At 28.5% G+C, this 68,924-nt stretch overlaps 13 protein-coding genes across 28 annotated transcripts in view; 6 read left to right on the top strand and 7 right to left on the bottom strand.

Annotated features, from left to right (window-relative positions):
- The window catches only part of neb (kinesin family member nebbish), a 15,903-nt gene extending 14,288 nt beyond the window's left edge, over positions 1-1,615 (bottom strand). For both annotated transcript variants that reach the window (XM_035884994.2, XM_035884995.2), the window contains exons 1-3: positions 1,387-1,615; positions 688-1,224; positions 11-557 (exon numbers count right to left, since the gene is read on the bottom strand). In XM_035884994.2, the coding sequence (XP_035740887.1) occupies positions 11-557; positions 688-1,224; positions 1,387-1,493 (1,191 nt within the window). In that variant the 5' untranslated portion in view covers positions 1,494-1,615. The remainder of the gene's footprint in view (positions 1-10; positions 558-687; positions 1,225-1,386) is intronic.
- Positions 1,616-24,376: 22,761 nt separating this feature from the next.
- Positions 24,377-26,197, top strand: Bet3 (blocked early in transport 3). Its single transcript, XM_035885020.2, has 2 exons — positions 24,377-25,345; positions 25,556-26,197. Exons 1-2 carry the CDS (start codon positions 25,307-25,309, stop codon positions 26,051-26,053), a joined length of 537 nt encoding a protein of 178 aa, XP_035740913.1. The 5' UTR covers positions 24,377-25,306; the 3' UTR covers positions 26,054-26,197.
- Positions 26,198-26,393: 196 nt separating this feature from the next.
- Positions 26,394-27,869, top strand: LOC118449893 (E3 ubiquitin-protein ligase RNF180-like). The gene is made up of 2 exons (XM_035885021.2): positions 26,394-26,728; positions 26,849-27,869. The coding sequence occupies exons 1-2, from the start codon at positions 26,540-26,542 to the stop codon at positions 27,011-27,013; spliced, it is 354 nt and encodes a 117-aa protein (XP_035740914.2). The 5' UTR covers positions 26,394-26,539; the 3' UTR covers positions 27,014-27,869.
- Positions 27,870-27,933: 64 nt separating this feature from the next.
- red (LysM peptidoglycan-binding domain-containing protein red) lies at positions 27,934-30,865 on the bottom strand. Of its 4 annotated transcripts, none has more exons than XM_085662271.1 (5): positions 30,589-30,865; positions 30,160-30,471; positions 29,933-30,085; positions 29,681-29,801; positions 27,934-29,576 (listed from the first exon to the last, which is right to left on the bottom strand). In XM_085662271.1, exons 2-5 carry the CDS (start codon positions 30,334-30,336, stop codon positions 29,467-29,469), a joined length of 561 nt encoding a protein of 186 aa, XP_085518397.1. In that variant the 5' UTR covers positions 30,337-30,471; positions 30,589-30,865; the 3' UTR covers positions 27,934-29,466. The 4 variants fall into 4 exon arrangements, with proteins under 4 accessions (XP_085518397.1, XP_085518395.1, XP_085518396.1 ...); XM_085662269.1 differs by having other exon boundaries at positions 27,943-29,576; positions 29,677-29,801; positions 30,160-30,439; positions 30,589-30,858; XM_085662270.1 differs by lacking the exon at positions 30,589-30,865 and adding an exon at positions 30,509-30,531 and having other exon boundaries at positions 27,943-29,576; positions 29,677-29,801; positions 30,160-30,439.
- A 24-nt stretch (positions 30,866-30,889) lies between these two features.
- Catsup (zinc transporter catecholamines up) lies at positions 30,890-33,549 on the top strand. Of its 3 annotated transcripts, none has more exons than XM_035885013.2 (4): positions 30,890-31,023; positions 31,856-32,935; positions 32,995-33,070; positions 33,157-33,548. In XM_035885013.2, exons 2-4 carry the CDS (start codon positions 31,880-31,882, stop codon positions 33,330-33,332), a joined length of 1,308 nt encoding a protein of 435 aa, XP_035740906.1. In that variant the 5' UTR covers positions 30,890-31,023; positions 31,856-31,879; the 3' UTR covers positions 33,333-33,548. The 3 variants fall into 3 exon arrangements, with proteins under 3 accessions (XP_035740906.1, XP_035740907.1, XP_035740905.1); XM_035885014.2 differs by lacking the exon at positions 30,890-31,023 and adding an exon at positions 31,208-31,538 and having other exon boundaries at positions 33,157-33,549; XM_035885012.2 differs by lacking the exon at positions 30,890-31,023 and adding an exon at positions 31,210-31,560 and having other exon boundaries at positions 33,157-33,547.
- An 8-nt stretch (positions 33,550-33,557) lies between these two features.
- Positions 33,558-35,300, bottom strand: LOC118449890 (uncharacterized). Its single transcript, XM_035885017.2, has 6 exons — positions 34,986-35,300; positions 34,710-34,881; positions 34,465-34,613; positions 34,231-34,402; positions 33,991-34,155; positions 33,558-33,902 (listed from the first exon to the last, which is right to left on the bottom strand). Exons 1-6 carry the CDS (start codon positions 35,025-35,027, stop codon positions 33,790-33,792), a joined length of 813 nt encoding a protein of 270 aa, XP_035740910.1. The 5' UTR covers positions 35,028-35,300; the 3' UTR covers positions 33,558-33,789.
- On the top strand, positions 35,123-35,892 carry LOC118449894 (uncharacterized). Its single transcript, XM_035885022.2, has 2 exons — positions 35,123-35,386; positions 35,489-35,892. Exons 1-2 carry the CDS (start codon positions 35,266-35,268, stop codon positions 35,704-35,706), a joined length of 339 nt encoding a protein of 112 aa, XP_035740915.1. The 5' UTR covers positions 35,123-35,265; the 3' UTR covers positions 35,707-35,892.
- A 261-nt stretch (positions 35,893-36,153) lies between these two features.
- LOC118449887 (uncharacterized) lies at positions 36,154-43,505 on the bottom strand. Of its 3 annotated transcripts, XM_035885009.2 has the most exons (7): positions 43,337-43,499; positions 41,916-42,645; positions 41,441-41,821; positions 41,179-41,343; positions 39,322-39,517; positions 36,977-37,059; positions 36,154-36,680 (listed from the first exon to the last, which is right to left on the bottom strand). In XM_035885009.2, the coding sequence occupies exons 2-6, from the start codon at positions 42,516-42,518 to the stop codon at positions 37,016-37,018; spliced, it is 1,389 nt and encodes a 462-aa protein (XP_035740902.1). In that variant the 5' UTR covers positions 42,519-42,645; positions 43,337-43,499; the 3' UTR covers positions 36,154-36,680; positions 36,977-37,015. The 3 variants fall into 3 exon arrangements, with proteins under 3 accessions (XP_035740902.1, XP_035740901.1, XP_035740904.1); XM_035885008.2 differs by lacking the exon at positions 36,977-37,059 and having other exon boundaries at positions 36,158-36,680; XM_035885011.2 differs by lacking the exons at positions 36,154-36,680; positions 36,977-37,059; positions 39,322-39,517 and adding an exon at positions 40,416-41,006 and having other exon boundaries at positions 43,337-43,505.
- Positions 43,434-46,596, top strand: Ttc19 (tetratricopeptide repeat domain 19). 4 transcript variants are annotated; one of them, XM_085662268.1, is made up of 4 exons: positions 43,434-43,458; positions 45,463-45,725; positions 45,804-46,111; positions 46,191-46,562. In XM_085662268.1, the coding sequence occupies exons 2-4, from the start codon at positions 45,490-45,492 to the stop codon at positions 46,382-46,384; spliced, it is 738 nt and encodes a 245-aa protein (XP_085518394.1). In that variant the 5' UTR covers positions 43,434-43,458; positions 45,463-45,489; the 3' UTR covers positions 46,385-46,562. The 4 variants fall into 4 exon arrangements, with proteins under 4 accessions (XP_085518394.1, XP_085518393.1, XP_035740909.1 ...); XM_085662267.1 differs by lacking the exon at positions 43,434-43,458 and adding an exon at positions 44,657-44,706 and having other exon boundaries at positions 46,191-46,561; XM_035885016.2 differs by lacking the exon at positions 43,434-43,458 and adding an exon at positions 44,808-45,391 and having other exon boundaries at positions 46,191-46,596.
- A 640-nt stretch (positions 46,597-47,236) lies between these two features.
- Positions 47,237-52,525, bottom strand: Cka (Connector of kinase to AP-1). 2 transcript variants are annotated; one of them, XM_035885007.2, is made up of 11 exons: positions 51,742-52,525; positions 50,922-51,025; positions 50,586-50,774; positions 50,289-50,466; positions 49,888-50,049; positions 49,647-49,749; positions 49,422-49,543; positions 49,035-49,213; positions 48,599-48,936; positions 48,198-48,509; positions 47,237-48,095 (listed from the first exon to the last, which is right to left on the bottom strand). In XM_035885007.2, the coding sequence occupies exons 1-11, from the start codon at positions 52,006-52,008 to the stop codon at positions 47,926-47,928; spliced, it is 2,124 nt and encodes a 707-aa protein (XP_035740900.1). In that variant the 5' UTR covers positions 52,009-52,525; the 3' UTR covers positions 47,237-47,925. The 2 variants fall into 2 exon arrangements, with proteins under 2 accessions (XP_035740900.1, XP_035740899.1); XM_035885006.2 differs by having other exon boundaries at positions 47,245-48,095; positions 50,283-50,466; positions 51,742-52,524.
- Positions 52,526-53,174: 649 nt separating this feature from the next.
- Positions 53,175-56,651, bottom strand: LOC118449849 (uncharacterized). 2 transcript variants are annotated; one of them, XM_085662148.1, is made up of 4 exons: positions 56,467-56,651; positions 56,163-56,252; positions 55,167-56,089; positions 53,175-54,681 (listed from the first exon to the last, which is right to left on the bottom strand). In XM_085662148.1, the coding sequence occupies exons 2-4, from the start codon at positions 56,201-56,203 to the stop codon at positions 54,602-54,604; spliced, it is 1,044 nt and encodes a 347-aa protein (XP_085518274.1). In that variant the 5' UTR covers positions 56,204-56,252; positions 56,467-56,651; the 3' UTR covers positions 53,175-54,601. The 2 variants fall into 2 exon arrangements, with proteins under 2 accessions (XP_085518274.1, XP_035740853.1); XM_035884960.2 differs by having other exon boundaries at positions 53,176-54,681; positions 55,266-56,089; positions 56,467-56,648.
- Positions 56,652-59,125: 2,474 nt separating this feature from the next.
- Positions 59,126-63,164, top strand: Gga (ADP-ribosylation factor-binding protein Gga). 2 transcript variants are annotated; one of them, XM_085662144.1, is made up of 12 exons: positions 59,126-59,141; positions 59,643-59,866; positions 60,045-60,205; positions 60,282-60,515; positions 60,597-60,770; positions 60,846-61,065; positions 61,236-61,583; positions 61,658-61,796; positions 61,897-62,243; positions 62,321-62,487; positions 62,584-62,694; positions 62,773-63,164. In XM_085662144.1, the coding sequence occupies exons 2-12, from the start codon at positions 59,755-59,757 to the stop codon at positions 62,863-62,865; spliced, it is 2,106 nt and encodes a 701-aa protein (XP_085518270.1). In that variant the 5' UTR covers positions 59,126-59,141; positions 59,643-59,754; the 3' UTR covers positions 62,866-63,164. The 2 variants fall into 2 exon arrangements, with proteins under 2 accessions (XP_085518270.1, XP_035740855.2); XM_035884962.2 differs by lacking the exon at positions 59,126-59,141 and having other exon boundaries at positions 59,512-59,866.
- Positions 63,165-66,427: 3,263 nt separating this feature from the next.
- Positions 66,428-68,924, bottom strand: part of Art3 (arginine methyltransferase 3) — a 3,891-nt gene continuing 1,394 nt past the window's right edge. Inside the window, exons 4-9 of one of the 2 annotated variants that reach the window (XM_085662146.1) lie at positions 68,610-68,779; positions 68,355-68,510; positions 68,043-68,230; positions 67,709-67,935; positions 67,256-67,615; positions 66,428-67,173 (exon numbers count right to left, since the gene is read on the bottom strand). In XM_085662146.1, the coding sequence (XP_085518272.1) occupies positions 67,064-67,173; positions 67,256-67,615; positions 67,709-67,935; positions 68,043-68,230; positions 68,355-68,510; positions 68,610-68,779 (1,211 nt within the window). In that variant the 3' untranslated portion in view covers positions 66,428-67,063. The remainder of the gene's footprint in view (positions 67,174-67,255; positions 67,616-67,708; positions 67,936-68,042; positions 68,231-68,354; positions 68,511-68,609; positions 68,780-68,924) is intronic. The other variant, XM_035884971.2, reaches the window with a different exon arrangement.

Below are 68,924 nucleotides of genomic sequence, written 5' to 3'. Positions count from 1 at the left end.
ATACAAGTACCTGTAAGTCTTTATAATTTTTTATACAATGCTGACTTAAATCTACAATATAAGGTCCATAAACTGGATGTTCTCTAACTTTAAGAGCTGTCCTTTTATCTCCGTTAGTAGCACTCGCTAGAAGATCATGTATCTTCTCGTTGTAAATTTCAAAGTAACTTATTTCTACTGTTGTTTTAAAATTTTTATTACTGGGTATTTGTGTAAATATTTCCTGGCAAAATCGTGGTATGATACCAGCCTCTTTATCAACGATCATAGAATTTTCTTGAGAAGATTCAATACCCATCATGCTATAACTTTTACCAGATCCTGTTTGACCATATGCAAGCAGACATACGTTATAACCTTCAAATGCATTTTGTACTAATGGCAATACCATGGTATTAAAAACAACTTCTTGACTAGCATGTTTAGATATTGACGAATCAGAGTAAGAAACAAAACAATGATCATATGTAAATCTATGTAGTGATGTTTCACAATCTACATTAATGCTTTGACCATCAATATTTAAAACTGAAGCAATTTTTACCTCACTTAATTCTCTGTAATAATAATAACATTAACATGTTACCCACAAAATGATAAGAAATATATTACTTTATGAAATTACTATATAAAGAAATATTATGAAAGGAGAAAATGAAGTATGAAAATTTAAATAAACTGACTTACTTTAAATTCAAAGGTCTCACACGTATACCGACTGTTAAATTACTATTTTCACCTTCAATAGCTTCATCCATTCCATTATCATTAAATTTAACACTAGGCGTTTCAAGTTGTACTTTACTAAAACAATCAGGAGTCGCTTGTGATAGATTTTGATCACTGAAATATCTTTTCGTAGGAGTCTTAGAAGAAGATAATACGTTCATTTTTGTATTACGTGGAGTTAAACATGTTTTTTGCTGCTTTGGTGTACATAAATATCCAGGAACAGCTTTATTATCAGATAATCTGGACACAGATTCTGTCTTTAAAGGAGTTTTCATTATATTACCGGATATGAAAGAATCATTGTTTTGTAATGTATTTATTGTTTTGGAATGTTTATCATCGACATTAGATGATCTTTTCAATGGATCAAGAAATTGAGAAATCTCATTTCTCGTATATAACTTATGTTTTTTATATAACAATTGTTTTGTTTTATTTTGATTTTTTATTGTAGGTGATTCAGTAAATATATTACGGTGTGATGCTTTTGATCTATAAAATACAATTTTTAAATACAATAGATAATAATATTATCGTACAAATCTTCAACATATGAATATTTAAAACAATCATAAAACTTATGAATAAAAAATAATATGAAATAATTAAAATTATATTCTTTATCGATGAAAATAATAACAACAATTGACTTACACCTCTTTTGCCGGAGACTTGTTTTCTTTGTCAAATTTTATTGGTGACATAGAAAATATTGCGTCGCAAAACCCATGTGGACTAGATTTGGAGATATTGTGCGACATTTTAACAAATTATGCAGAACTATTTTAAATAAAATTAATAATAAAGAAACTGTACCTAAAGCATTACGATGCAACTAAACAAATTTACTGAATCCCGCTCTTCTGACAGTTGCGCTTAAACCTGTGACTATAACAAGAATGGACACAAACACTTTTCTAAACTCACATTATATACAAATGTTTTACAATTTTTGGTTATTACTAAAAATGAGCAAACGATAGTTTTCAATATAATTAATAATTAATTAACAAACTTCTCTTAATAAATTATAACTAATAATTATAAAGAAGATTATAATTATTATTTAAAATAAATAAATGAAAAGATCAAATTTCCCTATACACTAAAGTTTATATTATAATCAATGGTCGGAATATATTGAAGTGCCTCCTAATGTTATTTTCCAGAAACTTTACTAGCCAGGGCTGTATCAAAAGAAATTAACCAACAACCTATACATAAAAATTTGTTGAACAATTTTACAAAAAATAGTGAAATAAACGTAATAATTAGAAGAAATCATTTTCAATGAAATGATCAAAAGGTAAGTAACTTATTAGTAATATATAATAAGTTACTCATATATAATTAAATATTCCTTATTGTTAAAACATTTGACTGTACGTATCTTATAGCTAATCATGAGTTATAAATTACTAATAATGCTTTTAATAATAAAGTACATTTTCAATCTGTTATTTTTTTTATATTTAGAAAAAATGATCGTAAATAATTTAATGTTATATAAAATAATGCTTTATTACTAACAATCATTATAATTAATCATTACGATCCATTAAGTAATTATATCACAGTACTATATGTGTTCTATATATTATTTAAATAAATATAAAATAATCGAAAATAGAAATTATTTAAATTATCCTTTACGAAAGAAGAAATCCGGCACGTTTACACATTGGAGTCTGATAGAAGACAGATTCATTTATTATTATTAAAGTCTCCTGGGTCCTTGTTATTGTTTACAGCACTGGCTACAGCAACGATTGCATAGCCAGAAATATAAACTTATATATACATATGTACATAATGCGAGATTTCAAATTAAAATTATTTAAATGTTCAAAACCTGAATATTACTTATCTTTTTTTTCTTATATATTAAATCTCCATTAATATTAAAAAAAAAAAAAGAGATAGATACATGTATAATGTAGGAAAGAAATAATTAAATAAAAATTTATTTAAAAGAAATTAATAATATGATTATGCATGTAACAAAATTAAATTAAAATTTGAATAATATTAATTTTCATACTTATATATAATCAAACAATAATATATAATATAAAATCTAAGAGCAGAAACATAATCAAAAAAATTTTATTAATCGTGAAAATAAATAAATATATTTTCTAGTTTAATAATTAATTGAATTAGATTCTTGACATACATACGTAGCTTCCCTTTAATTTTCTACATCACGAATCAAACTAATATATAATTAATACATAAAAATATATTATTAAGTACAAATATATAATTAATAAATCGAATAATAAAAGAAATCGAACTTTACTTCTACATATTGTATATCTAACTTGTAAATATTCTAGAAACATGATTTTTATGTAAAAACTTATATTATTTACAGAAGTATTTAATAATCAATAATTTATAATTTAAATAAAATAGGATTCAGTGTGTGTGTGTGTGTGTTCGTGTGTGTGTGCTCGTGTGTGTGTGTGTATTTTGGGAATCATCGGAAATGCTTATTTAATCTTTAGAAGAAGAAATTGAAGTGACATTTACGCGGAAAAGTAATAAATAAATTGAAATATGACGAGAAGAAAGAAGAATTTGACCTACTTATTCGGACATTACTAATCTAAATAAATTCCAAGAAGAAGAAGAATTGACTTACTGACTCATACAATTCCTTGAAAAATTCCAGCTTTCAGTAGCTGTAATTACAACGATAAAATAAAATTCTTATGTTTGCTTTATACATGTGAACCTAAGCACTTACACATTATAATCGAGCTCGACAAAGAAGGCTTTGACTTACATTTGCAAACACTATTGACGTATATAAATTGTCTCATCGGTCTATATATCAAGAAAATATAATATCGTGAAAAAATACCTGCATTTTCTTGCGAAAATAAATGATAAAAAAAACTCTTTCATTTGCTTTCACACATATTGCACAAAATATACAAACGACGTCAAACTCTCGGATAAAAAAAATGGTTTGAACCTATCTATTTTAACATACAATTGTCACACACACACACACACACACACACACACACACACACACATATGTTATTTGTCAAATAATCTGGCAAAAATTATGTTTTATGTCTCGTCATTATCCTTGGTTTTATAATGCTTTACAATGAGTTAACTAATAATTCATGATCGATTTCGTTAAAGAAATTCTTATTCTAAAGATGAATGTTTAAATAATAATGTTATTTTTATTTTATCATTTTAGAATATCATTATAATCGTTTGTAATACAATGAAGGAGTCGAGTATTGTATCATTATAGTAAAAAACGCGATAATGAACTCGTTTATAATTTCTTCATCATTTTAAGACAAGATGTTCGTCGCGCAAGTATTAACGAAAATTTAAAGTAAATACATTTTTATCAATCATTAAAAATTATATCAATCATTTTTTTAATAATTTTTACGATTTTTTTTATTATAATAGTTATCATAATAATTTTGTTTTTCTTTTTCTATTTTAGAACATCATTGTAATTGTATACGAAGTAACGATAAAATCAAATGTTCGTATCGTTAAAATAAAAATTCAAAAAACGCAAAATAGAAGCAATGTTTTTTCATTTGAGTTATGCGATTTAAACAAGTGTCTTTGAATTGAAATGCAGTCGTTAGGATCTTTTTCTTTTTAACAATCGCACAGACTGTATTTATGAAAGTCAACAGTTTCGCAAAGTAAATTCAATGACTTTCCGTTAATAAATAACCGCGTATCAGAGTCAGTGCATCGTTAAAGAGAATCTCAATCTACAGCAATATCGATTTATCTCATTTTCTATTAACTACGAATTATTCACCCTCAATTATGATCTAAATCGCGGACGAGTTTACAAGTAAAATTACATAGATTTTTTTTCTAATAATAACAATAATTAAAGTAAGACTGAGGATCTAAGAATTTATCATTATATTTACAAATAAAAATTAATAAAATATTTAATCAATTTTCTTTCGATGAAAGAAAAATGATTCCATGTCATTGCTTTAAATGAAAAAAGTTCAGTGTAGTAACTGCTTTTGAAAGAGAAAAAATGAGTAGAATCATTGATAAAAGACAGTAAGATTTGTGAAATCGTAGACCACAGGCTCTTAAAACTAGAAAATCACGAAACGAATATAAAATGGCAATTATCGATAGGACAGGAAGTGCTTTAAGATAAATTTTAAATAAGGTAAAAGTAAATTTTAAATAAGGTAAAAGAAATGGAGAGATAAGAACACTTAAATATATTCTATCTTTTTTACTTCTATGGTATTACAGAAAACAATATGTTTATAAATTTTTCATTTTCGATATAAGTAATTCAATATAAGTTACAAAATACATCGAATTATGGAATATGTCGAGTTCAGATATTGAGTTAAAGATATCTGAAAATGAAATTTATATAACATTGACTTATTCGTGATACACGGGAATTACGAAAAAGATAATTAAATGTATAGATACAAAAAATCGACAAGAATAGATAAAATCTTACGAAAGAAAAAAGAAAATCTTATTATTTATCGAAAGATAAAATCTTTCGATAAAGTATGTCTCGCAATACTATCAATTTAAAATCAACTTCAACATTTAAAATGTGTTGAACATAGACTAAATTAAATTCGTATGAAGGAGAACATAAAACCTTTTGATAAGATGAAATGTGGAATAGAGTTTTTTTATTTTTTGATTAGATAACAAACAATCTCTCGAAACTATCGATTTAAAATTAATCGTGTTGAACACATATTGATTTAAATATTTATATAAGAGAAAATAAAATCTTACGATTGGACGAAATGTAAAACAGTTCTTTTCTATTTTTTGATTAGATAAATAAATCTCGTGATATTATCGATTTTTCGTACTTCGTACTGAAAGGCCTTGAGCGCGTTAAAGTTAAAATTACTAATTAATTTTCAAAAAATAATAATAATATTAAAAGAATAATAAAATAAAAATAATCATCAATTTGATGAACGACTGCTTTCACTTTTTCAATATATGATTAATTGCAATAAATATAATAGTCACCAAAATATAACAAGGTTTTTATATCAAGGCATTCTTTTAAATTTATATTATTAAAAATACAATTTACATTTATAGAATATAAAAATAAAGAAGAAAATTATTACATTATACACGTTTAGTATCCGCACTAGATCTTCGGAAGTTGCAAAAGTTACAAAGATTGTGATGCAGGAGATACATAATTTTAATTCAAAATCCCAAAAATGTTGATCTCAGGATTGTTGGCTTTGTACAATATAAACATACACAGTCCTTCTATTAATTTTTATTACCAAATTAGTTTCCCTTTGCACTGCAACCAGTACACACCTACCCTCTCTCTTCCTAAACGCGAGTACTTATAAATTAATACCTTCGATAATTTTATAATTATTTAGACAATAAATAATCTACATACAGTATAATAAACTAATATTTAAACAATAATAAATCCGTTTAAACACTAAAGAGATGGAAACGCGCAAGAAACTTAAAATAATTTTAATATAATATTTCTATACTTTAAAATTTTATCGCGACATTGATGGCCTTGCAGTATTTAAACATAAACAGTCCTTCTGTTAATTGTGTCTTACCAAATTAGTTTCCCTTTGCACTCCGACCAGTACACACTTACCCTCTCTCTTCCTAAACGCGAGTACTTATAAATTAATACCTTCGATAATTTTATAATTATTTAGACAATAAATAATCTACATACAGTATAATAAACTAATATTTACACAATAATAAATCCGTTTAAACACTAAAGAGATGGAAACGCGCAAGAAACTTAAAATAATTTTAATATAATATTTCTATACTTTAAAATTTTATCGCGACGTTGATGGCCTTGCAGTATTTAAACATAAACAGTCCTTCTGTTAATTGTATCTTACCAAATTAGTTTCCCTTTGCACTCCGACCAGTACACACCTACCCTCTCTCTTCCTAAACGCGAGTACTTATAAATTAATACCTTCGATAATTTTATAATTATTAAGACAATAAATAATCTACACGCAGTATAATAAACTAATATTTAAACAATAATAAATCTGTTTAAACATTGAGAAGATGGAAACGCACAAAGAACTTAAAATAATTTTAATATAATATTCCCCTTCTTTAAAATTTTATCGCGACGTTGTTGGCCTTGCGGTATTTAAACATAAACAGTCCTTCTGTTAATTGTGTCTAACCAAATTAGTTTCCCTTTGCACTCCGACCAGTACACACCTACCCTCTCTCTTCCTAAACGCGAGTACTTATAAATTAATATTTTCGATAATTTGATAATTATTAAGACAATAAATAATCTACACGCAGTATAATAAACTAATATTTAAACAATAATAAATCTGTTTAAACATTCAGAAGATGGAAACGCACAAAGAACTTAAAATAATTTTAATATAATATTCCCCTTCTTTAAAATTTTATCGCGACGTTGTTGGCCTTGCGGTATATAAACATAAACAGTCCTTCTGTTAATTGTGTCTAACCAAATTAGTTTCCCTTTGCACTCCGACCAGTACACACCTACCCTCTCTCTTCCTAAACGCGAGTACTTATAAATTAATACCTTCGATAATTTTATAATTATTAAGACAATAAATAATCTACACGCAGTATAATAAACTAATATTTAAACAATAATAAATCTGTTTAAACATTGAGAAGATGGAAACGCACAAAGAACTTAAAATAATTTTAATATAATATTCCCCTTCTTTAAAATTTTATCGCGACGTTGTTGGCCTTGCGGTATATAAACATAAACAGTCCTTCTGTTAATTGTGTCTAACCAAATTAGTTTCCCTTTGCACTGCAACCAGTACACACCTACCCTCTCTCTTCCTAAACGCGAGTACTTATAAATTAATACCTTCGATAATTTTATAATTATTAAGACAATAAATAATCTACACGCAGTATAATAAACTAATATTTAAACAATAATAAATCTGTTTAAACATTGAGAAGATGGAAACGCACAAAGAACTTAAAATAATTTTAATATAATATTCCCCTTCTTTAAAATTTTATCGCGACGTTGTTGGCCTTGCGGTATATAAACATAAACAGTCCTTCTGTTAATTGTGTCTAACTAAATTAGTTTCCCTTTGCACTGCAACCAGTACACACCTACCCTCTCTCTTCCTAAACGCGAGTACTTATAAATTAATACCTTCGATAATTTTATAATTATTAAGACAATAAATAATCTACACGCAGTATAATAAACTAATATTTAAACAATAATAAATCTGTTTAAACATTGAGAAGATGGAAACGCACAAAGAACTTAAAATAATTTTAATATAATATTCCCCTTCTTTAAAATTTTATCGCGACGTTGTTGGCCTTGCGGTATTTAAACATAAACAGTCCTTCTGGTAATTGTGTCTAACCAAATTAGTTTCCCTTTGCACTCCGACCAGTACACACCTACCCTCTCTCTTCCTAAACGCGAGTACTTATAAATTAATATTTTCGATAATTTGATAATTATTAAGACAATAAATAATCTACACGCAGTATAATAAACTAATATTTAAACAATAATAAATCTGTTTAAACATTCAGAAGATGGAAACGCACAAAGAACTTAAAATAATTTTAATATAATATTCCCCTTCTTTAAAATTTTATCGCGACGTTGTTGGCCTTGCGGTATATAAACATAAACAGTCCTTCTGTTAATTGTGTCTAACTAAATTAGTTTCCCTTTGCACTGCAACCAGTACACACCTACCCTCTCTCTTCCTAAACGCGAGTACTTATAAATTAATACCTTCGATAATTTTATAATTATTAAGACAATAAATAATCTACACGCAGTATAATAAACTAATATTTAAACAATAATAAATCTGTTTGAACATTGAGAAGATGGAAACGCACAAAGAACTTAAAATAATTTTAATATAATATTCCCCTTCTTTAAAATTTTATCGCGACGTTGTTGGCCTTGCGGTATTTAAACATAAACAGTCCTTCTGGTAATTGTGTCTAACCAAATTAGTTTCCCTTTGCACTCCGACCAGTACACACCTACCCTCTCTCTTCCTAAACGCGAGTACTTATAAATTAATATTTTCGATAATTTGATAATTATTAAGACAATAAATAATCTACACGCAGTATAATAAACTAATATTTAAACAATAATAAATCTGTTTAAACATTCAGAAGATGGAAACGCACAAAGAACTTAAAATAATTTTAATATAATATTCCCCTTCTTTAAAATTTTATCGCGACGTTGTTGGCCTTGCGGTATATAAACATAAACAGTCCTTCTGTTAATTGTGTCTAACCAAATTAGTTTCCCTTTGCACTCCGACCAGTACACACCTACCCTCTCTCTTCCTAAACGCGAGTACTTATAAATTAATACCTTCGATAATTTTATAATTATTTAGACAATAAATAATCTACACGCAGTATAATAAACTAATATTTAAACAATAATAAATCTGTTTAAACATTCAGAAGATGGAAACGCACAAAGAACTTAAAATAATTTTAATATAATATTCCCATACTTTAAAATTTTAATTTCGGAATAGTTGCCTCGTGTAATATAAACATCAACGCACTTTTTCACGACTTTGACAGTTCGCGACTTAGTTTTCTCTTGCTCTCCGACCTGTGCACATCACGATTTACTTTTCTAAACGCTAATGCTTATAAATTAATATTATCGATAATTTTATAATTATTTAAACGATTTTTATTGCACGCGAGATAGAATATAGTAATATTTAAACAATAGTTAATTTATTTAAATTTCAAAAATTTTAAATCGCGATTACCGAATCATTTCTCCTTTTTCTTTTGACGAGTAAACATGTAAAGTGTCTTAGGATGTGTTCGCTGCAAGTATCAACGAATATTAAGGTAAATATATTATTATATCTTACATTTCTTTAATAATTTATACAGTTTCTTATTATAACGGTGATATTAATAATTTTGTTTTTATTTTGTTGTTTCAGAACGTCATTGCAATAGCTCGGGAACCAATGTTGTAATCGAATATTTGTATCTCTTAAATATAAATATCGCGAAGTAGAAGCAGTGTTTGTTCGTTCGCGTTTCGCGATTTAAAAAGCAAAAGTTTTTGCAACGTCTGCGTGCAATGCAGTCGTTAGAGTCAGTGTTTGTTCACAAACTGTAATAATTTTTTAACAGTTGCATAGGCTGTATTTATAAAAGACTGTAGAGTTTCGCGAAGTAAATTCAGTGACCGTTCGTTAAAAAATAACTATCGCGATATAGAGTCAGTGCATCATTGAAGAAATTCTTGATCAACTTTGATGTCGACCTACCTAATTTTCAAACACATACGAATCGTCCGCTCTCAATTTCGATCTGAACGAGTGTTTTGGAGACATCGCAGAACTTCTTAAGTAGTAAGTGAATTTTTAAGTCCCTCCAATCACTCAATCATGTCGAGGACGAAAGGTCCGAATCAGCACGGGTGATTGGTTGTAATTAATTAGTAGAAGAGCATTGAGTGACCACGAGTAAATTTCTTCGGAGATTTACTCGTGAATGGTTTCTTATTTTTTCATTTATTTATTAGATCAGGATAGAGTCTTCTTGCTTAAACGCGTTTATAATTATTTGAGATTTTGAATATTTTAATACATTTTTAAATATTTTACTCGCGCGGAAATAAGTAAAGAATCGATATTTATAAGTTCTAATAAGGAACGAGTAAGAAGACATTCGCGATGGATAGTCTCTGGATTACAAACGAAACTGTGTATGATTTTATTACAATAATTAAAATATTCGTTTGTAAGAAGGAACGTCCAAGGGTTTGCTTTATATTTTTAAATAATTAGTAATTAAATATTTAATCAATTTAAATTGATACAAAAAAGTCTCGATAGAGACTCATTGGTTTTGAAAGAGATAAATCGAGTAGAATGTTTGCCAAAAGACAAAGAGACGTAGTACGTAAGTCTAGATGATAAATTAATTATTTTTTAGTTCAGGATTTTCAGCAATTAATATACTATTATCTAATTTCTAATTTTTTTATAATTAATATCTAATTTCTCCCACGCAGCGAAAAAGTATCTTTCGAAAGAATAATAATAAGTTTTCAGATTCGTTAGGGTTGTATTAGGGTTTTTTTTCATATCTTAGAATTTGGAATCAAATTTTGTCGTTACAGTTTTAGAGTGATAATCGATTAGGTTGAGGCACGAAGCAAAGAAGAAACTATATGCCGAAGACAACATGTGGCTCAAGAGGACAACTATTAGGCTATTGAGTTATTTTCGAAGGTTCACTAGGAACTTTCGAGAATGACTCTTAGTTTTACTATATTAGTATTTTAATTTTACCATGTTGTCACTCAAAATGCTCTTATGGTGATGGGTGTAGGGGTGTAAATATAAAAAACTGAGAAGGAGTAACTTTCCGTAAATAATATTCCCACATTGCCACGCGTACGCGAATAGGATTATTTCATATTTTATGCCTTTTTAATATTAAACTTTGTTTTAAAACTTAATTGAATTTATGATTCTAGTTTAATAAAATCAAATTTTACGTTAAAGTCGATTGATAAATTTAGCACATTTTTTCTTTTCTAAAGTTCAATTCAATTCATAATTTTATTTTAATAAAATCGAGTTCTATATTAAAATCGCATATCTATGAAATGTAAAAGTAATATAATATTTCTTTAGATCAGTATTCAAAATTTTTCATTCTTTTTTAATAAATATTTTTTTTTCTTAGCTTTTAAGTTTAATTAAATTAAATTCCGAATTTTATCGTTCGTATAATTAATATACATATATACATATTCTTTCTTTTTCCTTATTTCTTTTCAGCTAGGTCTAAGTCATGAGATCGCGAACACGGGAAGGAATAATTAATAAATAGGATTATCTTAACATTTAAACAATGTACGATATATGTAAAGTATAATTAATTAATATTTAAACAATAAGATATTCTTTACAACGTTATAAAAATCATATACATGTATTGTCATTTATTATCGATTAATAGATATAATAATATTTCTTTCAGAGAGAATAATATTTATTTATATTAATCATAAATTAATAATAAATTTTATATTAATAATAAATTTACATTCTTCATAAGTTTAATCAAAATAAATTTAGCATTTTATCGTTCGTATAATTAATATACATATATACTAATTCTTTTTTCTTTTCTTAGTTCTTTTCAGCTAGGTCCGGGTCGTGGGATCGCGAACACATGAGGGAATAATTAATTAATATTTAAACAATAGGATATTCTTAGCAACGTTATAGACAACATGTATATATATTATCGTATATTATCGATTAATAAATATAATATTTATTTCAGAGAGAATAATATTTATTTATATCTGTGTTCAGAATATTTCATTTCTTTTTAATTAATCATTTATTTTTCTTAAGTTCAATCAAATTAAATTCAGCATTTTATCGTATAATTACTGTCATTTCTATTTTTTCTTATTTACTGTCATTAATTATCCTCTATATATATCTCGGGTGGGACCCATGGGATGGGGACATGGGTGTGGGCCTCTGTGCGGGTTGCTTTCTCAGCATCTTATAGAGCTGCTTCTCTTTTGTTCTCTTTTTGGAACACTCTTTTCTATTTCACATTTTTCATTGTTATTTGCTCCTATTAATTATGATTTATAAGTCTCGGGTGGGACCCATGGGATGGGAACATGGGTGTGGGCCTCTGTGCGGGTTGTTCTCTTAGCATCGTGTAGGGCTGCTTCTATTTTCTTATCTTTCTGCAGCTTCCTTTTCTATCTAATATTTTTCTTATTTAATTATGTTTTTAATTATGTTATTAATATGTTATTTCCTTTCATTATGTCTTTTCAGATTATTATTATGTTATTTCTTTTCATTATGTCTTTTCAGATTTTTATTATGTTATTTCTTTTTAATTATGTTTTTAATATATTCTTATTAATTATGATTTACAGGTTTTAGGTAGGCCCCATGAAATAAAGAGGACTGTTCTTTCAGCATCGTGCAGAGCTGCTTCTATTTTCTTATCTTTCAGCAGCTCTCTTTTATTACTCATATTTTTCTTCTTTAATTATGTTTTTAATTATGTTTTTAATTATGTTATTAATATGTTATTTCTTTTTATTATGTCTTTTCAGAATTTAATTATGTTATTTTCTTTTAATTATGTTTTTTTAATATTTATTTATGTCATTTCTTTTTAATTATGTTTTTATGTTTTTAGGTTTGTTATTAATATGTTCTAATTAATTTTAATTTTTAAGCATTTGGTAGGACCCATCAGATGAAGCGGATTGTTGTTTCAGCAGCGTGCAGAGCTATTTATATTTTCTTATCTTTCTTTTATTCATCTACTTTTTTTCTTTTTCAGGGATGATCGAGCAATCATGCAGGGATATTCAATATGTCTTTTCCTTTCTTTTTCTTATTTTTTCCTTAACTTCTTTTTTTTTTCAGGATAGATCATCAAGGCATAGGTTCACCTCTGGTCGAATGCGTCATCGCCTGGCACGATTCATCATCGATTTTTATGCGCGGTTACGGGTAGGATAGGAGAACACTGGCGTGCGTGTCGGCGTGCACAAGCGTTTGTGTTCTCGGGCGCGATTAAACATCGTTTGACTGCTCGTATCGAAAACGCGAATTTAGAGTAGATTCATCGTTTTTCTAACACTCACGTGAATGAACGCGGGCGCGACTTAAAAGTCCTACCGGGGACTTCGTTTAAATTTTTGCTCGAATATTCGATTAGATTACCTCGCGAACGCGTTTTTTTAGAGTAGAGTCACCGTTTTCCGAGCACTTGCGTGGGTGTCCGGGCGCGATTAAAAGTCCTACCATGGACTTCGTTTAGTGTTGAAATTCGGGGTGCGCGAACGGTTTACCTTGTAGTGCTGTACATAGCTGGCTGATGTTATGACAATCCTAATGTTTGGTAGCGGGGCGGAAATCCCGACAAATATCATGGAAAGTCTAAATACCGGTTAGCATATGTCACTTTGGATTTCAACTTAGAGTCATCGTTATTCTAACACCCGCGTGGGTGTTCGCGTGCGCGATTAAAAGTCCTACCGGGGACTTCGTTTTGTTTGCTCGAATATTCGATTAGTTTATTTAGAGTAAAATCACCGTTTTCGAACACTTGCGTGGGTGTCCGGGCGCGATTAAAAGTCCTATCATGGACTTCGTTTTAGTGTTGAAATTCGGAGTGTGCTTCGGATTTCAACTTAGAGTCACCGTTATTCTAACACTCACGTAAGAGTTCGCTTGCGCGATTGAAAGTCCTACCGGGGACTTCGTTTTATTTCTTCGACATATCGATTAGATTACTTCGCGAATTTGGATAGAACAGTAGAATCTACGTAACTATAACAAACGTGAGTGTCGCGAACGCGATTAATGCGCTTTGATTGTTCGAAATTCGGATGCACGAATTCAGATGTGCTTAATAATCCGTTATGCCTGAGGCGGATGGTGTCGAACGGTTAAGCTTTCTGTAAGTGGAGTCCCTGTAGCTAAGGCTAGATACTTCCTGTTAGCTTTGTCCCATGCCCAAGACATCCGAAGCGGAAGGCATGAGGGATCGGTATCGCGGTACGCGGATTTTAGAGTAAAGTAGAGTCACCGTTAGCTCGTGGGTCTCCACATGCAGCAACTTCCACGTAGTGAGACCTGGGTCGTTAATACTTGCAAAGTTTAATTGTAAACTTTTAAATGCAAATATTACCGAGCGAATGGCTGCATATTGTATTACTTTTCCAATATCTTTTCAAACTAATTCCAACTAAACATTAATATATTTCCATCTTATATAGCTAATAATTCTTCGAAAGAAGAAATATAACAGAATTTATTGTACAATAATTTCTTACAGAACGACTAGGAAATTTATCTATCACAATTTTATATCCGTTGTCATTTCTATTTATTCTTATTTACTCTCATTAAATATCCTTTATATATCTCGGGTGGGACCCATAGGAGGGGCCTGTGGGCGAGGGCTTCTGTGCGGGCTGCTGTCTCAGCATCATATAGAACTGTTTCTCTTGTCTTATCTTTTTGGGGCTCTCTATTCCTCTCTTTCTGGGGCTCTCTTTTCTTTCTTCGTTTCGCTCTCGTTTCTATCTCATATTTTTCATTTTTAATTATGTGTTTAATTATATGTTTATATTTTTAATTATGTCTTTAATTATCTTCATTTTCTGTTTATATTATATATATATGGTTTTCTGTTTTATATATTCTTTTGTTCTTTTATTTCCTCTTTATCTTTTTCTTTTACAGGATAGGTCATCGAGGGATAGGTTCATCTGTGGACGGATGCATCGTCGCCTGACTGGATTCATTCTCGATTTTTACGCGTGAATACGGGAAGGATAGGAAGAACACTGGCGCGCGTGTCGGCGGGCACAGGCGTTGGTGTTCTCGGGCGCGATTAAACTTCGTTTGATTGTTCGAATCGAAAACGCGAATTGTAGAGTAGAGTCATCGTTTTTCTAACACTTGCGTGGGTGTTCGGGCGCGATTAAAGGTCCTACCGTGGACTTCGTTTGATTTTTTCCAAATTTCGATGGGGGTACTTCGCGAATTTCGGCTTAACAGTAGAATCTACGTAATTATAACACACACGTGAGTGTCGCGACGCGATTAGTATTTCTAAGGAGTGCGCTTTGTTTGTTCGAAATTCGGAAAGCACGAATTCAGATGTGCTTGATAATCCGTTATGTCTGAAGCAGACGGTGCAATTGGTGGAGCTATCTGTAAGAGGTGTGTTGTAGCTAAGCTACGCATACCCTGTTAGTTAAGAAGCCAGGCATTGAAGCGGAAAGGTATCGCGGATCGGTATCGTGGAACGCGGATTTTAGAGTAGAGTCACCGTTAGCCCGTGGGTCTCCACATGCAGCAACTTCCACGTAGTGAGACCTGGGTCGTTAATACTTGCAAAGTTTAATTATAAACTTTTAAATGCAAATATTACCGAGCGAATGGCTGCATATTGTATTACTTTTCCAATATCTTTTCAAACTAATTCCAACTAAACATTAATATATTTCCATCTTATATAGCTAATAATTCTTCGAAAGAAGAAATATAACAGAATTTATTGTACAATAATTTCTTACAGAACGACTAGGAAATTTATCTATCACAATTTTATATCCGTTGTCATTTCTATTTATTCTTATTTACTCTCATTAAATATCTTTTATATATCTCGGGTGGGACCCATGGGAGGGGCCTGTGGGTGAGGGCTTCTGTGCGGGTTGCTTTCTCAGCATCTTAAAGAGCTGCTTCTCTTTTCTTCTCTTTTTGGAACACTCTTTTCTATTTCACATTTTTCATTGTTATTTGCTCCTATTAATTATGATTTATTAGTCTCGGGTGGGACCCATGGGATGGGGACATGGGTGTGAGCCTCTGTGCGGGTTGTTCTCTTAGTATCGTGTAGGGCTGCTTCTATTTTCTTATCTTTCTGCAGCTTCCTTTTCTATCTAATATTTTTCTTATTTAATTATGTTTTTAATTATGTTATTAATATGTTATTTCTTTTCATTATGTCTTTTCAGATTTTTATTATGTTATTTTTTTTTAATTATGTCTTTTCAGAATATAATTATGTTATTTCTTATTAATTATGTTTTTTTAATATTTATTTATGTTATTTCTTTTTAATTATGATTTTATGTTTTTAGTTATGTTAATATGTTTTTATTAATTGTAATTTTTAAGCATAAGGTCGGATCCATGAGATGAAGAGGACTGTTGTTTCAGCATCGTGCAGAGCTACTTCTATTTTCTTATTTTTCAGAAGCTCTCTTTTATTATTCATATTTTTCTTCTTTAATTATGTTTTTAATTATGTTATTAATATATTCTTATTAATTATGATTTTTAAGCCTTAGGTGGTACCTATGTTATGATAGGGGCTGCTGTTTCAGCATCGTGCAGAGCTGCTTCTATTTTCTCATCTTTCTACAGCTTTCTTATCTATTTATATATATTTATTTTCTATTATATTTCTATTCTATTTATAATCTACATATATTATGTTTTATTTTATATATTTTTTTCCTTTCTTATTTTCTCCTTAACTTCTTTTTTTTCAGGATAGATCATCAAAGCATAGGTTCACCTCTGATCAAATGCGTCATCGCCTGGCACGATTCATCATCGATTTTTACGCGCGGTTACGGGTAGGATAGGAGAACACTGGCGTGCGTGTCGGCGTGCACAAGCGTTGGTGTTCTCGGGCGCGATTAAACATCGTTTGACTGCTCGTATCGAAAACGCGAATTTAGAGTAGATTCATCGTTTTTCTAACACTCACGTGAATGAACGCGGGCGCGACTTAAAAGTCCTACCGGGGACTTCGTTTAAATTTTTGCTCGAATATTCGATTAGATTACCTCGCGAACGCGTTTTTTTAGAGTAGAGTCACCGTTTTCCGAGCACTTGCGTGGGTGTCCGGACGCGATTAAAAGTCCTACCATGGACTTCGTTTAGTGTTGAAATTCGGGGTGCGCGAACGGTTTACCTTGTAGTGCTGTACATAGCTGGCTGATGTTATGACAATCCTAATGTTTGGTAGCGGGGCGGAAATCCCGACAAATATCATGGAAAGTCTAAATACCGGTTAGCATATGTCACTTTGGATTTCAACTTAGAGTCATCGTTATTCTAACACCCGCGTGGGTGTTCGCGTGCGCGATTAAAAGTCCTACCGGGGACTTCGTTTTGTTTGCTCGAATATTCGATTAGTTTATTTAGAGTAAAATCACCGTTTTCGAACACTTGCGTGGGTGTCCGGGCGCGATTAAAAGTCCTATCATGGACTTCGTTTTAGTGTTGAAATTCGGAGTGTGCTTCGGATTTCAACTTAGAGTCACCGTTATTCTAACACTCACGTAAGAGTTCGCTTGCGCGATTGAAAGTCCTACCGGGGACTTCGTTTTATTTCTTCGACATATCGATTAGATTACTTCGCGAATTTGGATAGAACAGTAGAATCTACGTAACTATAACAAACGTGAGTGTCGCGAACGCGATTAATGCGCTTTGATTGTTCGAAATTCGGATGCACGAATTCAGATGTGCTTAATAATCCGTTATGCCTGAGGCGGATGGTGTCGAACGGTTAAGCTTTCTGTAAGTGGAGTCCCTGTAGCTAAGGCTAGATACTTCCTGTTAGCTTTGTCCCATGCCCAAGACATCCGAAGCGGAAGGCATGAGGGATCGGTATCGCGGTACGCGGATTTTAGAGTAAAGTAGAGTCACCGTTAGCTCGTGGGTCTCCACATGCAGCAACTTCCACGTAGTGAGACCTGGGTCGTTAATACTTGCAAAGTTTAATTGTAAACTTTTAAATGCAAATATTACCGAGCGAATGGCTGCATATTGTATTACTTTTCCAATATCTTTTCAAACTAATTCCAACTAAACATTAATATATTTCCATCTTATATAGCTAATAATTCTTCGAAAGAAGAAATATAACAGAATTTATTGTACAATAATTTCTTACAGAACGACTAGGAAATTTATCTATCACAATTTTATATCCGTTGTCATTTCTATTTATTCTTATTTACTCTCATTAAATATCCTTTATATATCTCGGGTGGGACCCATAGGAGGGGCCTGTGGGCGAGGGCTTCTGTGCGGGCTGCTGTCTCAGCATCATATAGAACTGTTTCTCTTGTCTTATCTTTTTGGGGCTCTCTATTCCTCTCTTTCTGGGGCTCTCTTTTCTTTCTTCGTTTCGCTCTCGTTTCTATCTCATATTTTTCATTTTTAATTATGTGTTTAATTATATGTTTATATTTTTAATTATGTCTTTAATTATCTTCATTTTCTGTTTATATTATATATATATATATAATATATATATTATGTTTTATTTTATGTATCTTTAATTCTTTCTCTTATTTTCTGCTTACGTTCTTCTTTTCCAGGATAGATCATCGAGGGATAGGTTCATCTGCGACCGGATGGTACATCGCATGGCTGGATTCATCATCGATTTCTATGCGCGAATACGGGAAGGATAGGAAGAACACTGGCGCGCGTGTCGGCGGGCACAGGCGTTGGTGTTCTCGGGCGCGATTAAACTTCGTTTGATTGTTCGAATCGAAAACGCGAATTTAGAGTAGAGTCATCGTTTTTCTAACACTCGCGTGGGTGTTCGGGCGCGATTAAAGGTCCTACCGTGGACTTCGTTTGATTTTTTCCAAATTTCGATGGGGGTACTTCGCGAATTTCGGCTTAACAGTAGAATCTACGTAATTATAACACACACGTGAGTGTCGCGACGCGATTAGTATTTCTAAGGAGTGCGCTTTGTTTGTTCGAAATTCGGAAAGCACGAATTCAGATGTGCTTGATAATCCGTTATGTCTGAAGCAGACGGTGCAATTGGTGGAGCTATCTGTAAGAGGTGTGCTGTAGCTAAGCTACGCATACCCTGTTAGTTAAGAAGCCAGGCATTGAAGCGGAAAGGTATCGCGGATCGGTATCGTGAAACGCGGATTTTAGAGTAGAGTCACCGTTAGCCCGTGGGTCTCCACATGCAGCAACTTCCACGTAGTGAGACCTGGGTCGGTATTACTTGCATACTCTAATTATAGAATCTTTAATGCAAGTATTACCGAGCGAATGGCTGCATATTGCATTACTTTTCCAATATCTTTTCGAACTAATTCCAACTAATCATTAACATATTTTCATTCTATATAGCTAATAATACTTCAAAAGAAGAAAATTAGCAGAAATCTATTGTACAATAATTTCTCGGAGAAACGAAAAGGAAATTATTCTATCTCTCTTTTATGTTCGCTGTCATTTCTATTTATTCTCATTTACTCTCATTAATTGTTCTTTAATCTCGGGTGGGACCCATGGGAGGGGCCTGTGGGTGAGGGCTTCTGTGCGGGTTGCTTTCTCAGCATCTTATAGAGCTGCTTCTCTTTTCTTCTCTTTTTGGGGCTCTCTTTCCTATTTCATATTTTTCATTCTTATTTGCTCCTATTAATTATGATTTATAAGTCTCGGGTGGGACCCATGGGATGGGAACATGGGTGTGGGCCTCTGTGCGGGTTGTTCTCTTAGCATCGTGCAAGGCTGCTTCTATTTTCTTATCTTTCTGCAGCTTCCTTTTCTATCTAATATTTTTCTTATTTAATTATGTTTTTAATTATGTTATTAATATGTTATTTCTTTTCATTATGTCTTTTCAGAATTTTATTATGTTATTTCTTTTTAATTATGTTTTTAATATATTCTTATTAATTATGATTTACAGGTTTTAGGTAGGCCCCATGAAATAAAGAGGACTGTTCTTTCAGCATCGTGCAGAGCTGCTTCTATTTTCTTATCTTTCAGCAGCTCTCTTTTATTACTCATATTTTTCTTCTTTAATTATGTTTTTAATTATGTCATTAATATTTTATTTCTTTTTATTATGTCTTTTCAGAATTTAATTATGTTATTTTCTTTTAATTATGTTTTTTAATATTTATTTATGTTATTTCTTTTTAATTATGTTTTAATGTTTTTAGGTTTGTTATTAATATGTTCTAATTAATTTTAATTTTTAAGCATTAGGTAGGACCCATCAGATGAAGCGGATTGTTGTTTCAGCAGCATGCAGAGCTACTTATATTTTCTTATCTTTCTTTTATTCATCTACTTTTTTTCTTTTTCAGGGATGATCGAGCAATCATGCAGGGATATTCAATATGTCTTTTCCTTTCTTTTTCTTATTTTTTCCTTAACTTCTTTTTTTTTTCAGGATAGATCATCAAGGCATAGGTTCACCTCTGGTCGAATGCGTCATCGCCTGGCACGATTCATCATCGATTTTTATGCGCGGTTACGGGTAGGATAGGAGAACACTGGCGTGCGTGTCGGCGTGCACAAGCGTTTGTGTTCTCGGGCGCGATTAAACATCGTTTGACTGCTCGTATCGAAAACGCGAATTTAGAGTAGATTCATCGTTTTTCTAACACTCACGTGAATGAACGCGGGCGCGACTTAAAAGTCCTACCGGGGACTTCGTTTAAATTTTTGCTCGAATATTCGATTAGATTACCTCGCGAACGCGTTTTTTTAGAGTAGAGTCACCGTTTTCCGAGCACTTGCGTGGGTGTCCGGGCGCGATTAAAAGTCCTACCATGGACTTCGTTTAGTGTTGAAATTCGGGGTGCGCGAACGGTTTACCTTGTAGTGCTGTACATAGCTGGCTGATGTTATGACAATCCTAATGTTTGGTAGCGGGGCGGAAATCCCGACAAATATCATGGAAAGTCTAAATACCGGTTAGCATATGTCACTTTGGATTTCAACTTAGAGTCATCGTTATTCTAACACCCGCGTGGGTGTTCGCGTGCGCGATTAAAAGTCCTACCGGGGACTTCGTTTTGTTTGCTCGAATATTCGATTAGTTTATTTAGAGTAAAATCACCGTTTTCGAACACTTGCGTGGGTGTCCGGGCGCGATTAAAAGTCCTATCATGGACTTCGTTTTAGTGTTGAAATTCGGAGTGTGCTTCGGATTTCAACTTAGAGTCACCGTTATTCTAACACTCACGTAAGAGTTCGCTTGCGCGATTGAAAGTCCTACCGGGGACTTCGTTTTATTTCTTCGACATATCGATTAGATTACTTCGCGAATTTGGATAGAACAGTAGAATCTACGTAACTATAACAAACGTGAGTGTCGCGAACGCGATTAATGCGCTTTGATTGTTCGAAATTCGGATGCACGAATTCAGATGTGCTTAATAATCCGTTATGCCTGAGGCGGATGGTGTCGAACGGTTAAGCTTTCTGTAAGTGGAGTCCCTGTAGCTAAGGCTAGATACTTCCTGTTAGCTTTGTCCCATGCCCAAGACATCCGAAGCGGAAGGCATGAGGGATCGGTATCGCGGTACGCGGATTTTAGAGTAAAATAGAGTCACCGTTAGCTCGTGGGTCTCCACATGCAGCAACTTCCACGTAGTGAGACCTGGGTCGTTAATACTTGCAAAGTTTAATTGTAAACTTTTAAATGCAAATATTACCGAGCGAATGGCTGCATATTGTATTACTTTTCCAATATCTTTTCAAACTAATTCCAACTAAACATTAATATATTTCCATCTTATATAGCTAATAATTCTTCGAAAGAAGAAATATAACAGAATTTATTGTACAATAATTTCTTACAGAACGACTAGGAAATTTATCTATCACAATTTTATATCCGTTGTCATTTCTATTTATTCTTATTTACTCTCATTAAATATCTTTTATATATCTCGGGTGGGACCCATAGGAGGGGCCTGTGGGCGAGGGCTTCTGTGCGGGCTGCTGTCTCAGCATCATATAGAACTGTTTCTCTTGTCTTATCTTTTTGGGGCTCTCTATTCCTCTCTTTCTGGGGCTCTCTTTTCTTTCTTCGTTTCGCTCTCGTTTCTATCTCAAATTTTTCTTTTTGAATTATGTTTTCAATTATGTTATTATTATGTTATTTCCTTTTTAATATGTATTCTTAATATTTATTTATGTTGTTTCTTTCTAATTCTGTATTTAATTATGTGTTTAATTATGTGTTTATGTTTTTAATTATGTTTATTTTCTGTTTATATTATATATATATGGTTTTCTGTTTTATATATTCTTTTGTTCTTTTATTTCCTCTTTATCTTTTTCTTTTACAGGATAGGTCATCGAGGGATAGGTTCATCTGTGGACGGATGCATCGTCGCCTGACTGGATTCATTCTCGATTTTTACGCGTGAATACGGGAAGGATAGGAAGAACACTGGCGCGCGTGTCGGCGGGCACAGGCGTTGGTGTTCTCGGGCGCGATTAAACTTCGTTTGATTGTTCGAATCGAAAACGCGAATTGTAGAGTAGAGTCATCGTTTTTCTAACACTTGCGTGGGTGTTCGGGCGCGATTAAAGGTCCTACCGTGGACTTCGTTTGATTTTTTCCAAATTTCGATGGGGGTACTTCGCGAATTTCGGCTTAACAGTAGAATCTACGTAATTATAACACACACGTGAGTGTCGCGACGCGATTAGTATTTCTAAGGAGTGCGCTTTGTTTGTTCGAAATTCGGAAAGCACGAATTCAGATGTGCTTGATAATCCGTTATGTCTGAAGCAGACGGTGCAATTGGTGGAGCTATCTGTAAGAGGTGTGTTGTAGCTAAGCTACGCATACCCTGTTAGCTAAGAAGCCAGGCATTGAAGCGGAAAGGTATCGCGGATCGGTATCGTGAAACGCGGATTTTAGAGTAGAGTCACCGTTAGCCCGTGGGTCTCCACATGCAGCAACTTCCACGTAGTGAGACCTGGGTCGGTATTACTTGCATACTCTAATTATAGAATCTTTAATGCAAGTATTACCGAGCGAATGGCTGCATATTGCATTACTTTTCCAATATCTTTTCGAACTAATTCCAACTAATCATTAACATATTTTCATTCTATATAGCTAATAATACTTCAAAAGAAGAAAATTAGCAGAAATCTATTGTACAATAATTTCTCGGAGAAACGAAAAGGAAATTATTCTATCTCTCTTTTATGTTCGCTGTCATTTCTATTTATTCTCATTTACTCTCATTAATTGTTCTTTAATCTCGGGTGGGACCCACAGGAGGGGCCTGTGGGCGAGGGCTTCTGTGCGGGCTGCTGTCTCAGCATCATATAAAACTGTTTCTCTTGTCTTATCATTTTGGGGCTCTCTATTCCTTTCTTTCTGGGGCTCTCTTTTCTTTCTCCGGCTCTCGTTTCTATCTCATATTTTTCATTTTTAATTATGTGTTTATGTTTTTAATTATGTTTTTAATTATGTTCATTTTCTGTTTATATTATATATATATATATATATATATATATATATATATATATTATGTTTTATTTTATGTATTTTTTATTCTTTCTCTTATTTTCTGCTTACGTTCTTCTTTTACAGGATAGGTCATCGAGGGATAGGTTCATCTGTGGACGGATGCATCGTCGCCTGGCTGGATTCATTCTCGATTTTTACGCGTGAATACGGGAAGGATAGGAAAGAACACTGGCGCGCGTGTCGGCGGGCACAGGCGTTGGTGTTCTCGGGCGCGATTAAACTTCGTTTGATTGTTCGAATCGAAAACGCGAATTGTAGAGTAGAGTCATCGTTTTTCTAACACTCGCGTGGGTGTTCGGGCGCGATTAAAGGTCCTACCGTGGACTTCGTTTGATTTCTTCAAAATTTCGATGGGGGTACTTCGCGAATTTCGGCTTAACAGTAGAATCTACGTAATTATAACACACACGTGAGTGTCGCGACGCGATTAGTATTTCTAAGGAGTGCGCTTTGATTGTTCGAAATTCGGAAAGCACGAATTCAGATGTGCTTGATAATCCGTTATGTCTGAAGCAGACGGTGCAATTGGTGGAGCTATCTGTAAGAGGTGTGTTGTAGCTAAGCTACGCATACCCTGTTAGTTAAGAAGCCAGGCATTGAAGCGGAAAGGTATCGCGGATCGGTATCGTGGAACGCGGATTTTAGAGTAGAGTCACCGTTAGCCCGTGGGTCTCCACATGCAGCAACTTCCACGTAGTGAGACCTGGGTCGGTAGTACTTGCGATGTATTGAAATCTGATGGTAAATCGCGCAATGTAAGTACTATCGGGCGAATGGCTGCATATTTCAATGTATTTCAAAATCCCTTCAATTGAATTCTGATTAAATACTAAAGTACTAACACTTTACATCATCAATAATACTTCAACGAGTAAATAGAAAAGATATAGTTCAATTCAAAAGTAATTTCTTTAAATTCCCAAATTTATATACTAATTATCGGATATATCAATTATTCTTTATGCTTTTGTAATAAAATGCATACCATTATGATATCGCTGCAAGAAACACGCTATCATCAAAGAAAGATTATACATATGAAAGACTGAAAAATGTGATTTCAGTCTACTAAACTACTTATTCTATCTTATACGAAAACAATAGAAATTCACGCTCGAGAGGTATATACTAACATAAACTTATACACCGATACGATAAAAGCATGACGAGGAACAATATTCCTTGTTTGCGTTTGTAATTTATATTTTGTCTATACCTGCCGCTGAAATTACACACGATTCGAGCGAAAGATGGTGAACTTACAACCTTGATAATAGGAACAGTATGAAGTTCATCGAATTAAAAAAAGAGAGCGAATAATATAAGTGCTGGCATCTAGCGACCATCGCTGTAATTAAACTGACATAGGAGAACTCGACCGCATGAGAAAAAACTATGTTATATATGGCCGCCAATGTATCATACCTGACAGTTTCCACGATTTTTGTTTATTAATTCTGTTTATTGATATATGTCATGTTTCAAAAATTATAATATATTATAATCCTACTGTAAATAAAGTTTTGATATATAAATCTCAGATTATTCATTTAAAGTTAAATTGTTTAAAAATTGAAGTGCGTTTAACAGTTGTAAAGTGTATTTATACAACAACGTAATGTCACGTACAGGAACAAAACTTGAAGCTAAGAAAGTTGTAAGTATATGTTATTGAACGTTAACCTTTTATTTATTAAATAATATATATTTAGAATTCTTCAAATTGATACTATCTTTCAAGATTACGTTAGATAAATTTATAGAGACGTAAGAAGTTAATGAGAATTCTTTCCTTTTCATATGATATTTTTATCTTCCTTTATAACTTTAACATTATGAGAAACTTTCTTATTTTTATATTTCACAGAACTCTGAATTATTCACATTAACTTATGGAGCTCTCGTTGCCCAATTACTAAAAGATTATGAGAATGTAGAAGAAGTTAATAAACAATTAGATAGAATGGGATATAATATGGGAATTCGCTTGATAGAAGATTTTCTAGCACGTACTGGATCTGGGCGATGCTACGATTTCAGAGATACAGCTGAAAAAATTCAGACCGGATTTAAAATGTATCTTGGAATAACCCCAACGATTACAAATTGGAGTGCTGCTGGAGATGAATTTTCTTTATATTTTGAAACAAATCCATTAACTGAGTTCGTAGAATTACCAGATCATTGTTTAAATCTAAAATATTGTAATATATTGACAGGTATATTAAGAGGTGCGTGTGAAATGGTACAAATGGAGGTTGCATGTTGGTTTGTTCAAGATCAATTGAAAAATGATAATATAACCGAATTACGTGTTAAATTCATTAAAAGGTTAGAGGATGCAATACCTGCTGGTGAAGACTAAATCCGTATTAGCATTATTATAATATTATTATGAATAAACTTTATATCAAAATATTCTGTTATTGAATATCATTATGATTATATATTGATACATTAATCCAAATATACATATTTATATGTATGTATATAAACAAATTTAAATCCATTAATATATGAATTATAAGTAAAATTAAAATATTAATATTTATAGTGCAAAGACCTTAATGCTCATTTGTGTTTATAATAAACTTTATGTCAGTCTTGTCAGCTATCTAATAAAAAATATAATTTAAACAAATCATATATATATATATATATATATGTGTATATATACATATGTATATATATATATATATAGGAAGTCATGTTTATCAGATTGACCACATAACCTTAAAAATGAAAATTTCATACGAGCTACAATAGATCAATTTATAGATTTTTCAATCCATTATATTAGTGATAGATTTATAAATGTACGAAATATCTTTTGAATTAACAATTCTTTAAAATGATCGAAGTGAAGTGTAGACATTGCCGTAAAAATCTTTTTCAAAATGAAAGTTTTACATTGCTTACATCTCATAATGAAGATAAAAGTAATATTCAACATGCAGGATGTGGTGACAATTTTATTGAACATTTTTTATATATGTCCACGGAAAATTTGCCAATATGGATACAAGAAATAATTGATCAAGTAAAATCAATTTTTCTTATATATTTTTATATAAATTATTATAAAAAACAATGATTAACAGTAGTGTATGTATATATATATGTCATTTATAAGATTAATAAAGTGTATATATCTTTGTAGACATCCTGGACGAAAGGAAGATTAAATTGTCCATTTTGCAATAATCGATTAGGATCGTTTAATTTGATAATTGATACAAAATGTAATTGTGGTACATGCATAGTACCTCCTATTAGATTAATTCAAAGCAAATTAGATATATTAAATTTGGAAATATCTAAGTAAGTAAAGAGTTTTTAAAATGAAAGAATGATTACAAAGAAAGGTGACGTTTAAATTAATAGTTGCAACATATGAGAATGAAATATCTTTATTGTATTATTGAAACAATAATGTTTTTTTCTGTAATCTTTGGAAAAATATATGTTTACATCATAGCGAGCAGAATGCATGTAAAAATAGAAAATAAGTTTATTATCATCATTGTATTTTTTAAATTATTAAATTATTATCTAGAATTCCTTATAATATTTATAAATCGGCATCTTATTATCATCATGCATTTTAAATAATTATATTTTCAACATATCATTTTATCTTTCTTATTTTTATATATTCTGAATAATTTAAGTATTTGCATTAATTACAGATGTTATTACATAATAGGACATTTTCTTAATTATTCTAATCTTTGTTATTGTAGTTATTATTTAATCGTTACATCAAGTGAAGTGATGCATTGCAATTCCCAAACTAACTAAGATAGGAAGATTGTAATAATATCAGTATTCTATTATCATAGTGTTCCAAAGTTGTATATAACAGAGAAATTATATACTTGCATTTGCAAGTGTATATGTTTTATAGATACATGTATATATATATATATATATACACACAACACTTATCAGCTACACCGTACATAATGAATAAATATATATAACATCTTTGTAGTCCTTAAAATTATAAATTGCTGTTAATGTTATAACTAAAATATTTCTATATGAAAGTGTTACAAATATTACTTTTATATTTTTATCATATAAATCAACAAAAATGTAAATATGATTCTAACTAATTTTATGAAAGAGATTACATATTCAAAGGACATTAAAGAATTGTAGGTCTTTTCTTTTTCTTTTCTTTTTCTTTTCTTTTCCAAGAATTATTTTTTAAAATCTGTTCCAAATAAAAAAATGTAATTTTTCATCAGAATATATCAATTTAACAAAAAATCATAACAAAAGATATAAGTATATTCTGTTGTCTCTTAAAGCATGTTAATAACAATCATAATGAAATTTAATAATTTTGTATTATTGTTCTGCTTTTTGATTAACTGAATTATAATTTTTGGATAAATAACAATTTTGCGATTTATAATTTGTCACATAACAATTTCACTACAGTAAAGTACTGACATTTTATAATGGTCATAAGTGAACAATTGAAAACTGCCTAATATAGATGAAAATATTCTTGAAAAATGTAGAAGTTAATAAACAATTAGGCAAAAATAACAATTTTTATAGTTTTATATAGAATATAAAAAAAAATATTTGTTATTGAAAATAAATGAAAATAAAAATAATTTTTTGTACATAAATTATAAATCAATAAATGCGATAATTGTGACATAATAAGTAACTTACAAAAATTATTACAATTTGTGCTTCTTAGAGTAACAAAAGATCTAAATCAATAATTTTTCACATAAATTTTCTATAGATTTATAAAATTTAACATAACTTTACATAGAATAATAGAATTGTAACAAATTTAATAGAAGTACATTAAATACTACCAATATATTTGTGTTTGATTCTTGGCAGTATTCTTTTTAGGTATATTTTAACATTATCAAGTAAAATTCAATTTTATATATAATGCAACATCAAATTACTTAATTTTCAATATTTAAACAATATCATATATAAATAACTGTATAGAGATCAATGCTAATAATGTAGGAAAATTCTAATAATATAAGGAGGAAGACTAATATTATAGCACAAAAAATGATTTCACAGTAGATATCATTTTACTATATCTTGAAAAATCATTGTAACTACCAATAGCTCCTATTGAAACTATATAGTATATTGTCTTTATTTCGCTGTAAATGTGTTATAGTGTGCCTTTTAATGAAAAATCCAATATTTTATGCAATGTCAATTGCTGCTCGTCTGTTGGTACACATTACAATGTATGTAACAAGATGTAGTATTTATTTACATACTTTAAGAGAATAACAGAATTATTGTATAATGTGTACAAATATATATCAAAGGCACATATGGTCCATACTAAGAATTCAAAGTATTTGGTCGAACAAAACTGATTGACTTATAGTCTTCAAAATTACTTGTAACCAAATATAAAAAAAATAATCTAATGATGTCCTTCATATGTAATTAATATCAATAATTTCTATCAGATGAGATGGATTAAGTGTCAAAAAACACGAAAGACACAATGAAGATATTAATTTTAGAATAACTTATGTCAAATAAAGAAATGTTTTGTACACATTGATACCTAGAGTGCTCTTTTCAGCAAGGTCTTTAATAACATCTGCTGAATTGTAAAATATTATACATGAATAAGATTTAGATGCTACAATTGGAACATTTCATCCTGTTGCTGTTGAAGTCTTTGTAATGACGTTTTTACTTTTCTTCCCTGGGTCATAACTACAGCAGTTGGAAAATTTTGCATATCACTAGAGGATGAGAGCCTTAATTCTGATGAATGGGCTGATATATGTGTATTTGAAGGAAGTGAATCTTTAAACTTATTAGATGTTCTTCGTTGTTGCACATAAGTATCATTACCTTCATTACAGAATCTAAAACATAACAACCATTTAAATACACATTTAAGATACAGATATATAAAGTATTTCAATGATAAAAAGCAACTCTTATATTACTATCATATCAACTTACTCACTACTTCCTTGAGCACGTTTAATATCTTTTTTAACATTAGCTATACAAGTATCCATTTTTGCTAAAAAGTCATCAGCTGAACTTTCATCATCTAATGGCGATATTACGGATGGACTAGATACCTATAAATTAATATGGTTTTAGTTAAATTATATATACAAGCTAGAAATAATATAACAAAGAGTTTTTAAATATTATATATAAATATACATAGGTACATTTATATTAAATCATAATTATAAAATTTACTTACATTTTGAGTAGAATTACACTCTGAATCATTGTACACAGCACATTCAACAGACGAAGCTAATGGGCTGTCTGTGCTAACAGGTATAAGGAGATATTCTCGTAAAAATAAACTATCTGATGCCCACAGTCGATTAACTCTTCTTATTTGTTCTGTCTATAAATATTAAAGAATTGAATGAACTCATATTCACAACAATATTAATCAACATAAAACTTGGAAATACATACTGTAACGCCATACTTCAACGCAATTCCTTGAAGTGTATCCGTAGACACAACAATATGTTTTATTAAGCTCTCTGCTCTCATCATATGTTTAGCTGTACTTCCATACTTTCTTAATGTTTTCCCTGTATCAGCAATGCACCTCCGTTCCTCCATTTCTTTAGAGCCATTCCATTCCATTGTAAACTCTTTGAGTGAATGTATTAAACAATGAAGCAGACATAGTACTTCTTAGTATAATTGTAGGCGAAAAAATTTAGATCAGGTATCATAATGGCATAACCTATCTGGGTCATTGGTAAGTATATAGTGCATCTGTTTTAAACATTACATGAAATAAATAATCACTTACAATAATTGAACATAAGATGATATTTAATTTCTGAATACTACTTAAGATAATCATAAATTATCTTAAATTTTTATACGTACTTGTATAACAAGCAAAAGGATGTAAAAGGAAATTTTATTATTGCATTCTTGATCGCACGTGATTTGTCATGAGAATATGTACTTAGTATACTTTACTCGAACAAATATTACGACACATTCACTTTACACTGCACGTCTATTTAGTTTCACTTTCTTTCTTTGCTAAATTTTAGTCAATGGAATCAAGTAACATGCGCAAGGGTCACTAATCGTGACCTTTTTATTTTTGATTAGCTTCTACGAATTAAATTACTTATACGTAGATCCAATACACTAACAAATAGTTATCTATTATTTTCAGATGATTTACAGTTTTGAAGTTTTACGAAAGTTACAACGATTTCTACTTTATCTGTAGAGTTATACGTGTTTGTCTCTAAGAAGTAACTTATTTAGCCAATCGCAGGCGAAGATCATTTTCAATTATAATAAAAGGTATATATATATTCTTTTCAATATTTATATATCTCTTGAAATTTATTCTTCTTTCTTTAAGTGTTCAGATGTTTTTCGAATATTCTTTTTTTTTATGTATCTTTAGAATATTAAAGGCTACTTTGATTAAGTTTGATTAACATTTTTAATCAACAATTAACTTAACCAGCAGTGTGGCTAACAGTAAAACTTTTAGCTATATGTCGTTTTTAACCTATATTTTCGTGATATCGATAATCATTTAAAAGTTTTCTACATAATATAGACATGCATACATGTATTCTCTTAGCTTATTTTGATTAATATTCTATTCGTTCCATACTGTGAATACAATTTTTAAATAGTTATTGATATCATGAAAATATAGGTTAAGAAAGATATATAGTTAAAAATTTTACTGTTTGCTACACTGCTGATCGAGTTATCATACACAGACAATATGTATCGATTAAATCGCAAATCAAGTTCGAAATTGAACGAATGTGTGAATGAAGCTTAATATTTCAACTTGAAATGTACTTTGATTTCTACAAGATTGTAAGATAAATAGTATTCATTAATTGTAACATAAGAAAAATATAATGATATGGAAAAAAAGGGAGCAAGATATTATAGAATAAGTCATGATAAGAATATATTTGCTGGGCTTTTTTTTGCTTCTTCTACTTTGTTTTTAACAATATCTTGTTACTTGGTTGTTATTGGGTTTCCTTATGTCAGTTTCTATTCGATGATGCCACGTTAAAGAAAGGACATGAACGTTTTGAGTATCTACGTCTACGAATGTTAAAATTAAATTTCATTGTAAAATCAAGTAAATTGCATTTTGTAGAAATCGAGCTGAGTTGGCATAACAATGATGGCGACGATTGATAGGCGGCAACAACAATCGGAAAGAAAAAAGTGGATTTATAGAATATTAACTGCGGTGTTTCTATTGCTTGTGTTTTTAAATTTACCGGCTATATGCCAAACACATGGATACGATGAATCACCCAGTTTTAAATATTCGAAAGAAGCCAATGAAGAATATTTGCAAAATCAGCACTCTGTGAAACATGATCACCATAAACATCAATCCAAGCAGGAACATATGCATACATATGGACAACAACAGGATGATCAATATCATCATCAAGAATCATCTTTTCCTACTAATAAACATAATGAGAAGCACAATGATCAATATCATCAAGAATCATCTTTTCCTACTAATGAACATAATAAGATAACGTTAAAAGCTATGGGTTCTACATTGCTCATTTCTATAGCTCCTTTTTTTATATTACTTTTTGTACCATTAGATAATACTAAGGAACGCGAACCATTATTAAAAATACTTTTGAGCTTTGCATCAGGCGGTCTGCTCGGAGATGCTTTCCTTCATCTTATTCCTCATGCATTAGTTCCTCATTCACATGAATCTTCGCATTCTCATTCTCATGATCATTCTCATGATCACAAACATGAGGAATCTGATCACAAACATGATATGTCTGTCGGTTTATGCGTTTTATTAGGAATTATTGTATTTTTAATTGTTGAAAAAGCTGTACGTATGATAAAAGGTAATCATGGACATTCTCATACTCTTAATGTCACTGAAAAAGAATCTGATATGAAAAAAGCTGTTTCTACGACAAAGAAGACTAAAGACAAGTCACTTGTTAATAATAAATCTACATCCGTTGAAAAGGATTCAGAACCCATGAATGATATAAAAATTGCAGGCTACCTCAATTTAGTTGCAGATTTTTTACATAATTTTACTGACGGCCTAGCTATAGGAGCCAGCTATTTAGCAGGAAACACTATTGGCTATGTAACAACATTTACTATTTTATTACATGAAGTACCTCATGAAATAGGTGACTTTGCCATTTTGGTACAAAGTGGTTGTAGTAAGAAAAAGGTATGCATATGTGAAAACTATTCCTTATGTATTGATATTTATGAGAATTTTTATTGCAGGCTATGTTACTGCAGTTAACTACTGCGATAGGTGCTTTGTTAGGGACTTATGTGTCCTTATTAGTAGAAGGAATGGGTAAATTATAAAATCTTCCTCTCAAAGAAAATAATCCATCTTCATGTGATACTTCACTCGTGATATTAATAATATTAAAATTTTAGGAGATCTTGCAACAATGTGGATTCTTCCATTCACAGCTGGAGGATTTATCTATATTGCTACTGTCTCTGTGATACCAGAATTATTAATTGATACTAAATTTTGGCAATCCGTTAAAGAAATTATTGCACTTCTATTTGGAGTATATATGATGGTACTTATAACAGAATATGAATAGAGATATATTTTACATAATGTGGCCTTTTTAATAATACATTTCTTTATTATTATTGTTATTATATATTTTGTAATAATCCATAAATTAACAAAAACGTGACATAAAATTGTGTTATCATGAAATTTATGATTTATTAGCAATACTGCCGATTCTATAAATCTAATTTTATAAAAAAAATTATATATCAAATTGTACATTATACATTCTATTATCCTGACTAACCAATGAGTTTTAGTGAAATTATGATATTTATAAATTATCATATAAATCAAGAAATTTTTATATAGTACCTTAACAATATCTAATAGGTTCAATACTTTAATATAATTGTACTTAATATATATAAGGTTTAATTTTGTGTTAAGCTTATTTTTAGATAAAGTTCAATCTATTTATTACCTTTAGAGATGAAAAAATGATGGAATCCAGTTGTATTCTAAATTTAATATTGTCCTTTTTATAAATTATTACTTTTCTTTAATTCCTTTTCTTTCATCAGTCTTCTATATTCCATTTGTTTCTCCATTTGTTTTCTCTTCCTCTCTTGACGAGTTATTTCTTCTATGGATACTATAATAATTACATCAAATACAAAAAAAAAAGTTTATTATATGTTACACAAGAAAAGTAATATCGTTTATTTCATCTTTATTCTTACATTTTTTATTGTTCATATCCTCTTGATCTGTAAAAATATTTGGTTTTGAAGTTAACTGATTTTTCATACAATTTACATTATTACTTGAAGGTATGTTATTGACATTTGTCTTGGAAACTTCTGGTTCTTGGCACAATACATTACTTGTATTTTCAAGTACTGCCTCTAAATAAATTTAATCAATATAATATATTTTCCTAAAATAGAAGTTTTTCAAAAGGTGAATAAATGATTGATTACCTTCTTTTTCTTTTTCTTTTGTTTCATTTATATCATGGTTTACTGGAGGAGACAACTTGTTTTTAGGAAGAGTAAGAGAATTAGAAAGTTCCTTCATAAGTTCTTCAGCTTCTGTTTTTATTTTACCACCAAAACTACATAAGACTTTAACTAATGCATCATTGTAAGAAGCCTAAAAATATAATACAAGCAGTATAAAGTGTATTATATTTACATATGTACATTTCTACTTACAAGTCTAGCACAATGTATAGCTTCACCTTTCACTGATCCTTTCTTAACACTATATCCCATATCTTCACGAAAAATTCCTGAATGTAATTGTACTTTTACTAATGTACAGCATCCAACAACATAAATATCCCAGGCAGAGTCAACAAAATCTGTAAATAATATAGAATAAATATTTTAATCTTGTTCTTCTATTTAATAAATTTCATTGAAAACAAAAATTATAAATATATTATTCCAATAAATACCTAATGTTTGATTAGTAATAGAATAACTCCACTTTTCTTCTCCAAATATTTGATTTGCCAATGACAATAATGCATTGTTTACACGTATTATTTTTTGTTGTTGTACAACTAATGGTAAACTTTCTTTCGTTTGATATTGCTCTATAGTTTTATGATTTTGTTTTGTATTTGGCTGAAAATAGATAAAAATTTTGAATATATTAACTTCTTCAAAATTAATTTAACACTCTCACTGACATATCAATATTTAATAATAAATATACAATAATTACTTACAATTTTAATACATGATGGATAATCATTTATATTTGTTGACATTTTTTTGTTATGGAATGATATTTCAGATATTTCAAAATACAATGTTTTTTTGCTTAGATGGTAAGGAAGAAAAAGTTGTATTTAGCGCGCCTCGCGGCAGTGAAGAGACTTGACGTTTGTATGATTTATGTCATGAAAGGTTAGGTTAGAACTCCTTAAATTTTTACACTGTTTACGTTTTTATCTATATTTTCTTACAAATTCAATTTATTAACGTGATATTTAATATAAAATTAATATGTTTGGAAATAAGAAACATAATTTACCATCTAGACCTAATTTTCCGAATCCTGAGCATATGTTAGAAGATCTTTCTAACGCATCGGCGGATGACGTTGCATTTAAAGTAGTGAATAAAGGTATTATTAAATAAAAATTAACAAAATTATTAAAATATAAATAATTTTTGAAAGTGTTTTTTTATTAAGTTTAAATAAATATTAAGATAAAAAAAATTTCAGATGAAATCCAAACAGAAAATTTATATATTTTGTCTAATGACGATAATTCCGAGGACATTTACAAAAAAGTAAAAATTTATTTGAACGTTAAAGAACAATTGAAACAATTGGGAACAATTTTAAAAAGAGAACAAGAACAATTACAAACGGATAACGAAGAAATAAGAGCACTTGCAGATAGCATCAGAAAACAAGCACAAGCTGCTCTTATAACGTGATATGTGTCCTCTATTAATAAAATAATTTATAGACTGCAAATATATTTTATTATCTATATCAAATGTAAACTAATTATTTAATTAAAAATTATTTTTATTAGAGCATCAAATTATATAAGCCATAATTTATTGTATACAGAGAAGTAAAATCTTCTACAATATAATATAGTTATAGACATTATAACTATGAATTGTAAAGAAACTTTAATTTATGAATAAAATGCATAAAATATTATAATTCTACATGTGAATGTAAATACATTTCGCTACTAAATATTGTGCGATTATTGTAAATAAGGCACTATTTGTTCTTTTAATATGTATAAAAGACAATGATACGTAGTAATTAATTAAAATTTTTAATATTATTTGTATTCGTTTCGAATAGTCATAAATTATAAAATTTAATTTATATTATTTTTTATCAAAGTAAACAATTTTTATAAAGCTATCGATTGTATTAGATAACATTTTATTTTGGAATTTTTGTTTTTCTGTTATTTTATGTATAATAAATATTTATATACCGGTTTGTATATCTTTAGAATTTTTGTAAAATTATTTTCATTGTGTTTTATAGATTTGTATCTCTTGCAATTATTGGTTATTAAATGCGACACTTCAATATGTATCCTTGTGATATTATAAACTGCTAATAGTTCTATCATTTTCCTATATTGAAATATGAAAATTTATTTTAAAGTGCTTTTGATCAATGTCCTCCTTATTGTCTTTCTACTAAAAATCATTGAATATGTTCATTTTATAAATATTTTCAAATTGTGTTCTTATTAAATATCATGATAATTCTGTTGGGTGCTTATACCTTACTTAGGTATATCAATTGGAATGTATATATAAAAATGGAATAATTAGCATAAAAAGTGATAAAAAAAATCAGTGAGTTGGTAATACATCAAATCGAACCATAGGATCATTGAGATAAGCACACCATGTGAAACCAGGTGGATATCCTGAAAAAGTCATGCATACTTTGTATTAGTTTGATACACTATATATAATATCATGTAAGTTATATTAAATGTTCAAATGGATTAAATATTAATAAACTATTATTTGTTACTAATATTAATAGAGTTATCAAAACTATTAAGATTTGTTTTATTTATTTTAAAGCTAAAAAAAAAGTTAAAAACATTCATAAAGTTACTGCATAAACTATTACTTAAGATTATTTAATATAATTGATAATTTTGTATGTAATATATATACAGGTAATTAGCACAAAAAATACATATATAATACTTACGTAATACCATACATTTAATAGTTTTTATAAAGTTTTGATTCAATGACGAGATATAGCAGGAAGTTCCACCACCTTTTGTCCAGCTGCATGCGGTAATTAATTATATGTTAATTACATAATAAGATTGTTTCTTTTCTTTTTAGAAAAATTAATTCAGTAAGCAAAAATAAATATAAATAAACATGTTTAGAGAGCAATAAAATAGCATAGATAAATATTAGTCATTTAAAAGATGTAGGCTGTGTTAAAAATGAAATTTAGCACTTATTTAAACATTCAATATAATAATATATTTTTTTTCTATATAGGAATACAATAGCATAGAAGAAGAAATACACACGCGTATATTTTTCAAGTATAAAACACGCGCACGCAAAATGTTATAAATATATAACGTTTCGAATTAGGAAATGATTTTTTACTCTTACGTTACAAAATATTTATTTTTTGTGCTTTTTCATATATGGCGTAGTTGAAAATACATACCCACATATATATATGTGTGTTTTCAATTTTAAGTACTTGAACCTCAGAGAAATATATATATGTATATTTCTTCATGATTTAAACAAACGATTTGTTCTCAAAGAAAGACATTCATGTTACGTTGTGCCATTATAATTAATAATAAAAATCAATTATCCAACTGTGAGCATCGTATGTATATAAAGATACGATGAATTATGCAATAGAACAAACTATATATATGCTATTTTTTATTTTTAGAGATGTAGAAAAACATAGAAATAAAAGAAATATATAAAAATATGCATCTTTCTTCTATCCATGCCTGATGGTAACATATGTGTAGCTTGACTCGGTTGCAATGCTCATCGTACGTACACACGAAAGTCGCACGCACGCACGCACAGACACAAATAACAATTTTTATAACAATGTGTAAAAATGAGTTATATATATCCTATTGTATAAAAATTAAACAATTCTGTTTAAAATTCAATTTTATGAAATTCAATATAGATATTATCTATAATTGTTTTATAGATTTTCTCATATGTATAATTATGATCTTATATTAATCAATAATTTTCACTTTTAGGACGGAAACAATAAACATTAATTTTAATCTTTGTTTATATACTGAAATATACTTAAGTAAACTTTATAATTTTAATCTACTATTCTCATAGTTCATCTCGATATAGATAAAACTTAATGTTCTTAAGCTATTCGGGAATGATTTGGCTATAATTTTCCCTTAAAAAGAACATGAGTTTACTTAATCATTATAGATATTTTATATTACAATATTCTCTTTTATTTTTCGTTAAATAATTCAATTTAACGTAAATAATGTGCTTGTATATTTATGAAATTCTAAATCAATTTAACTTTTTGATTTCAATATTGTAACAAAGAGTAATTAAAAGTATATATTAAAGAAAATTAAAATAAAACAATTTTTTTTAAATTAAAAATAGCGAATGAATACTATTATATATATATATATATAATATATATATATATATATATTTAAAAATAATAAGGTAAAATCAAATTAAAATTCTGCATGAAAATCAGTCTTAGACAAAATGTAAAATATCTCTTTATATAAAATTCTTGTAACTTCTTAAATATTTACCATCATTGAATGATCAATATGTTAATATCGTAATAAACATTAAAATATATGAGTTAACATATACTTATACAATATATTAATATGGCAAATACTATAATGGCTTATAATTTTTGCTAATATATTTATGAAACAACAAATTATATGTAATGAATACATACATACTTGTAGTAAGAGACAAGAGCAAGTACATTATCAATAAGTAAATAAAACATTTTTGTTCAATAAATAACAGGAAACTAATTTAATAACTATAAAAATTAAGACAATTTTCTTTTCATGTAAATAACAAAATTTAAAAAAAATATCAAATCTAAATAATATTTTAGTATATTGATTTTTTATGTGAGTAAATGATATAAAAATATTTTAATTTTTAATATATTTTGCTTTATGTGTTACTAAACACATTACAGCCATTAAGAATTCAAGCATATAATCCTTAATGATTATTGATAATAAATGGCAATTATATATCGTACTATATTATTCTATGATGATAAATTTATCATGTGATATGAGATATCTTATTATTATTAATAAGAAAAATATATAGAGAAAGTAATATAGATTGGATTATAACTGATAGAGAAGTAACACTTTGAAAGATCAATTTAATGCACTTGATAAAATATAGCTTTAAGTATTTTTCTTCAGGTGCATTATGACATTTTTAATATCTATTGCGGTGATTACCTAAAATTAAGATCTGGTATAAAAAAAAACCTTGATAACGTTAACTTGCCTCTAGGTTTGTATTTTAGATGATCCTCAATGAATTGACAAGGACAACGGGCGGAGACGCAGTGACGTGGTGGTACAGAAAGGCCTGTGATGCTTCTATTACGATCCTGTGAGTCTATAACCAAATCAAGTCTGCGACGCACAAAGTGACGTGCCCATCGAGAAGCATACCTCAGCAACAGCAACTCCGCCCGTTCCTGCCAACACATACTATCATCATTCAGTATTCAGATCGGCATTTGATTTATTGACATAATAATCTTCAGTTTATATCCTAAAAAGTACTTTTTTTTCAAACATGGTAGAGTTATACTTCTTTGTATAAAGTGTAAAACAATATAGGGGAAAACAAAAAATGCCATTTAATATAAATTAATTTTCATATTGCAACATGAAAATATAAAATGAAAAATAAGTATTCATTCGCTATTTTATAACTCAAATATTTTAAATCATTTATCTTTTTCCTGAAAAAAAAAAAAAAAAAAAAAAAAAAAAAAAAAAAAAAAAAGAAAAAAAAATGAAAAAATTCTTATTTGATTAATTAATTAATAATTTTTATAGAGTAAAATGTATATCAACAACTTAATTTGTTAATTTGTTAAAAGAGTTAGTATACTTATATACTATATAAGTACTATGTAAAATTATACGGAATTATATATTCGTACCATTTTATTTATTAAGTTCTTATTTTCTTCCAAATTTATAATCTTGGAAGTTATATCATACTAATTATATTAACTTTTACTTGATTTTAACGTTTTCTTAATTAAAAATGTATTACCATTACCAAAATATATATTATATTAGTTATTATTAATTAGTTATGGATTGTTTTAAGGTAACACGAATTGCATTGTTCATTGTTTGTATACAAATAGCATATTATACCTCAAATGTAATCGTATAAGTATAATTACTTTTTATGACAATATTTCTTCATTCTCCATATAGAAATAGTAAAACTGTTATGTTTGTAAAAAATATCAAATCCTAACTGCTATAGTTGTCTACAAGACATAAATCTAGATACTTAAAAATGATTTAAATACCAAAAAAATTATTTAAAAATAAACTACCTGCATAATATCTGTTTTATAATGTGTTATGATACTATTTTACTGCACATGTACAGAGGTTGTAAGAGTTATTATTTTTATATCATCGTCAATACAAATGAAGAGTTAAATAAAAACAAAACGTAGATTTTATAAAAAATCTATGATAAAGTAATGTATAATTCAGAATAATGAATGAAATTCTTACTTGTAATATAAATTAAAAAATGTCTGTAATGCAGGTAAACATATATGTATATATGTGTGCACGTATATATATATATATATATATATACACGTGCGCAGGCTCTACTGTGCATTTAACTTTATAACTTTATAAATTCTTATAATAACTATTGTGCATAAGTACATGTGCATAAGTTTATTATCCTCATATGCCCCTATCCCTTAAAAAACTACTCCATCTAGGACAAAAATCTCTGCCCTGTATACGTGGCTTGTTACGCAACCATTCTTCAACATATTGACATGGACACAAAGCAGATGCAATATGACGTGGGGAAGAAGGATTTCCATCTTCATCGACCGTCCAATCCAGACGTCGACGTAAATAATCCTTTGCCCAACGTTGCACGTAACGGCATAATACTTGTTCACTTTTACCCTAGTATTTTATTTTAATTTATAGTACTACACATATAATATTGAAAACTATTAAATCAATATTTGTGTGTGAAAAAATTAACTCATCAAATTTATATTTTAACTCTATCATAGTTTAATAATTATTTTTGAAATTCAAGAGTATTTATAAAATAAAAAAATGTATAATTTACCTGTTTCCGGGAAATTCGAGTTGTTGTACTGCCTTGTATTACAATATCACTATCATCAATATCCATTCGTTGCTGTAACTCTCTTTTACGCTGTGTATCATTTTCATTACTTCTAATTGTTCTTCCTTCACATTCTTCACGTTCTATCACCTCTTGGAGTTTTTTCTAATAAAATTATTTTTGTATTACTGCTAGCAAATATATATATATATAAACATGTCTATAACAGTTATTACTTATAATAATAATGAAAGACACTTACTATGCAGTCTGTAGTATCAAAATATATGAAACAGAGATTAACTTTATGGCAGGATATTTTTCCTCTGTCATCCAATCCAAGTAATATCTTATGTCGTAATAAATGCTTATTAACTTGTGCCATACATTTTTCCAGATTATGATTCAATTTTATTTTAATAAACATGCAAAAAAATATTGCAGCTGCATTCAGGACTAGCCACATGACGCCAAGCCCAAACAATGTAAGGCCAGTTACTCCAGAAAAGAGCAAACCAAGCAATACGACAAATGCAGTAAATATCCAAAGGACAAGTATTCTTTTATAGCATACATTATACATATTGAAACGTACATCGTTTACAAGCAATTCCATTATATGCACATAGTCCTCGACAGTAAGCTGCAGTATATATGTGTACATATATATCAATTTGTTTTTCAATATTTTTTATCGTATAATAGTAGTTTAAAAAAGAAGTTGCTATAATATTTACCGTTAATCCTTGTGCCATTAATTCCTCTGGAACTAATTCTGGTCTAAATTTAGCTGGAGTTATCCAAGGCCATCTGGTATTAACTGGTAAAAGTGTAACAATAGTATCACCATTTGCAAATCCTTGTCTAATGTTTCCAATGGGTGTACTTATAACATTACTAGGATTATTCCTGCCATTAGATACATCTCGCAAATCCACTGTTTTTAAAGAAGCACTTTTTGGATCTGTAGTTTTAATATCGGACGGAACATTAAGATCTGTACTCTCAGAGACAATGGATCGACTTAATCCTGATCTATCTAAATTAATTTGGACGGATTCTGTTGCTATCACAGCACCACTATATTCATTATTTGTTTTATTTATCACTTCTAAATTTTCAACCGTTTTTCCAATCTTATCAACATTTATTGTAACAGATTCTGGCTTTATCACTGCTGGAGTATTTTTTTGCACTTTATTTACATATTTTGATTCATCTTTAGACACTGTTTCGCATGGTTCTACCTCTTCTTCAAATTGGACCCAGTTTTTTGTTTTGGAAGTGATATCAGAAGGACTGGCTTCTGATACATGATCAGTTGTATCTTGGGAACTCATGTTTATAATAAAAGTAATTGGATTTAATTAAAATAATACTTGTGTCATCCAACTTTTTATTTATCTTATTTTTAGAATTATTAGTATATTTCCCAGGTTTTTTACAATATAGGACTCTTCTTCTAATCTGTAAGTAGACAATTAAAGAATGAGATAATACCATAGAAGTTTTGATAAATATTGGACAATAAAAACATAGTTTTCATCTTTCAACGTCAACTTGATAAATCTTAATGCAAATAAGCTAATGATTAATAGGTAAATAAAAAATCGTTAAATAACGTACGTTTTATCAAAAAATTATTTTATACGCAATAATGCGTGACTGGATAATAAACGCTAAAGAATAAAACGAGCCTTAATATATTGTTAAAATATATTCGTCATTATACAAATAAAAAAAAAAATGGAGGGAAAAAATGTTTAAATATTAAAAAAAAAGCAAACAAACGAACATACATGAAGAAAAAAAGCACTAATTTTAAGCTAGTACAAATTGACATATGTTCATAATACGAACATTTAAAAAAAATTAACGACCACAATGATTATTTCTTAATTATAAAACTAATGATATATTAGGCATATATATATATACATATTATTGACATTCAAATGATAAAAATAAAATATGAGCCGAAATGAAAGAAAACTGGTACACTTTTCGAGACATTTGTGTGTTTGCCTATATGGAAATTCCTTCTACACTTTTTTTTTCTTTCTTTCTATTTATACAAATCCTTGGTAATACTAATTCTACGATTTTTCTTCGAATAATATTACAATTGTGAATTACAGGATTATTTTTTGAAACGTACCTGCTGCGATACAACCTGTCTCATGACCGCGAGGTGAAAAAGTACGTAATGTACGACATCAAGGTATATGACATGGAGGATGAGGTGAGGCTAGGGAGGGGAATAAATAAAGGACACAATACGTAAGCATACGGCCCGACGCTCCCCACTCCATCCCTTCACAGTCATGTTTCCAATGATATGCATATCTTTCTTTTTCACTCTTTCTCTTTCTCTCTCTCTCTCTTTTTTCCTTCTCTGTTTCTCTCTCTCTCTCTCTCTCTCTCTCTCTCACCCGTTTTCCTCTATACAATTATTCTCCCATCAAACTAGACAACGACAATCAATTGTAATGCATACTAAATTACTTCTTTCCGACAGTATTCTTATAATATCTATCCTTTTCCTTTTTTATTATTCTTTTTGTTTAACTTCATGTTCTGATTCTTACATTATTTTTTTTATTTATATACAAATATAACGACAACGAAAGATTTTAAATTATTTCAACGATATTTACATTCTTCAAATTAATCTTCATTCAAAAAAAAAGATTTTGAACAGATTAATCCAATACAGTAATAATGATATTGCAATCGATCTAAGATAAGATTCTTTTCTATTGGTTAATTCATTATTATACAATTTTAAGTCTATTAATAAGAATATGATAACGATATGCATATATATATATATTAATAACGATTTATTATTATTATTATTATTATTATTATTATTATTATTATTATTATTACTTTGATAAAAAAGAAATCTACTTCAATAGATTGTAGATAAAAGATTCTTTTTTTTTGATAAGAACGATGTAAATATTATACGTTCTACTAAATTAAATCGCATAATCTTATTTATCTTGTTCGATTGTGTGATTCATAAAAAAATTTTTGTAGATCGAAATTTAGATCAAATTTGCATATTTTTTTTTATATAACCTAAAAATTATCTATTCTTATGAATATGAATCGAAATGTAGTATTTGACAATGGTTGATTACTTTTAATCGATTAACATTTATTTTAGAGTAAAATGATAAAAGAGTAAGAAATCTTTTACGCATAATAGACATACAAAATTAATTAAAATAATAAACTAATAAAATATATTAATTTCTAAATATATATATATATATATGTTTGTATACGTGCACTTGTTTATGTTTATATAATCTATTAGCAAAATTTATTTATTGATTTATTAAATTATAAATGAAGCAAGAAAATTCTATTTGTCCAATCTGAAATAAAGTATGTCCAAATAAACCAATACCGTGAGAGTAAATACATTCATACGCGCATGCGCAATACCTGTTGATCCGAATGTATACTATATTATAATAACTGATAAGTACAATAATTATACGTCTTCGATTTCAAGTCAGTCAAATGATTCCTTAATAATTTGCAATATTCTAAATGTTTTATCTTAATTTATTAAATTTCATACAATATAATTACTGTTTACATGTGTAATAAAATATTTTGTAGTAAATTAAAGACACAATTATAGAAGAATAATATAAATAATATTATTGCATAATTCATTAATTATAAAAAGTCATTAAATTTGCTAGTGAGATTGTTTTATTATTACTAATGATTTACGAATGTCGATATCATACTAATATTTATACAAATGGTTATTTAAAAATAATAAAGAAAGCTAGGTGTTATTGATTATGATAAACAAAGATTACTTTTGATATGTAAACAGATCTTATATAATTGCAATAATGAAAGAGTTTGTGTAAATGTTACAATGGCAATATATTATAGACAAATGATTCTTAATGCGTCGCGACTGGTGGGAAAACATATAAAATTAAATAATAATTTAAGAACTAATATACCAATATTTACTTATAGTTTTCCTATTAAAAATTTCAAATATTTATATGAATCAAGGAATAGAAGTTATAATAACAATAATAAGAATGTTAACATAACTCATTATTATTTTCTTTTAAATAGTCTATTTTTTGGTTTTTTTAAACTTAATGAAGAAGATGAAGAAATTTCAGAACTTATTATAACAATTAAACGCTCAATATTATCAATGCAGGTTAAATATAATAAAATAATGTATTGATACATCATATTATACTTTTAATAATATTTTTATTTTTCGTATAGAGAAACGAATTTAAAAAGGCAGAACAAATGTTACATATTGCTTTGAGACAAGCTCAGGCTTTACAAAATCAGAATGCTATTACTTACATTTATGATTTGATGGCTAATGTTGCATTTGAGACTAAACAATTGAAAAAAGCAGAAACTCTATTTTTGTTGGTTTTGGAAAGATTATTATCCAATGGCGTGACACAAGATGATTTGAAAGTCATACATATTAGTTTAAAGTTAGCAAATATATATGAACAAATAGGAGATATAGAGTAAGCATGTTCTTTTGATTTGACTGACATTTGAAAAATATTCAATTTTGTTACGAAATGAATAAAAAATTTTTACAGAAAAGCTGAGACTGGTTATAAATTCTGTTTGAAAAATCTACAAATTCATGTAGATAATAATCCTGAGGATGAAAATATATTAATATTATTAGCTATGACTTATGATTGGTATGCACAATTGCTTTTTTCTCAAGGAAAATATACAAATGCTCGTGAATACTTTGAACAATCTTATAACTTGTGTATTAAAGTAAATGGTACAGAGCACGAGCAAACAGTGAATCTACTTAATTATTTAGGGACTGTAAGTTGCAAAATGGAAGAATATGATAAAGCAATTGAATATCTAACTACTGCCATACAAATAGGTAAATTATTGAACATATGAGCATGTATAGCTTTACTTATTTTAATTAAAGGAATATAATATTAATTTAATTCTTCTAGGGAAATCATTGCCAGATATGGTTCATTTAGGTTCAGTTCATATTAATTTAGGAGATGTCTATTTAAAAAAAGGTTTATATTCTGAAGCAAAGAAAGCTTGCAATGAAGGTCGAAAAATAGCTAAAAATAGAGAGGATGAGAAATCTCTAGTAGAAGCTAATAAATGTCTTGACGATATAAAGAAATTAATGTGATTATAATTAATATTATTTTAAAAGAAATCAATGTTATATTATAAAAGTTATATAAAATTTGTACAAGGACAACGATGTAAATAATGAAAAATAGAAACAATTATTATGTTTATCCAAGAGAACTTTAATTCTATTAGTGTTAGATTAAATGTTCTATTCTATTTTTGTAACTATAATATTTATTAGACTTACTTTTAATCATTATATAATATAATCTAAAATGTGTGTGAAAGAAAGTAACGTTTGAATATCTTAATTATTCCACAATCAGAAAAATACAACCAAAGTTAAAGTAAAATATTTTTCTACTTTACAATTTTAATTTCTATAATTTGCATATATTTAAATACAATATATCGCAAAGAAATTCTGTTAATTTCTCGTATAATATTTAAAAATATCTATATCTAATTAAATATTTGAGGTACAATTTTTAATCTAACAATTCTACAAATTTGTCAATATTACTTAATCTATCAATGTAGTTGAATAATATATAAAAGTACCTGAATACGCTTCGTACAATTAATTCTTCATTCTGTTTATTGCATGCAACTCGGGAGATACATAATTTATTTGTAAGGATTGCAAATGATAAAATGACGGAATGAAAAATTTCAATAAAAAATGTTAATTATAATACGTTACACAGAGGTCTATTTTTAAATACAATATATTACAGAGAAACACACAATTATAATTTATTGTTATTAATATTATATCTATCATATTATAGTTATCTTAAAAGTATTTCTATTATTATTATTATTATTATTATTATTATTATTATTATTATTATTATTATTATTATTATTATTATTATTATCAGTATCATATTAATATTATTATTACTATTATTATTAATATTATTTATTATTTATTATTTATTATTATTTATTATTTATTATTATTTATTATTATTATTTTTATTATTATTATTATTATTATTGTTTCTGTAGTTGTTAACATATGCTGACCTTAATGAATTGAATATGTAAGGTAGCACAAAAAATATGTAACGGGAGATTAATGTTGCTGCATTTTTATAAGAACAGCTTCATCAATTATTATATTAATCTCCAGTACCTGTGCAACAGTAACTGTGATATCGGTAATAAATAGTTAACATAGGGATAAATATTACGCTACCGCGGCAGTGTGCTTCCTGGATTTTGGGTAAGGGGCTTTTATCCTCTAATTATCAGGACTATATCAACTAATATTCTACAGATAAACCCCTTTCCACTAACCCAAATTGTTGTATTATCTACTTACTGAAAATCGTATCAATAAGCAGCATGTATATGTGAAATTATTGTTTTAGATAAAAGGTGGTGACATGTTGAATTTATTTTATAACACGACAGCCTACGTTTTGACTTCAGTTTTTTCTTTTTTTTCTCTCTTTTAAACAGGTGTTTCAATGGTAAAGTGATAAATGCTACAACAAAATTGAACGTGTAATACATACGAGCAAAACTATCTAAAATAATGAGTACAAAAATTGCTCAGTAGTAGAAATGTATATCTTGATTTACACTTCAAACAAATACTTTAGCAAGAGCATCAGCTCCTGCACTTGCGATAAATGGTCTTGATGGGTGGAACGCAACATCTAAAATACTTTCATCAAATTTCTTCCGATGCGCAGTTATTTCTTGAACACAAGTCTTATTATCCATGTTCCACAATCTTATACTGCAGTCATGACCTAAAAAAAAAAAAAAAAAAAGAAAAAAAAAGAAATAATATTTACGTATCCAAAATATTATTGTGTTTTTACATTAGAAAACAATGGAAGTTAGCAACTTACTTCCTGAAAGTAAATAAAGACCATGAGGATCCACAGCAAGACTAGTAACTGCATCTAGATGTGCAACCATAGCATGAGCAAGAGTTGCAGAACGATGATCATAAAATCGAATATGTCGATCTTCGTGTGCTGCTACAACTAGTGGTAAAGTTGGATGAGCCACAACACGATTTACACCTTTTGTTTCATTGGCTTCTAGTCGAGCTATAACAGCATCAGTCTCAGAATCAAACAACACGCAAGCTCCTTCATATGCCACGACTAATTTGTGCGGTTCGTCTCGTATAAAATCAACAGATGTTGGTATCCCATCTATAAATAATTAAAATTATGAATATATTGAAACCATCTAGAAAAATAAAGTGTAGGTAATATATTATTAACATATTTGAATTACGGACCTTGTTCAGAGGTATAAGTGTTAAGAAGTGGTACTTTGCTCTGAGGACTCCAGAGTTTCACTGTTCCATCAGCACTGATAGATAATAACTGTGAACGAGGCTGATACATACTTAAACCCCAGATAGCATCCGTATGCCCAGTTAAAGTTTGGCTAAGGACACTTGGATCGTACGAATCATATGGATCTATATTTGCAGATGGAAGTGTCCAACAATGAATCATACCATCTAAACCACCACTATAGCAACGACTTCCAGTGCTATCCATCGCTAAACAAAGAACAGGACCTGTATGGGATCTGAAGGTATATAATGGCTCTACGTCTAGTGAAGCTGACCTAGAAATAATAGAAAAATTATCATTCTGTAATATTCTTTTAAAAATGTATTTACAATTTATTTACATTATGACTTAGTTAATATATATTTAACATACTTTTTGGCTGGTACAGTTTTATGTAAATTCCACAGCTTTAATGTATGGTCATCACTTGCGGTTATAAGGACAGGATCTGTAGGATGGAAGACGAGTGCTCTAACAGCATCAAAGTGAGAGCGCAATGTATACTTTGCATTCCATGTCTTTCGAAATGTTTCTTTTGTAGTTGTTACCATCTGCATGTAAAAAAGATTATAATAGTAACATAACTAATGAAATTATTCTATTATTACATAATCTAATTGATCACATTAAAATATGTGAACTTACATATGAGTCCTTCCTCTATAACTTTTGATAATTCAAATATCTTACTTATGCAATAAATGTAACAATTTCAAAAGTTCATGTGAAAAAACAAGTAATTTAAATATTACAACTTACATCGTATGATACTTCTGCTTCATTGTTTACACACAACTGTTCTAACTCTCCCAATTCCAAGGTAGAATCGCCTTCTTCAGTGGGACGCCTTGGATCTGTTTGCAAACCTCTAGGTAATGCGTCTGTATATATAGAATAAAATAGCAAAAATAAATTAAGATCTTTTAATTAGCCTTTTTCGTTTATGACAAAAAAAAAATTATAATAAATTTTAATATTACTAACTCCAGCCTGGTGGTGGCGATTCTTCAGTTTGAGTAAGTAAATTTAGTTGATTTAATACTTCTTCTGCTTCAGCATCTACATCTTCTGTTATAACAAATGATGCCTGAAAATGCAAAAAATTGTATACAATACCAATCTATAATCTTTTATAAAAGTAAAATATTTGCTACAAAAAAATACTAAATTAGAAAAAAAAAAATAAATAAATAAATAAAAATAAAAAATAATAATTTGATATTACCTTATTTGACTTAGATTCTATATTTGTGTCATACATTTCATCTTCTACATCTCCTTCACCTTCTTCCATATCCATATCTGTTTGTGGTAAAAACTCAAAACTTGCCATAACAGCTGCTTCTGTATCTAATATCATTGCTTCTGCTATTGAAGAGGGTTGTTGCTGTAATTTCGAAAGGGAAATCAATTATGTTTAATATTAACTGCAAGACATGTAAAAATAAATGTCTGTAAACTTGCCAGAATTTAAAGAAAAGTTTGTGTAGAAGAACGCGTCTAACAAAAACTTTTATTTTAAGAATATACTGTAGTAAATATTAACTTGATGTATAACGATACCTGATGGAATAATAATTTAGGACAACAGTGTGAGTTAACACATATAATGCTATTTACCTCTACCTTTTTTCCTGGAGTTCTTCGCGTATTATTTTTTGCTTTAACAGATGACTCATTTCCATTTAGAGCTGGTGTGTTCATATCATCAGAGTCCGTATTATTATTTAAACCAAGAAGAGATCGTACTCTGTTTGATCTTACATCTATTATCGTGTCAGTATAACCAATTTCTTGTAAATATCTGTAATATAATTGATTTATAATATTTAATCAAAATTGTACTATGCTTATCATATTAGGAATATAACATTTGTTTTGTTTGATATTTATATACTTATCAATGTAGAAAATTGTACTTACTGCCTCAATAATTGACGACCCTGTTTCCAGCTAATGTTGCTAACAGACGTAAATGGTGCTTCTCCATCTCCACCTCCACCGCCACCTCCTTCCGTACTAGTGCAAGTACTACCCTCTTCGTATAGAGGTGGCTTGACATCTCCTTGGATGACCAAGTCAGTTCCATATTTTAATTTGTGATACCTTGCTCTAAATATATAACATTATTTTATATTAGTATTAAAATAAACAAAAATATATTGATTTCATTCATATGGAAAATACTATCGAAACTTATATAAAAAGGTAGATTTAAAAAAATCTTTTATTTAACATAGTTTAATTTGATTAACTTACCGCTCCTGCTTTAATGCATATTCCAACATTTTTATTCTCCTTACTAGGTCATTTTTCAAATTTTCCTGTCCTTTTCTTTCACCTTGTAAAAAAGCTATCCTAGCCTATAAAAAAATATTAATTGAATAAGCATATTATTATTGTTGATAAAATACATAATATCTTTTGTTTCATCTCAAGTAATCAACAATAACACTTGTGTGTTAATTATTCTTATTTATCAAGTAACTTTCTATAATTATTTTTATATTGCTTTGATATAAACTTTTAAAGCTTCAAAAACTCTTACTCCCTTTCCAGCCCCCTATTATTTCTTTTCTATATATCCCTTTCTGTTTTTGTCTCTTTCTCTCTTTCTCTATCTATCTTTCTCTGTTTCTATCTTCCTTTATCTCTGCTCATTAAAATCTTCCTTAATCTTTCTAATATCTCATTAAGCCCAAATTTATGAGTCTCACGTGCGGTACACATGAGAATAAATGGATATTAAAAACACTAACTCTAGAAATATTGACAAATATTATTTCATTCCAAGATTTGTACATCATTACAAAGTTTTTTACTTCCTTAAGTACAAAGAGGTAACAAAAATATTACAGAAAAAACTTGTTTAAAAAATTTCACTTCCCAAGAAAATAGAAAAAAGAATATATCAAAATTATAAAAAAATTCGAAAAGAGTAATACTATAGCGGATCTTTGTGTACTATACTTCTTTATGTCCTGTCATATGACATGTGAAGTGATACTAAATTCGTAATAGTATAGTAAATAGTATCTGAATGACAATTTCTCATTGAAATAAATCAAGAAACGTTTACCTGAAACTCAGCTCTGTCAAGTTCCCACTGTGATCTTTCGAGTTCAAAACGAGCCCATTCGTGTTGAATGAAATGCAGAATACCAGGCATGGAGTATTGTGGTCTCTGATCTTTGGCATCACCATTACTGCCATTGTCATTGCCTTGATGCTTATTATTAGTGAGCGAAACGTTAGCACTACCAGATAATTGACCGTTGTGATTTTGCGACGCAGAACTGGAGTTCTCCTCCATCGTGGAACCACAAAACTGGCTGGGTACCTTCATTTCATGAAACGGCAGCCATTACAGCATCTCCTCTTTCCTCTAGAGCCCAAAGAGTGCTCTTCGGTCGGATAATATGTTTCGATCGAGTTTGAGAATAAGAAGTAATTATTACGCATGCGGCAGTGAAGGCAGCAGCCGATGTGCGGCCAAATTATAGCGATCTCTCTCTCTTTCCTCTCCCTCTCTCTGTCTCTCTCTCAATCTGTCTCTCTCTCTCTCTCTCTCTTTCTCTCTATCTCTTCTTCTTATACTTCTAATACTTCTCTACTCTTCTATTCTTTCTTCTTTTGTTTTATTCACGTTCACGAATAAAACATTGCGCACTTTGTCGTTTGACGATTTAATCGTATCGACATTGGTAATAGTTATTTTTCAAGGTACGCTCTTCTATTTATCTATTTGTGTATTTCCGTGTTGATGAGCCGCGCGGTTTTCACCGTGAGAGATCCGTGTATGCACATCACTTGGAAAACATGGGTGCGTACTCTCTCTCTCTCTCTCTTTTTCTCGACGAGAAGAATGATCACAAGTGACATGCAGCTAAGCTTTCAGCCAATCACCGATTCAAATGAATTACATGAGAAAGGATGTTCTGATTGGTTCAAAGATTTCACGAAAGTGCCATTGACCAACCAATTGAAATATATGTTCAATACTTCACGTCGTTTGCCTTGATCGTAAAGAAAGATAAATATATATATATATATATATATACACACACATCAGATATATATATATATATATGTATATTGAAAACTAGAGGAAGAGAGATAGAACGAAGAGAAGCATAACGAGGATGAAAATTTCTGAAGTATTCGGAAGTTAATGAAGTTCGCGGGTGCAACAGTGCGCGCGCATGCGCACGTCGCGCTCTATTTGTTATCGCGCGTTATCATTTACATTCACCGCCAATTTTAACATACACATACATATATACATACATATATGCATACACACGCGCGCGCGTGTATACGAGTAAGTTACTAAACAAATAAGTTTATCATTATTTGATTATTAAACGCGAAAATACTGTTTAATATTTGATTGATGATTATCTGCTATTTATATTAGGTACTTGGTTATTACAAGTCAAGTAGTAAAAGATTATACACAATTTTTTATTTCTTTTATCTGTAATAAATGATAAATTGTAAATTGATAACATCATTATGTTATATTTAATTTTTCTTTTTGTTTTCTTTTTTCTTCTTTTTTCTTCGTATCTAATATACAAATAATAATTAGGTTTTTGAACTGAAAACAAGCTCATGTGTTCTTACAAACAGTTCACCTAAGTGATTATAATAGAACAAAGTAATTTATGCGACATTTATTAATATCGTTTTTACTGAACAACTGTAGCGCGTTCATGACTGTCCTTTGCAGCATATTATTACAAATTTGGAAATCGCGGCAGTAGTATAATTTTGTTATAGAATGGGTGTAACAGTTTATGGTACAACTTTGAAAAAATATAGTTGTTCTGCCTGAAAGTGTAACTGACAGTACAAGAGATTCATACAAGATATCATTTATAACTGAACAATTAATGTTCTATTCTTTTTTGATATTTCAAAATTAAAGAGAATCAATTTATAATAAATTAAAATACTATAGCTCATCGAATTTTTAATAAACATAATGGATCGTATTCAGATATATAACCGGAAAATAATTCATTTGTTGTAATGTTTGAAATGTCAGTAATACTTTTAGGCCAACATTAAATCCTTATAAGACATATATAATAATTTTTTGGTGTTCAGTATTTACTATTAACAATAGTTCTCACGGTGGACCAAAGATTAAGAGAAAAAGAAGATATAAACACCTACCTTCCAAACTGGCAATTAAATTAATACAGTTTTACTGATCAAAATGGAAATGCAGAGTTTACAGATTCTTTTTCTCATTCTACATTGTAATTTCTAATTTTTTCCACACAAGAGGTCTTAAATAGGACTTTGATCTCTTTATATACTATGGCATTTTGACTGAAGATAATTGTGTATACAAAACACATCTACAATAAAATACCACATTCAATTACTTGCATCAACGTGAAAAAATAAGCCTAAGAAACGAAAGATATATAAAATCTGTTTGCTCTCTCTTAACCATATATTAATAAATACACATAGCTCATGCTGATAAATATTTTGTACAATTTGCCCATGTATTTGCATGGATATATAATTAAACCTGAAGATATATATTTTTTGTTCACTTTGAAAGGCTGTTAAATTTTTGTATAAAAGATTACATGAATGTGGTATAAGTTACAGAAATGAGTAAGTAAGTACTGAAAACTTTCTCTTTTATATGTACAATGATGTCTTTGTATAATGCACAGTTCGGATATTGATAAGAAAGTACATTTTAACAAAAAAAAAATGCAATTAATCTTGCACACAATCTTGTTACCTATTATTACATTGTAGAAAATTCTCGTAACTCCAAAGTTTTGTATCTGTATCTTAATATTATTGTTGCATTGATACTACGAACCACAATATTACAATTTAACAACCTCGAATATTTGATATGCATCTAAGCATATAGGTTCATATGTAAAACATCTTATGATCACACTTCATATTTTGATGTGATGCTTAGATACAGATTTTGTGTGATATTTATATACATAATTTATGCATATCTCCTGGTAAAAAACTGAAAATCAAGAATGTATTATTATTGGTTGTGCAATTTGAACGCAGATGCAAGTTTTGGCCGATTATAGGATAGATACAATATCAACTATTTAACGCAGACTTCTTCTACTTTTATCATTAAAGAAACATAAATCTTTATTGTTAAAACAATATCATCTAATGTTTCAACGTGCATTAAATCCTAAAGATTTATAGGAATTCCGATCAAATTTTTACGCTTTTATATCATGCAACTGAAATAAAAATTAGTAGATAATATCGCAAAGCTGATGTACTGTATAATCACATGTAAGAAAAATAAAACGAGATACGCTCGATGTACACTTTACGAGTTGTAAACATGTGAATTTAAGTCAAAAAATGTAAAAAACACATGAAAAGTATTTGTTTTAAACAAATAGTATTTACAATAAATTTACACGATATGTTACAGTCTTTTCTTTGGTAGTGAACCAAAAGCTGATATAACAGTTGCCTTCGTACCGGTTGCAGAGGACGTTAATGTGGTCAAAGTTGGTTGAGACAATAAAACTGTGGGTTTTACCGATACAGTGGCACCAGTTGCCACTTGATCCCACTTACTTTTTCTCTTTTTAGCATCCTCTTCTGCTGTACTGGAAGAATTATTTGGTCGTTTTGCAGTACCTGACACTATTTCGATTTTTGTTTTTTCCTTTCTAGCTCTTTCAAGTTTGTCCATTTCCGCTTTTTGTACCATGGCCAATTCCTCATAATAAGAATCCCTGCCCCATTTAAATGGATCAAATCTGTCTGGAGGATAATTTGTACCCAGTTCGTTGATGCTACAAAACTGAATTAATTTTTCATAAATGGATGGATTTCTAAAGTCTTTCCTTTGTTGTATGACTTTATTCATATCTAAACCGCCACTCTCCATTTTCCTAAAAAGTTTTGTTATTTTTTCTTGTAATTCCGGTGGACATTGACCTGGCGGCTCAGGTGGTATTATAACTCCATAAGGATCTGTTTCTCCATCTGAAACTAATTCTCCCTGACACGAGGGAGACTGCTCGGTAGTCAAGGAAGGCCTTCCATTCTCTGAAGGCTGTTCCTCAACCACCATCGGCACAGCTCCTTCATCGTCGGAAACTATTGCATCATCAAAATATGAAACCAATCTCTGCACCTTCGATGTTACATCAGTTACTAAGGTGGGCGCGTTCGGCAAGTTGCTATTAGACTTGCCACCAACACTGGAAGCAACGTTGGGACTATTTGAGGCTGATCTGCCAGATTTGGGACTGGTGAGAGCCTGGGGCTGACCGACTTGGGCATTATGCGGGGCGGCCCCCTGGGGAGTGTTCGAATTCTCCTGAAGGTCGTCTTCCACCCCGTCTTCGCCCTCCGAGTCGGTATAGGTGGCCGTGAGAGATGCCAGAGCAACACTTTGTACAGACATGGTTAGTTGGCTTTGAGTGTCCGCCGTACTACCAAGCAATATTTTGTGTTGGAACTCACCGGTGTAGCGTCGTGTTGTTTGATGTAGGGCTTAAAAGCATGTACAGCTATCGTGAATAAATGCGCCCCAACATATACTGGAATGTTAATCTGTAAATTAAAGTATCAAAAATTATTCAAACGAGATACTATCAAATATCTGAAGAAAAAAAATAATATAAAATAAATAAATCGATTGATTTTACTGTCATAAGTAATAAATTACAAAAGTTATCTACCAACTAATTATATACGTATAAGATACGATTGACAACACACATTAGGTTAAGTTACTTATTCTCGAAACTTTTTAACTAAAACTAACCTGAATTCGAGAGTCCACAGGCACCGTTGTTACGCTATATTCATAATTTTATACATTATGTAGCATTCCTTTCAAATATTGATAGTGAGAATTCATTAATTAATTCCACAAATACTATCAACGCGTAACTTGAGAAACTTCGCTTTGTTGCAAAATCTGAAGCGTACATGCGCAGGAAATGATTATTCCACTAGTGACTACGCAACCAATAATATGAAGTCTTTTTCTATCACGTGGCCACAACACATCTGTACACAACTTACATTATAACCAGGTTAAAATAATACAAAATTAGAATTTTATATAAATTTTTAAGAATGAGATACTACTTCGAGACAAGTGTGTTGATCGAAACACTCCTAAGTAATAAATATGTATCTAAAATTTTGTCAGATATAGCAAAGGTATATTCAGGGTACATTAATGGCGCATTATAGAGGTACCCCCCTCCCCCACCAGTTTGCCGAGTCTTCCTTTCTATAGATCTTTCTTTTGTATATTTCTGTTCTTTTGAAAAATAATCACATTCACATTAGATGAAAGAGAGAGAGATAGAAAGAAACGGCGAATTAGTCATTATTCCAAGTTTATAATATTTATTTCTACAATAATGGTTTAGTATATTTCTATTTCAAATGATCGTTTAACACAAACAACTCTATCGTAAACGATTCAATAATACCTTTGAATTAAGCCGATTCTATTTAATGGTTTGACTTCAATCATAAATTTTCTTATTGTATTATTTTATTATAGCAGTAAATATTTTGTTTATATCCAATGACATTTTCCATTATACAGGTTAGGGAATCTCTATCATGTGCCATTAATATACACACATGTAAGATACCAGAGAGTAATAACAACGTAAACGTGCAGGAGCGTTACAAAATATTGGCGTCATAAGGGCATCTGTATAATGTTGATAATGTAGATATATTATATCATAATTTTGATATTCGTTAGAAAGAAAAAAAATTTTGTTAACCAGATAATTTGCTTTAAACAAAAATTATATATTTTCTGACACATATATATATATATACATACATATATATATACAGCAATATTATACCAAATACTTCTAATTAAATTCTATTAAAGATAGAGAAAAAGAAATGTTGAGACTAAAGAATAATTAGGAAATAAAAGATTTTAGATAAGGTCTTGTTAGAATGAATAAAATATGATTTTTCTTTTATGTATCTTCCATTATCTATCAAATGCATTATTATGTAATATTGTATGCAGAAATTTATTATCATATAGTGAGAATTTGTAAATGTATTAAATGTACAATAATGATTATTTCTCTACTTAATTTAAAAAAAATTGATTTGTTTCCAAAAGGAGAAATATAGTTTGTACTTTATCATCAAAATTCATCATATATCAAGCAGTTGTATTACCAGAAAAGTCAATCCAAAGGATTAATATTGAATTACTTTATTACTTTATTATAATGAATCTTTTTTTATAATTGACTTATCTTTATCTACGACAATAATAAAATTGGAACTTGTTTCTGCTTACTGGTTCATGTAAGATATTCTTGTAAAATATGTTTATGCTATTTTTAAATATATGATAGAATTTTTGATACAATTTTCAAATATAAATTTTATATAATCATATGATATATATTATTATTATTATTCTGTTATCTTATGTTTGCTTTCTTATTTACTATTCATTAGTATTGAATATTTGTTTTGTAGATTCTTTGTTTTTTCTAGATTAGAGTTTGTGTCTTATTGTAAAAATATTTTTTATATAAAAAAAATATCAAATAAAAATTAAAATTTTGAAGAATATAAAAAGCTTGAAAATTTGATACATATATTTTTTATTATTCCGTTGTTTTTTATTTTAATTGAAAAAAACAATCTTTTTTATGACGACTATCTAAAAAAAAAAGAGAAGAAAAAAAAATTAACGATACTGTCGGTAATTTTTATTTTTCCACGTAATTTTTTTTCTATATATTTTAAAAAGAAATTAACAATACGATGATAATAAAAAAGAAATTATTATTAAGTAATATTAACATTAATGAGATTATTGAAACTATAAAAAATAAAAAATTTGATACGGAGATGAGCAAAAAGATGCAGGCCTAAAAAATATTAGATTCGTCTCTGCATTTTGAAGAGATCGCCAACTATTGATAAAATTATGAACTAATTATTTGCAAAAACGTGATACTTTGCGGGCATATTTCCATTAAAATAAAAAATTTGCTACTTATAATTTATTAGGATTAAAAAATTATCAAATTAATTTTTTATACAAATTATATGATGATAAAAGATTAGAAAATATCAACTTGGTAATTTTTATAAGCTATAAAATTTGTATACAAAAATTGTATCATCCTTGTTGATCATATTTCCTCGTTAAACAAGAGTACAAATCTAGGGAGTATTTTTTAAACAACATTTATAATAATTTATAAATATCAATAATTTTCCAAATTCTTTAAAATTTAAGCTTTTATTTCGTATTAAGTGAATATATAATAACTTTTATATAAAGGCAGAAAGTGAAAGCTAAAATTTTTTATATTATTTATGTACTATCTTAACAAAATATGTTGATCTATACTGTTTCCTTTTATGTCCAAATTTTTTGAAAAATTTCTATACACTTTACCGATCGTCGTTTAAAGAATTTTGGTAAGTTAAATTTTAAATTCCTATTTATTTTCATATTTATCCAAAACTCCTATGATGTTTTTATGTTGGTATACGTTTGTTATTTAACTTTGAATGTACTAGAAACTTGAATATGAACTACTAATATGAAATAATTTCTAATTTTTAGTTTACGATTGTCGATTAAAAAATAATATTTATTAGAGAATACAATATGTAAGGTTAAGCAATTTTTGAGAGAGTTAATAACAAATGGTTTTATATGTAATTGAATTAAAATTGTTGGGGTATTTGAATGCGTGTATTTATATGCGTGTATAGCTTGTCGATGTGGTTTGTGTCGTAGTAATATTTTTGACGTTTACATTAGCTGCTCTGCTTTTTGTAATTTTTCTATCTCTAGCGATCTTTGATTCGGTGATAGAACAGCTGTTTACTAAAGTATTATCGACAATGGCTATACAATAGAAATAAGAAAAGAATATTATTGAAATTCTAACTATTTCTTTATTGATATGACAGAGTATTGAAGAATAAAAGAAATATACAATCGATAATAACTTACCATACTACATACTTAAAGTCTCTGTTTGAAAGGCGAAAAAAGATTATTCGGCAAGTGAATCAAGATGACATGGTTGTATTATTTTATCTGTCATTGAGATATTTGTATAGTAACAAATTTAATCGAGTAAACAAACTAATAAAAATGGATGTTGTAACAACCAGTCTCGAAGCTTTGATACGTAAGTACTAAAGAATTATTTTATTTTTCAAAATAAATTTTTATATAATTACAAGAATTGTTTTATACTATTTAAATCTTCTATCTATTTTATTTATTATTATTATATTTCAATTTGCATAACATTTAGTTATTTGTAAAAAAGATATATTATAAAATATATTAAATATATCTTATAGAAAGAGCTACAAATCCACAAAATCAAAAATCTGATATAGCAGCCATTGAAGCATTCTGTGTTATGGTTATGAAGGAAACGGAAGGTATTCAAATAGGCAGTAAATTATTAGCAACACATATTCAATCATCTAATGAATTTGAAGCTCTTCAAGCTCTTACAGTAGGTATATTTTTATTATTGATTTCAGTTTTCCTCTAAACAATTTATTTTATATGTTTATTTTATTTTAATACAGTTACTAGATACTTGTATGAGAAGATGCGGACCAAATTTCCATGCAGAAGTTGGAAAGTTTCGCTTTTTGAACGAAATGATAAGACTTGTCTCGCCAAAATATTTAGGTAATAAAACTCCTGTGGCTGTACGTCGAAAAGTATTACAACTTTTGTACTTATGGACGAAAGAGTATCCACGAGAATCAAAAATTAAGGAGGCCTATGAAATGCTTAGAAAGCAAGGAGTCGTAGAGGTTGGTCATATTAATTATATATTTAAAATGTTCTTATGAAATAATGAAATGTCTAAAGATTAAGACAATATAAAACTATAGGAGGATTCAGTACCTATTGTTAGTAATACAGATGAAGTCTTTAAAATACCAAAAGCAAAAAATACGATATTCGAGGACGAGGAAAAATCAAAGTTGTTGCAGAAATTGTTACAAAGTAAAAATCCTGGCGATTTACAAGCTGCAAATAGATTGATTAAAACTATGGTAAAAGAGGTAAATAAAAACATGCGGCGTCTATACTTTTGTTTTGTTTTCTCTTCAAATATATCAATTTATATTTTGTTGTAGGACGAAAGAAGAGTACAATTGAATTCACGAAGGATCATGGAATTGGAATCAGTTCATAATAATGTTAAATTATTATCTGAAATGTTAGATTCATACAATCAAAATGAAACAAGTCCTGAAGATATTGAATTAATGAAAGAACTTCATCAAGCATGTGAACGTTTAAAACCCACTGTGTTAAGATTAGCTAATGAAACTCAGGACAATGAAGAAATGCTTGGTAAATATATCATTATTTTTAAAAATAATAATATATTCAATAATATTGATTCAATTGTTCAGCATTTTATACAATTTATAACTATATTTATATATAATAATGAGAAATTGTTTTTACATTATTTTTTATATAAAATATAAGATATAAATATTATACATTTGATATATTAGGTGACGTACTCGCAGCGAATGATGCATTGGGTGAAGTATTTGATAAATATACTGCTGTGATAATACTTGGCCAAAAAGTTACTAAAACGAATATTAATAATGATCCATCATTATTGGATTTGTCTTCTCCAATTGATGCTGCTATTTCTGAATGTACTTTGAATACAAATACAGATAAAACTAATAATACAACGGCAACAAATTCACAGTCGGATATGGAAGTTCTTGGAGATATTTTCAATTCTTTAGGAAAGCCAATGGATTTCTCTTTAACTACCGATACAAATATTTTAATGCCAGAGCCAATGATAATGGATCCAATAAATGTTCAACAAAATGGAAAGAAAAGTATGTATATTTATTAAACAATTATAACTAAATATTTTATGAAGTATAAGTATTATCATTTTATTTTGTTAAAGTTGATGATAACATTGATACATCTGTAAAAAAAATGGATAGTAAAGCCAGAGCATTAGAAGAATTAAATGAGTTAGGGGAATCTCTCCTTAAACAGAGCTTGTCATATAAAATGGCAAAAGAGTCATCTTTGGATGGAAAGTTAGTGACAATAATTAATTAATAATAAAATTAATATTTTTTTAAGTTTTTTTTAATATAACTTTTTTATATTATAATCTTTATATTTTGTTTATTATAGAAAAATGGCTTTAGCTCATGTCGCAAAATTCCAACCTAAATTTGATCATCACAATTCAATAGGTTTAACTTCTACAAATAATAATATGACACAGCACAATATAGTAGACAAATCAATTAAAAATGAAAATGAAAAAGTGAAAAGTGATTCTATATCTACAAATTTTCTTAATGGTGATGATACATTAGTCGATATATCACAATCTCGTAACAAAAGTAAAAACATTGAAACAGATGAAGAAAACACATTGATGAAAGTAAGTGACGTGCCAGCATTAACTGTTAATTCTGAACCAGCAATCAAGCCTTTAACTGATATTAATGTAAATCTTCAAGATATTAAACCAGGTATATAGAAATATTTAAAATCTATTAATGTATGTATTTACATTATAAATGCAGATAAATTATATCTGTTAACATAGGTACAAATCCTCCTATAACAGTAATAGAAGATAAAAATGGTATTACAGTAGTACTTCATTTCGCACAAGACAGTCCAAGACCAGATGTTTCTGTAATAGTAGTTACAACAATGAGTAAAAATACTAAACCGCTTAGCAATTATTTGTTTCAAGCAGTAGTACCTAAGGTAAAACAATGATATGATAAAAATTCAACTGTTTCTTATTCTAATATATAATTCTATTTTTTATAATATATTTTGTTATTATTTATTTATGTAAAGAAATGTAAGTGCAGACTTCAACCTCCTTCTGGTACAGAATTACCAGCACATAATCCATTTCTTCCACCGTCAGCAATTACACAAATTATGTTAATTGCAAATCCTCTTAAGGTAATATACTATGATAACTTATGAACATTTATTTTGCACATGACTAAGTTATATAATTACATTTTTAAATTATTTTAGGAATCGGTATCTCTAAAATTTATGTTGAGTTATACAATGGATGATGAAACTTTTACTGAAATGGGTGAAGTTGATAGACTACCACATCTATAAAATTAATAAGATTAAATAAAACGTAAGAATATGAGTAATGATGATAATATTGTTTACAATACAAGTGAAAAATATTTCTGAACTGAACATATACAATTACATTTCACTCCATTATATCACTGGGCAAAAATGAAGTTTATTAGCGTAAGTGAATGGAACATGTTCTTTTATTACATATATATATATATATATATTTTTTTTTTTTTTTTATTCCTAACGTTATAAGAACATTCTTTAAGTATGTAAACAATTATGTAGTTATAAAGGTATTTATTTGAATTGTTCCGCAAAGTAATTACGATTCATAAAAATAATTATTTGCATATTAATAAAACATAATTGATGTGAAATAAAATTCTAATTTAAACAATGTTTTTAAAATATTTCAAGGTAAATAATGAAGTTTCAAATAATAAATAGTTGAAAATGATTTATTATATAAAAAAAAAAAAATGATCAAAGTACAAGATATAATACTTATAGCACATATTTATAATAAATTGTTAAAGTGATATTCATGTTTAGTACATATGCTATAACATGATGCAAAAATAGTAAAACTAAACACGTTTAAATGACTTAATCTTTATAAAAATTCCATTATATTAATTTTTTACAAATTGTCACAAAATATTCTTTATAATATAATCACATCTTTGATATATTGAATAGAAAATATTGTTGAATTGAAATTAGTTGTAATCTTTAAAATATTATCTTTATAAATATAATTCCATTTTTATGATAAAATACAATAGTATTAAATATATAAGCATTTGTTACTCAGATGAAGTATTTCAAAATATTTTTAAATTTATATCATCAAAATTTATTTCATCGATATTTTTTGCAGTATGCTTACTCGTTTAAGTTATAAGCATACAATTTAATTACTTTAACAAATTCCGCTAAAACTATTAGATTTGTTTTGTTTTATATGATATATAAATTCATAATTAATATGTAAGAGTGCAGTTTACTATATAATATATTCTTTAACGTAAACATACAAACATCTTCCTACATTGGAAATTTAACGAAGATAAATTATTGTGATATGTAATATGTATAATATTACAGTATAGATTATTAATGGCTGCATGAAAAATGGAATTAATTGAAAATATGAAGTCAATGGAACTTCTTAAATGTACAACTTGTTTGAAATTCCTTTCCTATTATTTTAATGATCTCAAAGGCTTCTATCAATTTTATAGAGACTTGATTGTTGATTACAAAGACACACAATGATTTGTCAAATAATAATTATAAATAATATGTGTCAATCAAACTTTAGAGAGTGATTTTTAAGAATAGAATTTTACTTTTATTTTTATTTTGTTATAGTTGTTGAACCTTAATAGTTATATGTTAATAGAATCAGTTTCAACTGATTAAGCATATCTCATAAATCAAAATATATATTAGTTATTTTTTTACATTCAAACTGATATTATTACAATTATCCAGGCAAAGTCATAATTTTTATTGAAATAAATGTTCCAATTTTTAATTCTTACAACAAATTTAGTTAATATCGTTTTAATACATAACATCATCTTTGCAAAAGATGATCCTTACATAAAAATTGAAAACAGGAATTGTAAATAAAAGGAAATGTAATATGACTTTGAGCAAACGTTGATTAATATTGACTGAAGTATATATATACTTGTGTGAAAAATATAAACAAAAATATATATATATATTATAACAATTAATCAATATTAATCAATACATATACATAAATATTACTAATGTTATAGAGATATAAGCTCATATGTTGATATATCTATAAAGAGACATTTGCAAATAGAAACAGTAATTTTTGTATCCTTGAAATTTAATACTAATACAAAATTATGCACTTGTATTTATAGCCATTGAAAATACTACCTTGTTTTTCTTTTTATTTTTTTATTAAAAGTAAACCTGTGAGACTTTTGTACTTAGTATTAAAAATGATGCTTGAGGCTATATAGTATATACATTGTGTGTATGAAATATTAATTTAAAATGTGAAGTTCCATATTGACAAATCTATCTCATATTTCATATTAGATATGCCTTCCTAATTTTTTATTCATTAAATATAACAATCATATTAAAAATTTGTAATATAATATAAGTATTTAAGATTTAAAATTCGGAAGACTATATATAACATTAAATAATATGTGAATTGAAAAGCACAGTATCTATATATACAATTAGCATTAACGTTTACTTAGGATTAAATGAAACCTTGAATAGTAGTATAGGCATAGAAACAAGTATAATGAATATAATCACACATGTGTAATCAAACAGGTGATTAAAAGATATTCTCAGGTAAATTTACTAATAATGAACTGAGAGATAGTTCTTCATGATATGCAATAAATGAGTAAATAAGTATAAAACAAAATTTATATTTTATATCTTTGAATTTCCTTTCAAGATTTCTTTCTTTCTCCTCTCTCTATCTCTCTCTCTTTCTCTTTTCCCCTCTCTCTTTCTTTGTGAGAAATGCTTATATTATAAATTCAAATATAAAATATTAGTTATTATACTATATTTCTTAACGTACAGGTACTTACTATTAAAATGAGATAGTTCGCTTTAAAATTGCGTTTATGGATATATTGTATATGAAGTTTGCAAATATTACAGAATCCTGGCACTGTTTGTACAAACAATAAATATACATTACACTTATAATTATATATTTACTTTCTGTTTTTTCATTATACTTGCTTTTAAGCTGAAACTGTAAACATCTAGATTTAGTTAAGGTTATGTTATCAAATTATAAAAGGTGAAAAAGTATAATATTTCTAGAATAAGCATAAAAAGAATAAAAAAAGAATAAAAAGATCTAAAAATCTTGAAAATTATATTTATTTTTTTTTTGTTCTTTTTTTCTTGTATTCTGATATATAAGATGTATGTCAAGAAATATATTTTACAGAGTTGTCTCGATATTAAATTATAGAATAACAGCACATAATATGTATATTTAAGCAGTAATAATGAAATACAAGTTTAATTACAGATTCTTGATCTATTCTTAATCTTTCCATTTTATTTAATAATTATCGAATATTAATAACTTCTATTAAATAATATTTTCCAGAATTATTATTATTATTATTATTATTATTTTATATATATACATATATATATATATATCATTCTAATTTCGTTGAAGAAAAATTGTAGCGTAGTTTAAAGTAATAAGATCATATTAATTGTTTCATGTGCCTAAAGTAATGTATACTATGTAGTAACTTTGATTTATTTAATTAAATTTTGTTTGCTAAATTTTAATATTTGTAATAGAATATAATATTGTTATTTAAATGAATTATTAATTTTATAGATAGGTATATAATATTTTTTAAATAGTATGTTACCTAACAATTTGCATGAAAGAAGATATTGAAATAGATCTAAAAGTTTTCGTGCAAATTTTATTATATGTTAAATGCTATTAAAAAATACTTTATTTTAATTCTACCTTACTTAATCTTTGCAATAATATTATTTTATTGTTACAATTACTAAAAGTAACATTATAGCAAATGTATAATAGTTCGAAAAAATAATGGTCCACGAGAATAAAGCTAAGGCATATAAGGTGGTAGAATTAAGCGATGCTTAATATATTAATAGTTTATATATATATTATTTGTAGAACTGTTATTTAAACTGTAATCTAATTAATATATCTAATGAAAAACTAAGGCCACTCTTTTTCGTTAATTTGGTTTTCTTGATTCTGTTATTCTAGAAGAATATTTAATTGTGTTTATGACGAAACTAGTTTAATTGGATGACTATTTTTTGTTTAAGCGTATAGTGTTATGAGAATAAAATTTTTCTTTCTCTTAATTGCAGAATTAATAAAATTAAATAGAATTATCCTTTTCTAATATATATGAAATTATTTTACATGGCAATACAATCCATAATGGAATGTATAAATTGTTTAAAACAAAAGTTTCAAAACATATTCTAAGATGGCAGTGACTCCTAAATGATATCTAAACATCATTATTTTTGTTATTGTATGCATATATTAAAAACTGAAAAAAAGGAAAAAAAAGGAAAAAAAAAAAAAAACAAGAAAAAAAGTTGGATAAATATACTAAGAATATTAATTTGATAAAGATACAAATTTTTTAATAGACTTGTAATGCAAAAGCATATATTATATCTAATCCATATAATAAACTTGACTAAAATCTTTGATGTGGATGGTAATGATCAAACCACGAACATCTTTGATATGCCTGCGACATACCAATTTACCACTTAAAACTTCACCTATAACAATGATTTTATATTATTCCTTTTCTAATATTGCAGTTTATAATGTTAGAAATATTTATATCAATTTTGATCTTACCTTCAGTTATGCTAATAGGTTCTTTTAAAGAAAATACTGTTTGTTTCCAATGCGTCGGTGAAGCATTTGGACCAGTACTAAAACTGACTGAATTTTCTAAATCAAAAAATACATCAAAGTAACCAATTATTGCAGTCAATGATCCAGTCTTCTTTACAATTAAGTTAAAAGGTGCTGAGAAGTTTACACAATCCGTAGACACTGTATATAAGTCAAATGTCTGAATCTCGGCAGCAGTAGTTATAATATATTCAGACCTACAAATTTCTATGCTTGGTTCTCTCAAAACTTCAGCTTTCATACAGCTCATTTTAAAACCATAAACATTGGACCAATAATCAATCAAATCTACATATCTTTCTAAAAATTAATTTATCTCTCTTAATTGCTTGTACAAATGCAAAAAATATTAGGAAAATAAATATCAATTAAAAATAATACTGTACTACTTACGTGTATCTCCACTTCCAACTATACTCATTGAACATCTATTTGGCATTAATATACCATTAGCAACTAAATAATGATCCCTTGCATAAATGACTGTGTCTAACATTCCTTCAAATAATAAAAAATATCCCATCCATTCAGAAATAATTGCATCTACTTTTTCTTCTTCAAGTGTAATGTCTTCTAAGCGACCTTTTTTTAATGTAATAATGTTATCTAAATTGTTCTCTCTGCAATAGATATGAAATTAAGATCAACACATGTTTAAATTTTTATCCAATATTTTATGGACGTAAAAAAATAAAATTTATATTTTATTTTTATCCTTTAAAGATACCTTACAATATCCATAGCATGATATATTACATCAGACTGATCAACACTGATAACTTTACGACAACCAGACTTTGCTGCAAACATAGACAGGATACCTGTCCCACAACCTACATCCAACATTATACAATTGCTAAATCTAATGGAATTTGTAAACAATGCATCACGATAACTTTCTGTTCGTATTTTATCCTATACAAAAAAATATTTGACATTTATATATTATATATATTTATATATATCTTATATTTAAGATACTTTATATAAAATATAATATAATATAAATTATATAAAATATATATATATATATACATACTGTTAACATTTCATGATGAATGGCAAAATGACTATATGTATTAAAATATCCCTCATCTGTACGTGAAGCACGCTTTTTATCAGTTATTTTCTCTATGTTTTCTTGTTCATCATCCAAAACTAATTTTTGTGCTTTTTCTATCATTTCATTTACTTGCTGAAATTATATTAATATATTAACTTAAATCTCTTTATAAGAATATATCTAGCACGATAAAAAAAAATGATATACAATACAATGATCACATCTTGATACCTGTTTAGCTAAAAAGCATGCTAATTCACGTTGTTCTAGTTGTGCTTTAAGTGTCTGAATGGTCCTTTGCAGTTCAGCAAAATGTACTTCCGATAAAGTAACGCACCCATTTTCTGAATTTACAGTGTAACTAATAGTGTTTACAGGTTTGTTTTCTAAATCTTCGATATCTTGAAGAAGAAAAAAAAAATATTTGTACAGACACATATGCATGTATATGTGTACATGCACACGTCGCGCAAAACGTTACCACTCGAAATTATTCAGTGTAAATTTAATATTTGTAAGAATTAATGAAAAAATTATTTAAGAAAT

Source organism: Vespa mandarinia, chromosome 17 (genome assembly GCF_050613455.1).
Source record: "Vespa mandarinia isolate Hongniang chromosome 17, ASM5061345v1, whole genome shotgun sequence".
Taxonomy (NCBI): domain Eukaryota; kingdom Metazoa; phylum Arthropoda; class Insecta; order Hymenoptera; family Vespidae; genus Vespa; species Vespa mandarinia.
This window is presented reverse-complemented; position numbering and strand designations above follow the sequence as displayed.

Bases quoted from the DNA above. Each gene is read 5' to 3' on its own strand.
- Bet3 (XM_035885020.2), top strand. From the start codon at position 25,307: ATGTCACGTACAGGAACAAAACTTGAAGCTAAGAAAGTT. The intron at 25,346-25,555 runs GTAAGTATATGT...TATATTTCACAG, and splicing joins AACTTGAAGCTAAGAAAGTT to AACTCTGAATTATTCACATT.
- LOC118449893 (XM_035885021.2), top strand. From the start codon at position 26,540: ATGATCGAAGTGAAGTGTAGACATTGCCGTAAAAATCTTTTTCAAAAT. The intron at 26,729-26,848 runs GTAAAATCAATT...ATATCTTTGTAG, and splicing joins TACAAGAAATAATTGATCAA to ACATCCTGGACGAAAGGAAG.
- red (XM_085662269.1), bottom strand. From the start codon at position 30,336: ATGGAATGGAATGGCTCTAAAGAAATGGAGGAACGGAGGTGCATTGCT. The intron at 29,802-29,932 runs GTAAGTAAATTT...ATTAATTTATAG, and splicing joins AGTGTAATTCTACTCAAAAT to GTATCTAGTCCATCCGTAAT. The intron at 29,577-29,676 runs GTAAGTTGATAT...GTTATGTTTTAG, and splicing joins CGTGCTCAAGGAAGTAGTGA to ATTCTGTAATGAAGGTAATG.
- Catsup (XM_035885014.2), top strand. From the start codon at position 31,880: ATGATGGCGACGATTGATAGGCGGCAACAACAATCGGAAAGAAAAAAG. The intron at 32,936-32,994 runs GTATGCATATGT...TTTTTATTGCAG, and splicing joins GTGGTTGTAGTAAGAAAAAG to GCTATGTTACTGCAGTTAAC. The intron at 33,071-33,156 runs GTAAATTATAAA...TTAAAATTTTAG, and splicing joins CTTATTAGTAGAAGGAATGG to GAGATCTTGCAACAATGTGG.
- LOC118449890 (XM_035885017.2), bottom strand. From the start codon at position 35,027: ATGTCAACAAATATAAATGATTATCCATCATGTATTAAAATT. The intron at 34,882-34,985 runs GTAAGTAATTAT...ATCTATTTTCAG, and splicing joins ATCCATCATGTATTAAAATT to CCAAATACAAAACAAAATCA. The intron at 33,903-33,990 runs GTAAGAATAAAG...TAATTATTATAG, and splicing joins GGATATGAACAATAAAAAAT to TATCCATAGAAGAAATAACT.
- LOC118449894 (XM_035885022.2), top strand. From the start codon at position 35,266: ATGTTTGGAAATAAGAAACATAATTTACCATCTAGACCTAATTTTCCG. The intron at 35,387-35,488 runs GTATTATTAAAT...AAAAAATTTCAG, and splicing joins ATTTAAAGTAGTGAATAAAG to ATGAAATCCAAACAGAAAAT.
- LOC118449887 (XM_035885008.2), bottom strand. From the start codon at position 42,518: ATGAGTTCCCAAGATACAACTGATCATGTATCAGAAGCCAGTCCTTCT. The intron at 41,822-41,915 runs GTAAATATTATA...TATATACTGCAG, and splicing joins TAATGGCACAAGGATTAACG to CTTACTGTCGAGGACTATGT. The intron at 36,681-39,321 runs GCAAGTTAACGT...TGACTTTTTCAG, and splicing joins TCTAAAATACAAACCTAGAG to GATATCCACCTGGTTTCACA.
- Ttc19 (XM_035885016.2), top strand. From the start codon at position 45,089: ATGGCAATATATTATAGACAAATGATTCTTAATGCGTCGCGACTGGTG. The intron at 45,726-45,803 runs GTAAGCATGTTC...AAATTTTTACAG, and splicing joins GAACAAATAGGAGATATAGA to AAAAGCTGAGACTGGTTATA. The intron at 46,112-46,190 runs GTAAATTATTGA...TAATTCTTCTAG, and splicing joins AACTACTGCCATACAAATAG to GGAAATCATTGCCAGATATG.
- Cka (XM_035885006.2), bottom strand. From the start codon at position 52,008: ATGAAGGTACCCAGCCAGTTTTGTGGTTCCACGATGGAGGAGAACTCC. The intron at 51,026-51,741 runs GTAAACGTTTCT...ATTTTTTTATAG, and splicing joins TTGACAGAGCTGAGTTTCAG to GCTAGGATAGCTTTTTTACA. The intron at 49,214-49,421 runs GTAAGTTGTAAT...TTTTACATGCAG, and splicing joins AAGCAGAAGTATCATACGAT to ATGGTAACAACTACAAAAGA.
- LOC118449849 (XM_085662148.1), bottom strand. From the start codon at position 56,203: ATGCTTTTAAGCCCTACATCAAACAACACGACGCTACACCG. The intron at 56,090-56,162 runs GTGAGTTCCAAC...GTCTGTACAAAG, and splicing joins AACAACACGACGCTACACCG to TGTTGCTCTGGCATCTCTCA. The intron at 54,682-55,166 runs GTACGAAGGCAA...CTTGATTTTCAG, and splicing joins ATTAACGTCCTCTGCAACCG to TTTTTTACCAGGAGATATGC.
- Gga (XM_085662144.1), top strand. From the start codon at position 59,755: ATGGTTGTATTATTTTATCTGTCATTGAGATATTTGTATAGTAACAAA. The intron at 61,797-61,896 runs GTTAGTGACAAT...TGTTTATTATAG, and splicing joins GAGTCATCTTTGGATGGAAA to AAAAATGGCTTTAGCTCATG. The intron at 62,695-62,772 runs GTAATATACTAT...AAATTATTTTAG, and splicing joins TAATTGCAAATCCTCTTAAG to GAATCGGTATCTCTAAAATT.